The sequence below is a fragment of the Arvicanthis niloticus genome, chromosome 17, assembly GCF_011762505.2.
Source record: "Arvicanthis niloticus isolate mArvNil1 chromosome 17, mArvNil1.pat.X, whole genome shotgun sequence".
Lineage (NCBI taxonomy): Eukaryota > Metazoa > Chordata > Mammalia > Rodentia > Muridae > Arvicanthis > Arvicanthis niloticus.
This window is the reverse complement of record NC_047674.1, coordinates 9,115,011-9,187,099: the sequence shown is the minus strand read 5'-3', so window position 1 is coordinate 9,187,099 and position 72,089 is coordinate 9,115,011.

Genomic DNA, 72,089 nt, shown 5'->3' with positions numbered 1-72,089 from the left:
GGATTTTGATATGGATAAACAGGCATTTTTATAGATGCTGACATCCAGTTAGAACAGCCCCATTTGCACTTAGTTATTCTTGTGTGCATATCTGACTTCTTTGTCTAAAATTAGGTGTGCATAACTGTGTGGATTTACCTCTGGGTCCTTGATTTAATTCTATTTATCAATCTGTCTGTTTTTATGTCAACACTATGGCGCTTTGTTGCTATAGTTCGGTAGAACATCTTGAAATAAATGATGTTGATACCTCCAGATGTTTTTTTATTGTACAGAATTACTTTAGCTATTGAAGACTGCATTTGTTTTTCTATATGAAATTGAGTAATCTATGTAAAGAACTGTGTTGGAATTTTGATGGGGATTGCATCAAAATGCAATAAAATGCTACTTTTACTATGTTATTCCTACTAAGCCATGAGCATAAGAGATTTTTCCATCTTTTAATTTTTTTTCAAATTTTCTTCTACAAAGATGTGGCATTTTTTGTCGTTGAAGTCTTTAGTTACCTTAAGATTTTTTTATATTAATGTTGGCTATTGAGAAAGGTATTGTTTTCCAGATTTCTTCCCCTCATATTTATCATATCATTTATGTATAGGAGGGCTTCTCTCTCTCTCTCTCTCTCTCTCTCTCTATATATATATATATATATATATATATATATATATATATATATATATAGTGATGGAGGAGCTGAGAGTTCTACAACTTAATCTGAGACAACCAGGGAAAAACAGTTTTCCCCAGTCAGACAGGCAGTCTTTCTTGTACATTGGATGGGGCTTGACGATAGGACCTCAAAGCTCACCCCAAAAGTAACATACTTTCTTCAACAAGGTCACACTTTCCAATAGTGCCACTTCTCATAGGCCAATAGTATCCAAATCAGCACAATATACTTAAATATTAGGAATATATATCACTCTTAAATATATTTAAGAGTGATGTCAAGATTCAACTGAGGCAAATCAGTGTCCATCTGTAATCATCTTAATGGGGATTCTATCAGGGAGCCTTGAGTGGCATTGGTTTTTACAACCAGCCATCAACGGAGTTAGAAAATCATATTCCCATTGAAGAATAAAGCATCACGTCTTACAGTGATTTTCTTCTTTGAGGAGGTGGTAAAGTCTTATTTTTTACAACACTGAAGGAAGTTCTTTTTCCAATGTCATTTTCTCACAACTGAGATAAACATTTGGTAGTAGATTATTATCAGTCTCAGAAAGGTCTTTTCCTGAGGTTAAGAAAATAAGAATTTCTGACTTACATCGGATCCCAAAACTGTCTTGATGGAGAGTTGATGAAATGGCTCAGGCAATTCTAAGTGTATATTTAATGTATCTAGAAATGTATTCTTCTGAAAAGTTTAATTAAATAAATGAGGATTGTGTGGGCGAAAGATACCACTTCTGATACTAATGATTTCTTGCACTTTATGTTCTTGAACAAATGACACCTTTTAATCATTGGTATTACAAAATATCCAACAAATGTACCTTAAGAAAAAATAATTATTCTGGCTCAAAGATTGAGGCTAGAATCCATCATAGCAGGGTAAGCAAGATAACCAGCATATAGAGGAGCCCATCATGTTGCATCTACAAACAGGAAGCAGAAAAAAGGTAAATGCCTATACTTTGCTAACTTTCTCATTTGTCTTCATGTAGGACCCTTCTCCTATCAATAGTGTTTTTCATTTTTAGGTTAAGTCTTCCCATCACAGTTGATCCACTCTATAATCTTCCTTAAAGACATGCCTAGAACTTTGTCTCTTAGAGTAGTCTAGTGTTCTTCAACTTGAAAATGAAAGTTACCTTACAGAAGCTTTGCAATTTTATGAGGTCCCATTTGTCAATTCTTGATCTTAGAGCATAAGCCATTGGTGTTCTGTTCAGGAACTTTTGCCCTGTGCCTAGGTATTCGAGTGTATTTCCCAACTTCTAGGACACTGTCAATAAGACAAAACAACAACCAACAGATTAGGAAAAGATCATTACCAATCCTAAATCCGAAAGAGGGCTAATATCCAATATATACAAAGAACTCAAGAAATTACACTCCAGACAACCAAATAACCCTATTAAAAATGGGGTACAGAACTAAACAAAGAATTCTCAACAGAGAAAATTTGAATGGCTGAGAAGCACCTTAGGAAATGCTCAACATCCTTAGCTATCACGGAAATGCAAATCAAAACAACCCTGAGATACCAACTCACACCAGTCAGAATGGCTAGGATAAAAAACTCAAGTGATGGTAGATACTGGTGAGGATGTGGAAAAAGAGGAACACTCCTCCATTGTTGGTGGGATTGCAAGCTGGTACAACCACTTTGGAAATCAGTCTGGCGGTTCCTCAGAAAATTGGACATATCACTACCTGAGGACCCAGCTATACTACTCCTGGGCATATACCCAGAAGAAGCTCAAAGATATAACAAGGACATATGTTCATAGCAGCCTTATTTATAATAGCCAGAAGCTGGAAAGAACCCAGGTGTCCTTCAACAGAGGAATGGATACAAAAAATGAGGTACATTTGCACAGTGGAGTATTACTGAAATTTAATACTGAATGTATTACATTTATTCAGTAATGGAGTATTACTGAAATATATTATTGAATGTATTACATTAATGTAAATCTCAAATGTAAATGTAATATAAATAAAATTAAATTAAAAAAGAAAATGAAAGGTGCTATCATAACACTTTAGTGAAATGATACATAATTTGTTGTCCAATAAAGGAGAGATAATTAAATAATAAGATTTCTCAACTTCTCTAAGTTAATATCTGAATCAGAACTGGAGAAAAAAATCAGATGAATAGATTTAATACTCACACATTGTCAGTTGGAAAATAAAAATACTTGGCATTTCTCTTTTTGGTGTTTTGTTTTTTAATGTAGAGATTGCATTCTTCTTTGTATCAGTTGTCTTGTTAGCATGACAAAGTCTGATATACTACAAATTTTAAGTCAAAGAAATGCATTGTTTTGTGTTTCTAGAGACTAGAAGTTTGGATAAAGCTACTATAAACTTGCTCTCTGGATTACTTCTGAGATTTCTGTGCAGGAAAACTACATGCCATCTTTTTGGTTGTTTGTTGGTAATTTATGGAGTTTTTGTTTTTTATTTTTTTAGTTTGTTTGTTTGTCTGCTTTTTTCCATCACTCCAAATAGCCTTTTTCTGGATATAGTGTTCTTATTATGTATACCATGGCTAGCTCAGCTGTGACATCACAGGAACTTGGAAAAAAGGACAGTGGTAGACAGAAATACAGGACTCTGAGTTCATTTCAAGAATAAATTACTTTTATTTTTCAAAATGCTCCTTACACATTGTTCCTTGAACTACTATTGTAAGGGTCTGTGATTCACTGAATAATGACATACCAAATTCAAATAGTATACTAAAGCAGAACATTTATTTTGCAGAAATCTAATGTTCAGCAGTATGGAAGACAGACGAGTTTTGCAGGCTCAATTTAAAGCCAATTAGAGGAATTTCAGGAAGAAATAGGTAACTTTTATGCTGATTGGTTGGTCTGTCTAGTAGGGTCTGAGTGTCTCTGGGATTGTCTAGGTCTCTAGGGACTTTCCAGGGAAAGCCTAGAAACTGTTGCTGAATCATCTTGATTGTTTTTGCCTCAGACCAGATGAAGAAGCACATGCTGATTTGTTGCCTGTGGGAGCTGTCATTTTCTCAGCAACTGGCTTGCCTGAGGTTTGCTAGGACATGTCCAGTTCTGGAAAACAGAAACTTTGGCCTAGTCTCTCGCACTGCCATTTTGGAGCTTATCATGGAGTCTGCCTGGCCTACTCATCTCACTATAGATAATAGTACAAGCAGAGCTTGAACAAACAGTCTGTTTAAGTCCCTGCTCTGACTTCTTTCATTCATACTTCCCTGCCACTCTGGAGGTGCTTTGCCCAGTAGATCATTCCTCTTAGGCCTAATCTCCTGATATCAATTTTTGTTCAGAATTTTAGCCAATTCTGGGTCAGGGTTTGTGCCTAAAACAGGGATTGCATATCATATGGATCCCTTTTCTGTTTCTGCAGCATCATGACTACATAAGCAGATTTTCTTGGACAAACTTTCTATGTTCCTTGTATAAAGTAGTAGTTAGTCAAAACAATAAAAGAATAATAGGAACTAATATTAAATTTATCAGAATTTTGGCAGCTTGATCATGTAAAGTAGTAAATAGATTGAGATGTTATAAGGTACACTATAATTAATTTGCAAACGTTTGGCCAGAAATTATTAACAAATGAGAATGTTTTAATCAATATTTTTTGATGTAATTCCCGAGGTCAATAGTATTGTTGTGTTGAGACCATACTTCATTTAGATTGTTCTTAAACAGTTTTCATGGATATTTAGAGTCATCGTAAGCCAAATCATACTTACAAATATGAGTAAAATTATATTGGTGATTAATTGTCAATCAATAGTTAATAGCTTGCCCTTTTGTAATCCAATCAATGCAATTGTCAGACACTCATTCTTTCTGAAGAATCTGTTTATGTTTTCATATGTTCTTTTCCTATGCTTGAAATATTTTTAACTGGGTTCTTTTTAATCTGAGCAGTTCATACTCCCTGTTTGAGAGCCTACACGCCTTTCCTGGCAGCCGATATTATTGCAGTGAATGTTAGGATGTCAGCAATTAACAATCTTATAAAAGTTTTTTTACACTTTTTAACTACTATCTATAATTCCCCATATATATATATATATATATATATATATATATATATATATGTATATATATATATATGTGTGTGTGTGTGTGTGTGTGTGTGTGTGTGTGTGTGTGTGTATGTGTGTGTGTATGATGATTACTCTTCTAGTTTTAGAATTTAGTTTAGTAATTCACATAAACGAAGGTTGTTTTCGTATCCTCAGGGTAGAATCAAAGATATTTTAACAATATTACTAATACATTGAGCTAAGTGGCAAAAGGTACATGGAATACAGTACATTGATTCTGCATAATTAAAAGAAGTTCGTTCAGCAAATGGGTTCAGAATGGAAGTGTCATGCAGTTTACATGTAGTTCAATTTCAGGAAAGTGCCCCTATTTTGGTACCAGAGTCTTGTCTTTTGGTACCAATTTACCCTGTGGGTTTACTACTCCTGTTGACATCCAGAGAAAATGTGTAAATTAAGTAATTGCAAAGCCTAGACTCCAAGTTATGAGGTGTAGCGCACAGCCTCGCTGATAAGGAGAACGCCACACTCAGGATTCTTCTGACAGCATTTATTGAACAGCTCTTCAAGATGGTGAAAAGGGGAAGGACGCCGAGCTCAGAAAGCCCGCTGCTTAAATAGAGCTTTGGGAGACGTGCAGATCCCTCATTGGCTCAAATCTTTCATCCAATTGTCATACTCGGTTTTCGTGCCATGCGCAGGCACATTCTCAAGTAAAGCTTCCGTGAAGAACCAGGAAGCAGAAGCCTGCGGCTTCTTTTAATGGCGAATACGGCTCCTCACAATGAGGGGACTAGAACTCAGACATTTGCTAGATCCTTGAGGGAATTCTTATAGAGCCATGTGTTGGAAGTTGGATAAAACTTCCTGGGTTTTTATGATATAACTTTGTAGTTATAAATTAGGGTAAAATTAATAGAAATTATTTTAAATTTTTCAAAGTGTAAGTCACTGTAGCAAGTTACTCATGAGTGTTTAATAATGTATTCCCCATTTTTATTTATCTACCTGATTTTTGAAAACAAAATGAACATCTTTAATAATGACTTGTAATTGGGGGTTAAGGGCAATACTGTGAAAGTCATGAATATCCTGTGAAAATAGATAACAGTTTCAGATACATCAGCAGAGACAGAAAGCAATCAGTAACTGGCTTCAAATAACCCAAACAGACTCTTGTGTTTATGTCTTGGTTGAAATAAAACACGAAGAAGTATCAATACAGATATAACAAGTTTCAAATGACAGTATTTTTTGAGTGTGCTAATCTAATTTGTTTCTTTAAAGCTTTAGTAATCTGGGTTTGCAAATGTTAGCAGTAGCAGATTAATAACTTACAACTCTGTTGATTGAAGAAGTGGTTTAACACCAATGTGTTAAATTGTGAACTTTGAAGCTTTAAGATTATATGTTTTGTCTTTAATTCTTAGCTTTAACATACTTTAAAGCACTTACTTAGACCCTCACCCAAAAAGGAACCTATCTTTACATCTATTTAACTTTTTTATTTACTATTTATTTATTGAGTGTAGTCATTGAAGTGACTTTTATATATAATGGGAGCATAAAGGAATAATAAAAACCAACTTTTAAGTTAGTAGCAACAGCACAATAGTTTTGGGTTTATGTTTTATTAATACCTGATTGTGTTTTCTGTATCTCAGTAGGAGACCTTTTAGCTCTAGAAAAAGGAGAAGCTTTTATTTCTAGTTTGAAACACTTAATTAGAGTCCTGACCAGAATTTGGATTTTCATAAATCAATGAAAGAAACAGGATGCCCAGGATGACAGCAATCTTTCAATTATTAGTGCTTTTAAAGCTTGTTTGGTAACATTAGCAAAATTCATAAATACCTTTATAGATTTTGGTATGGAAGTAGAAGACATTGAGTGTGTCTTAAGATCAGGGACTTTTACTCATTTATTTTTGTTACTTATTTTAAATCCTTATTCTGTGGGAACCTTACTGATCATCAAAAATTGAAGGAGAACCCTGAATTTGAACCAGAAGACTGTGATGCATCTTCAGTCTCTGTCATTTTACCTGACCTACTGCCTATATAACTCACAAATATTTATCTGGAAGGAAGAATCAAAAGCTAAGATTAATTATCTTGTGATGTTGAAGACAATTTTCTTCTTCCATATTGTTTTGTATTGTACAAGTCTTCTTTAATAAACATTATTTTAAAACAAGAAAATTTCCATTAAAAATTTATACTTATTCAGAGCCTCTATATCCTTAGCTATAAAATTGGGAAGGATTTCCCAAATCAACTTTAAAAGAACAAAACAACAGAAAAGAAAAAGAAAAGGGAAGAAGGAAAGAATAAAGGAAGGAAGAAACAAAAAGAGAGAGAGAAATAATTGGTATACAGAAAATGAAGGAGGGGAAGTTCTCAGCCACTTCCCCAATTCAATCAAAGCTTTTAGTGTAAACAAACATTTACTGGCTGAGAGGATTAAAACATTTGAATAAATATCTTAAAGGGTGGAAAAAAAGTAGGCATCTCTAGAATGACATAAGAGTAGTTTAAAAATGCATACTACTGTCCATATTCACAGTTTTTTTTTTTCAGTTAGTTTTCTCATGAGATTTTTGTGCTTATATGCTTTGTAAGCGTTTCCCAGATTATTCTGAAATGCAATATAGGTTATTTCTTTCAGCTTGGAAAAATCTGAGGGACTCTGAAATGTACCACATTTTCTAAGTGTTTAGAATTATGAATGATTACAAATCTGTTATTTAAAGCCTATTGCTATTTTAAACTACATTGGAGGATTTTACCTCATTTTAAAACTATACCAAATTTTCTGCAGAAAGCTGCTAAAATCAACACTGTTCCTAATGAGTATCAAATTCTATTTTATTTTAATCTTCTTCTCATACCTGTACACTTTGTCTTGATGAAGTATTTACTGTGATTTGCAAGGTCAATATTAATTAAATAACTTTAGTGAATTACAATATTAATTAATGGATAGAATAAACATCTCCTAACAAATTACATACTAGACTTAGTAGAAAATTGTTTTCCATAAGCACATAAAAGGACAGTGTAATATGGGCTAACTTGTCTAATGTGTGAGTATCAATACTTCACATAAGTGTGAGACTGATTTTTCTGATTTTCACTTAATGGTTGAAAAACAGATACTTCTTGAGCACAGATTTTAGTATGATGTCATTTAGTAAGCTCAGCTCTAGTTCATAATACACAGCCCATACGATATTATGTTTTCCAAAGCTTTGTAAAATACAAATAAAATATCTTGGAAAAAATCAAGCCTCGAGAGTAGGTATTTTGGTTAAGATGATCAGGTTATTTTTAATAAGATAACAGACCACCCAGCCTCATAATGCTCTGATTCCCAAGTGATCCTCTTTGTATTCACTACATTATCCAGTGACCAGTAAGAAAAAAACAGTTTAGGAGCTAGGTGAAAATTTACAGTTACAGGTCTGTCTCCATATGCAACATGAATTCAGTACCTTCAGTTTTCAATGCTATAAATCAAGTAACAATTCTACTTCCTCTTTATAAAATTCTTAGTTAATTCAGGCAGGCAGGAACAATATATATATATATATATATATATATATATATATATATATATATATATATATATGGTGTGTGTGTGTGTGTGTAAACTGCTAAGCACTTTTTGCCTATTCGCAATCTGCATTTTATTATACTAGATCATGATGATATATTCAAACAATTTTATAATAAGATATATCAACATACATGTTGGCATAAGACCAAAGGATTTTAAGAAACTGACTTTGACTCCCAGGGTCCTGAAATCACTTTAGACTGTTCAACATTAAAACTGAGCAATCTTTCTTTAAAATAGCTATCAGCAGCAATAAAAGGTGAAATAATATATCCTCTGCCAACCCTGGGAAAAGTAGATCTACTTTGTCTGTCAATTCATCTCAAGGGAATAGTTTCGTGCTATTTCTGCTATAGCAGTCTATCACAAAGATATCAACTTGAAAGAACCTCACTAAAAACCTGAAGCTAGATACCTTGTTGAACATAAGAACCAAAGAACTTTTTATCTGTGGAAAAATCTTTCTCCCATTGTGAGGTTTTTCTGGGTTTTGATTTGGTTTTTGGCTTGTCATTTTACACTGGAAAAAAAACCTTAATTTTTATAACTTATAGAATCCCTACATCTTGAGCTAGTTCTTTCTATAGAGTTGTCTCTGCTATATGATTAACTAACATATATGGAATAGTACATGAATGTAATACATTATTGTTTACTTTTTTTCAATTTAGAAAATAATCTGTATTAATCAATTCTGTGTAATACAACAGAAATCCATTAACTCAGCAACTGAAACGTGAAATATTTATTCCTCATACCCTTCTAAAAATTAGATTTTTAAGGTCATCATGGCAGTATGATTGAATTCTTGGTAATTGCTTTTTTTCCTAGTTTTCAGAGGGCACAGGGAGTAAGAAAATTCTCTAGTGTCTATCCCTGTATATTCACTAACCACATCCATGACATTCTATTCCTATGCCCTAATTGGTCTGATCCCAACATTACCAGATTGAGTACTAAGATGTCAATGTATTGACCCAGAATAAACAAATTCCTGTTATTGTGATGCCAATAGAAGTAAATGAAATATTTATTTCTATATTCATTTAGTTTCCAAGGTAGTTAAAACTGTAGAGACCTCTTGAATATTTCTAATGATTAGACTGTTGCTGGATAAAGGAAGACACCTCATCTGCCAAGTCCATTAAGTTATACCCTGTGACAGATGCTTTAAGGGATAGGCAAGGTTCTGGATATGAGTAGGAGAACGGAGATGAGGAGCCTGAGTTGTTCAATTATAGTAGTGAGAACACAGTCATAGTCCAATTTTACTTTTGGTTGCCTGTCTACAGGAACTACAGGCAAGGCCTCACTGCCCTTGCTCAATGAGCTGCCCATTAGGTGAGAAGGTGTAGAAACTGTCTTTTCACCTACACAAAAGACCCTTGAGAGGAATGAGTTATGTATGCCTCCATTCTGTATCACCTACTACTCAACCTGAGAAACAAATCAAAAGCAAAACACAAAATGTTGCCACAGGTTGAATCGCAGCTATGTAATGCTGAAGATCCAGTGTGTGATGGGGACATCTCAGACGCAGATTGTATAGAATCAGCACCCTAAAAACTTGAAGAGATTTGAGAAGGTGGTGATGTAGAGCAACTTCTGTCACATTCTCCATCCCCATATCAACAGAAATATTCTGGGCATGGTAAGCCAAGAGAATAGGAAACTGCTGAAGCAAAAGATGGTTCAGAAAGAAAGAATGGAATCCAGCATTAGCAGTAGGTCATAAGAGAGCACCAGTGCTCCATGTGACAAACCCACAGACAAGCTTGAGGCCAGTCACAAAGGATTGCACTAACCTTTGAAATACTTGGAGTAGAAAACTGCCACGCCTAACACTGGCCTAAACTATCTAGTACAGCTCCAAGAAGAAAATAGGCTCCTCCTGAAGCAGATGGAGATGTTAATTTAATAGAGTAAAGCTCAAGAAGGGCACATCCAAGCACAGTCAACCCAGGGATGGAGGTCCTGATGCAGATCAAAAAGGCAGTCCAAATTTGAAAGTGCCATCATGATGTTGGAAATGATTTGAAAACATTGCATGGAAAAGTGCCAGAAGATAAAAGAAGCCATCCAGTATGTGGATAAGTCTGTGTACCAATAGACATGTACCTTTAAGAAGCTTGACTTGATTGTGAAATAGCACCACAGTTCCTGAAGTGTTGTTAATACACTTCTAAATTTATTTTTTTAATACAAATTTTCTCTGTTATAAAAAAAGAAATTTCTGTTAAAACCAATTCCTCGGTAGCTGTTGCCTTATTATGAGATAAAGTTTTAGGTTGTAAATAAACAAACTTCCATAATTTTCTGAATTGTGCTGGTTAAATCTCTTTGGCCTACTTTCTGTTTGATTCTTTTACTTATCTCAGTTAACTAAATAAGAAGATAATTGTTTATTTTCCTCCTTGTTCAGTCTCATGGTCTTTTGTTTCTGTTCTTCTTCATCTTCAGCTTGTGTTTCAATGATTGGGTTTACTTCAGTCTATCACTGTAAACTACATCAGTGGCCTTACTACAATTTCTAGAAGCATGAACTCAACAAGAAATATTGAGTTCTTGCTCGTCTGACAAGCTATTATATACAGTGATGTGTTGGAGTAGCAACATAGTTTTGTGAGAGTCAAGCACGGATATCTTTTCCAGTTCTATCCTCAGTGACTTTATTTGGTATGTTAGAAGGTCTCATGTTGGGAAAAATCTACATTAAGAATGTTGAAAAACCATACATCAGGACCTCATCTCAATAGAGAAAAGTAATATAGTTACAGAGTACTAATTATGAAGTCCGTATTTCTATATTCTTTGGTTTTGTAAGTCAAGAATTCAAAATTTGGTGACATTTAACTTTCTGTAACTATTATTTCTAAAACTACATTAGATATTATAAATATACTTTTATTCACTTACTATTGCTATGACATAATCCATGGCAAGAGACCTTAGAAAGGACAGATTTAGCTTTGCTTTTGATGGAGGCTACAGTTCATTCTGGCAGGAAAATTATGATGACAGTTATTTGAGGCAGTTAATTACATTGTGTCTACAGATATGAAGTAGAGAAAAATAAGTTCTTTTTTAAAATTTATTATTTATTTATTTATTTACACTCTAGATGAGTTTTGCAGGCAAATGGATGGAACTAGAAAATATCATCCTGAGTGAGGTAACACAGACCCAAAAGACATGCATGCTATGTACTCACTAATAAGTGGATATTAGCCAAAAATCAAAATAAAAAATAGAATTCCCAAGACATAGTCCAAAGAACTCAAAAAGGTCAACAAACTGAAAGGTCCAAGTGAGGATGCCTCAGTCCCACTTGGAAGGGAGAAGGAAGCAATCACAAGTGAGAAGGGAGGGAGGGACCTGGAGGGAAAGAGGTGAGGGGAAGAGAAGAACATGATCTGGTATTGGGTGAAGGAAAAGGTCTGAATCCCTGAGGTCCAACAGAAAGAACGGAAACAGGCAACCTAGGGAGGTAGGAGGTGGTGGGGACCCTCCAGAATGCACCAGAGACCTGGCAGGTGAGACTCTCAGGACTCAAAGGGAGGGACCTTAGATGAAATGGCTGACAGTAGGGAGAGGGAACTTATAGAGCCTACCTCTAGCAGGAAGACAGGGCATAAAATGAGGGAGGGGGTTGCCATCCCACAGCAAAACTCTGACCCATAATTGTTCTTGTTTGAAAGAACTACAGGGTGGATGGATAGGAGCCTGATGAAAATAAGGTCCAGCAACAGGCCCAAAAGTGATATTCAGATCAAGGAGGTGGGTTCCAAGGCCTGACACTGTTACTGAGACTATGAAGCACTCAGAAAAATGAGTTCTTGTCCATAGCTTAAGTTGTTCTTTCTTCCAGTTCTGGACCTGAGTGAATGGGATGGAACCACATACATTTAGAAGCACGTGCCCCGCCTCAATTAATCTAATCTATAAACCCCTTTCAGATATCCCCAGGCTAGTCTTCTAGATCTGGTCATATTGATAATCAATATTAACTGTCATATATGTCAGATATACTTTTGGTGTGTTTAGAACAATAAATTCTGAAAAGCTCTAGGATTAAAGCATATTAGCAATTGTGCATGTTGTTCTTGATAGGTAACATCACATGTGCTATATTTAACATATTGCTGTTAAATCAGCTGTGAAATATAATATACATTTATTTCTCAATTTCTTTAAAAATATTTTTCTCTAACTATTACTTAACAAGATGTGATAAATATTTTGTTTCTTCCATGTAGACTTTCAATATAAATTATATTGGTCCTTCATATGTATTCATTTGTCATTTTATTTTTTATTATACTGTTAATCATACCAATCATTTCTTTGTGATTATTAGTTTTTTTAACCACTCTGATTACATTATGCATGCATTAATTGGGCATATTTTTATTAAAGTCCTTGACATAGTAATCATAATTATTTTAAATCCAACATTCATAACCTAAATACCTCTGCAATTTGACTATCTTTCAGCAAGATACATGATTTTTTAAAGCCAGGAGTTATAATATGACTGGTTAAAAAGTACTGTAGTGTGAAATTTGAGGTTATCTAATTAGGAGTAGGTTTTGTTTATTATGTTGGAGGTATAGATATCAATGACTAATTTTCTACTGTTCTTATTTTTGTTTCTTCTGTTGTCCTTGGCCACCCTAGGAGATCCTTCAATGGAATTAAATCCCATACTTTTTCTCATCAATAAATCTCACTATCATATAAGATACCTTTATGCTGTGGTAAAGTATAGGCAAGGGGAATGTTGTACAATATTATAATTGCCCTTCATTTTTTTTAAGAGCAGGAACTGTGAACTGTGATGTTTCAACCTTTCTTCCCTATCACATTAAATTTGTAATATAGTAAGGTTTCAAGGGTCTGGAGTCTCAGGATAGTTCTTCCCTAAATCATTCAGACTCAGGCAGTAACCAAGTGATTCAACTATGGCAAATTGTTTTCTATATCAATATTTTTATTAATTCTGTGAGAATTTTATACAATATATTTTGAACATACGCAGTCCTCTTTCCTCAACTCTTTCCACATCTATGCACTCCTTCTCACTGCTGTTCAACCTTGAGGGCTTCTTCCTCCATTTTCCCTTGTGTAATGAAAAGAAATGATTTAGAATTGCTAGTGTAATGTGTCTGCTCTGATATACGGCTGACCTACCAGAGATCACATCGTTGAACAAAACTGACTCTTTCCCTCCCAGTATCCGTCAAATGCCAATACTCTTCAGCTTGTGTTGGGATTCCATGTCTAATTTACTACTTCTATGCCGGCATTTTGTCTTCCTTGAACTTACTCAGGTCTTGTGCATTCTATCACAATCACGGTGAGTTCATATGTGCAACTACACTGTTTCCTTGAATTCAAGCTTGACCTCTGTCTTATCGTCTTTTCAGCCATCCCCTCTTACAGACTCCTGACCCTTGTAGTAAAGGGTTGTGACACGTAAATCTTATTTAGGAATAAGCACTCCACAAGTCTTTTATTCGCCCTATTGATGAGTTGAGGCTCCCTGTACTAATAGCAATCTCATAGAATAAAAACTTCTCTAATAAGGGTTGAGACATGATCTGATCAATGAGTATAGCAATAAGTAATGTTGAAAATCATATTTATACTATGTACATTTAGCAGAATAATGGTAATGGGTTATTCCTTAGAGACACAGGTTCTTAGTCCCTTTACTGATGTATATTGTGATGTTAAGATGCAATCTTGGGGTCAAACAAAAAGAAAAGGTTATGGTTCAATAGAGATAGGTGTATTTGTGTGTCATGTTTATAATTGCTTAATTGTTCTGGTTAGTTGTTTGTCAACTAGATACAAGCTAGAGTTCTCCAGTAAACATTTTCACATCTAATTTGATTTTTGTCATCTTGTTATAACACAACAGAAAACAAATACTCTCCTTCTCAGTTCTCCTTGATTGAGATTCATATCTTACTTGCCTAAAGAACAGTTGTCTTTCAGATTGTGTCCAAATTATGATTCAATGTAGTAAACATATAAAATCTCATTTGTTCCTTGTTCCCACTGGTCCTTGCTGGTGACTATTACAACTTCCTCCTGCCTCTGAGTCCTTCAGTAAGTAAGGATCAGAGAGTAAGGATGAGTCCTTCAGTGTTATCACATACACAGCATTACCAAGGAAGTAAATATCAGAACCAGATGTGAGTCTTGGCACTTGGTGAGAACTGGTCTAGAAGGCTGACTTGGGAACCTATAGGAAACAGGTTTCTACTGTGACAGTTTGTCTTTCAAATATGTGTCCAATAGTGTCCAAATTATGAGTCCATGAAGTAAACAAGTGTTTCAGTTGGATTGAGTTTTCTTCCAAATACATATTTTTTTTTAGTTACTGGTTTTAGTAAATGAGCTAGTCCTGCTGTCAAAATTAAAGTAAAAACCAATGCATTTAATGATCTCAACCCTGTTTATAAGTTTATTTCACATTACATGTATTTTCAGTTTTAAGAATTACACAGGAGTAAATTACTGTTTTTGAAAATGTGCCTATTGAGCCTGTGCTATGTACAAAGCACTTGGAAAATAAAAAAGATCCGAGAATAACTGATAATTGTAGGCCAGATGGGCCATGCTACCAGACAGGCAAGAGAATTCTCAAGACTGAATAAGCTCAGACCCAGGGAATCTCAGATATATGAGACTGGCAGAGGTAGAGCCAGTCCCTGCCTGTTTCTTTACCTGATCTAGAACAGGTAACCGTGACAGCCCACTGAGAAGATCACTGGCAGTCAGTCATGTAATGTAGTATCTAGAGTCCTTCCCCATGCAAATAGAGCATCATTAACATCTCAAACTCAGCCAATGATAAACATCTATTCTTTAAATCCCGCCCCACTCGTCAAAGTGTATATAGTCCCTGTCTTCATGGAATAATGAACACAAGGTGTTTCATTGAGGGCTGTCTGAGAGTGGCTGTCTTTTCTTAGTTGTAACACTTAGGGAAAAATTTTTTTTCTCCTGAAGCACTCACCACTGGATCTTGGACGCACCTGGCAGGGAGCCTCATACTGCCAAGGCAGAGATGATATCTGCAGCTGGCGATGCCACAGTAGCTGCCTAGAGACCCAGAACCCTGGCTTCCATCCTGCACAGGCCACCCAAACCTCCTCACTTTTCTTCTAATACTCCCAGAATTCCAAGCCAGACTAAGCTCTGTGAAACCTATTTGTCCCAGCTCTGTTTTGCCCTCTTTGGTCTGGTTTGGCACAGATGCATCTGATGCTACACAGGAAAGCAGGCAGAAGAGGACAGATAATATCTTGTTAAAGTATGACTATCTGCATACATATAAAGATAATGATATTACCATGTAAATTATATGTAATGATAAAAAGAAGTAAATTAATATCTAAATAAAAATGCTCTCACAACATATAGATCTATAAGAGATCAATGAAGAATATTGCATAGGGCAAGGGAAATATATCCAGTTGCCTTGAAGATACAAAGATGACCACAAGTATTGGTGTAGTATTTCCAGGGCAATAAAAAGAGGTCATTTAAATAAAAGAAATTGACAATTTTGACTGCTTCGATATCAGGTATTTGTATTTGCTATATGAGAAAAAAAATAAAACTAATAAAGGTAACCATTATTGTACATGTTCTTAACTCAGACCAAGATATGTAGTTCCTTTATAGTAGAGAATGTTTTATGGGAAGAAAAAACACTAGTTACTGCATTCAATCATAAATGTAATGCTATGAGAGAATAATGAAGATGTTTAAGATAATGAGACAATGATGTAGGGTTTCATAAGTATTTATGAAAAAGCATGTCAAAGATTTAACATCAAACCCAAGGAACATGTGTGTTATGCTGTGATATAAGAATACAATGTATATTATTTCAGGTACATACACAGCCATAACATGCGCAAGATAATGCAATATGGTTCACACTGAAATTTGCACACAAACAAAATTATTAAGAAATAAATTCACTAAAAAGTAATACTAGTAGTATTTTCATAAATTTCCCTTTTTATTTCTCTGTCCTCATTTTCCTATAAAAGCACATGAATTATAACAATTTTAAAAATGTATATTTTAAAGTCATGTACACTCAAGTGAAATTTTCTACCTTTAAATGATATTCTGCAAATGTATAATATGTTATGCAAAAGGAGTACAGTAGATAGCATACACTGACAGACAATTTTTAACATTATTTAATTATTTCAATTGCATAATAATACCATGATGATTAAATGCAATATGCTGTTTTTCACTTTGTTCGTTATTGTAAAAACATAATTGTCTTTGATACAAACAAGAAAAATACTACATATAAATATTTTTAAAGCATCTTGGAAGAATATTTTAGGGAAAGAGAAAAATTTTGTAATATCATTACTGGCTTGTTTTAAGTAATTCCATGTAAAAGAAATATTATTGCAAGTGTGAGTCAAGAGGAGTTTAGTTGTCTACAGAGAAGAAAATTTATAAGATAAAGTATTGTATAATCATGATAGTTCTGATTTTGGATGACATTTTAGTGTTTATATTTTCATTGATTCTTGCATATTTTCATGTACATCTTAAACCCCTTGTGTGAAAACTTAGAGGTTATCACAAAAAACATCAAAAATTGGTATTTTTTTTTTGTGTTTTGTAATCATTAACAGTTCATATTAAATTTGGATGTCTATAAATGCAAAGTTTGCATTTCTACTGTCCAAGTGTTCTGGCATATGATTTATTCACTTGTTCATTTAATAAAGCAATTAAAATAAGCACACATCCAAAACCACAACCTGACTGCTTATATGGAATCTATGTGATCAGTTATAGAAGGTCACTAACGAAACGTTCCTATTCTGAGGATTCACATATTGGAAACCTATACATTCCCAGCTAAATACTGATATTAAGATGAGTTTATACAATAAACTTTAATAGAGACGTGTATAAAACTATGTAATAAAACCAGATAAGAAATGTTAAGTAATTGTGTCATGCATTGAGGAGAGTGAGAATCTCATAACTATATGTGAAAGTTATTCTCAGGAAGAAGGCTTTCCAGTCAGTTCCAGCTCAATTCCTACATTTTTCCTGTCTGAAATGTATAGTGCCTTAGGCAATTGAGTCTCAACTTTAAGTTTTGGAAGGCAACCAAGGAAATGACACTAGGTCACATTGTTTCAAAGTTTTTTAGACCTCTATGACTAATAACTAGAATGCAAGTTTTTTCATGCATGACAGTAGGGATTGTTAGATAGACTAGATCTCAGTGAAAGTGGGAGGTCATTATTACCACTGTACAAGGTTCCTTATAACACACAAACACACACACACATACATACATACATACATACATACATACATACCTTCTTTACCCAGTTTCTCAAGGATTCATGAGATTAGCATCACCATTGACTTCTCTGATCGGCTCCTGCCTTTGGGAATCTGTAATGTCCATATGGCTATATGTTTTTTCATCTGATCTTTGAAAGTGTATTTTTAATTCAATAAAACAGAAATTAAGTTTGATCCCTTGTAACTTTCAGACAAGGTTATTAGTTTGAACTATGTCCTCTTATTGTTGTGTTGAGCAACAATGATAAGGTTTTTCAAGACAATGGTTCTTCATTGCATGTTTAAGAGGATTTTTGAACAACACATTTGAAGATATGTGTAAAAAATTTTTAAGATCTGAGTCATTTTCTCAAACTGTAGTTCTTTGGTTCTTCAGAACAGGAGTACTAAAAGGCTGATCCTGACTTCATGGAAGACTTTATGGTCATCCGTGTGGTCATTTCTGGCAAGTATATTGATATAGTGATATATACCTGGAAATCACCTCCATATTTGTTTCCTAGTCTATATTTTTTGTAAAAGTAATTCATACATTACCATATACACATTCCAATAGTTATTTTATAGGAATAATAATGAACAATAAAAATTTAACATAGTTTAATAAATAATTTTGAGATATATAATGTCATACAAATGTATGCATATTAGCATAGAGACTCCTCTAAACATCTCACTATACTATTGGCTTTTACCCACGGGATAAATGTCCTTTCTATATTTAGTCAGAAGTGCCATTATACTAACATCCAGTATAGAGAACAATATAAAACATTTTAATGTTACTTGTTACTTAACCATGTATAGTTTTCACACAGCAATTTAGACACATTCATCATTCTCTGAAACTGGCAAGAATGACTTCAAAGTATCAATTTCCTGTGAATGGGAAATCTGATTATATGCACTAATTAAAAATAACATAATTGACAACAATAAAGATGACAATATCCTAGGAATTATAACAAATTGATTACCCTTCTCTTATAGTTTGAAGACATCATATAATACTAAGATTTAGTGATTATAAAATTTGAACTGTTGTGTATGCTTGTGCATGAAACCAAGGCAAGCATACATGCTATTCACTCTATCACTAAACTATACTCTCTGACTCTAAAATGTGATTCTCCTTAAGTGTAATCTTGATCCTAAAATATCATTTATTAAAATATTCTATCAAACTTGTATATTCTAGGATACTATGCCCCACAATTGCCTAATTTGAATACATGTTGGAAGCTGTAAAAGTAAGAAAAGACATGAAGACATTTGCTGCATTTCTAGATATATATGTTAAATATCTACTTGGGAAAACAAGAAATGAGATAGAATTTGAACAATGAGAAATAAAAAAGCAGATATATAACATAAGCAACAACTACATTATTTCATTATGTAACTTTAATATTTCCTTAAAGAGACAAAACTTATAATAGCATATTTAAAATCTCAAACAGAACAAAGCAAAATAAATTCTAAATTTTGATTCAGAACAAATCTTCTATGTTTGGATCTGCCAGGGTTGGGGGATACCAAAGACAATAGGTTGGAATTAAATATGTGTAAGTCTTTGCTATCATTATATTTTCTACTATCTGGAGATTATAGAAAGATATATTTTAGGCATAGTGTGTATATGTAAGTCTACATTACATTTGCTATGGCAGAAGCATGACTAGGTGATAAAGTATGAGAGGAAAGCCAATGGACCAAGGATAAGAGAGGAAGTGCCCCATACATCAGTATATGTATATGTAGAAGAATATGTAGTATTTCTTTCCAACAAAGAAAATATATAGATAATTAACCAAATAAGTCTTAGCAACAACTCCTACTACAACAACAATAATAGTAACAACAACAACAAAAATCTCTTAAAATACTTGATCAATGTATTCATGTGGGAGAAAAGCTTTTCCTTTATATGTTCTAAATGTTATTTCAAGATGAATGTGTTGTTCTGTAATAGTGATGACAAGCTGTAATTTAAGCTTCAAGGTGGTTCACATTTGCTAGCAGAGATGTTTACACTTAGAAACATGTAAAAAGCCAAATGAGAAAGCTGTTTTGTTACCACACCTATTCATACTTTGTAGATATTTGTGCCTCTTGGGATTTGTGACTCCATTGCATTTTGAGTCACACAGGTTGGAATTAAATATTCTGAATTTTGCTGGCTGCTCTTTATTTTAAAAAAATAATTGTTTTGGCTATACTTTACATGTGCTGTGGAATTCACGCAAATGATCTTTAAGACAATATTTTTGGTTTACATGTATTGACATTATTGTTAAAAAGTGAGGTGGCTGCTTCTTAGTCACCACTGACCACTGTTTTCATATTAAGAAGTATATTTTTGACACAGTTCTCATTTTGGCAAGAGTTTTGATTTGCAGTTAAAATTGGCTGCAGTTCCCAAATTAAAGCTTGTTTGACACTTGCCTCAATGTTCACGCTCAGTGTGTTCACTTGACAGTTTTATGCAAATTGCATTATAAAGTCTCAGAGGGTCACTGCCTGCTAGGTGTTTCTGATTGTATTTCATAGATTCCCTTGATGTTTTATTGCAGAAAAGAAGAAAACATTTGGGTCTGAATTATCTCACTCAGAATGATATTTTCTTGTTCCTTCCATTTATCTGCAAAACTCATAAGGTCCTTGTTCGGTTTTTTTTTTTTCTTTTTTTATTGAATATTTTATTTATTTACATTTCAGATGTCATCTCCTTTCCCCATTTCTTCTCCCTAGAAACCCCCATCACTTCCCCCTCCTCCTTTTTGCTTTTATACCATTTTAATTACATGCATGTATTAAGGTCAGTTCTAGGTTGAGGGACTAGCAATATATTTCCAGCTTCTAGACTGTAAAAAATAAAAGTAATAATAAAATAATTGATAACACACAAAAAGAAAACAATATTTTATTATTTGCTTTTTATTTCATTAACCTAGAAAAGAGTAAAAAAAAAAAAAACCTGACACATTGACTTTTCAAAAATAAAGAATATAGATAAACTTTAAAAAATGGATCTGTACATCATTTTGTCATATAAAACAATGCTTTTACCTGAATACAGACATATTTAAAATGGCAAAAGAAAGAAGATCTTTTTAACTATTCTATTATGTTTATTTGGGAATACAGATGTTTGTGTATCTGTGTGTGGGCTTGCTCATGTTTGTGCAATTTAGGCATAGAGGAGAGTGTGACTTCTATTGAGCTCAGTTATGAACAGTTGTGACCTGCAGGGCATGGTGTGGAAGAGAAACACAGACTCTCCACACACACAATGTGTGTTCCTAACTTCTTTGCCTTCTCTCCAGCCTCTATGAATTCATTTTATACCTCGATGCTTCATGTGTTTATTTCCTATTTGTGTTGGTGAAAATGACACTTAATAGATATTTAAAAATATATAAATGAGTACATCTGTAAGTTGATAGTTTTTTTATGGCAAAACAATGGCCAACAGGATGATGATTTGATCAAATAATGCATCTGGTTTCAGCAGAATAATTTTTCAATATCTTCTTAAATAATCAATTTAACCCAAATGCATAAAACAATTATTCTTTTCCTGATGCACGGGAGTAACTAATACTCATATTTTACTTCTTAAAAATCTATCAAATATAAAGCTTTATATGTATAACCAACAATTTGTACATAAAAATATTATTTATTCAGTTTAATATTTATGGCTATTTAAAGATGTCTTAGGTTTCCTTCTAGTTGGTTGAAATTCAGTAAAACTATTTTTATAAACGGCTAATACAATATAATTTTAAGTGTTCAGTAGGATAATGCTCAGTAATTTTATGCTGGTTTTCATTCCACCACAATCTAACTCTTGGATCCTTCCTTAACCCCAGATATTTCGTTCTGCTTTCTTAAGTTAAATTACAATTCTATATGTGGCCTGATGAAATCACCTCGTAGTGAATCCAAAATGCAGACTAACCAGTTTTTATTTCTCTATTCATTAGTTGATGCTTTTTTTGGAATATTTCCAATAACTGGTTTATGAATTTCAGTGTTATAAATATTCACCTGTAATTGATTTATAAGTTATTAGTTTTATTTGGGTAGGGTAATAAAAAGCAGGTCACATAAATAACCACATACTCAAAGTTTTAAGAATATACAAAACTATACTAAAATTGTTGTCATATTTTTGTTCAGCTAGTGGTTTTTTTTTTTTTTTGAAATTTTATGTCTATAAGTACACTGTTGCTGTCCTCAGACACTCAAGAAGAGAGTATTGGATTACAGATGGTTGTAATCCACCACGTGGTTGCTGGGAATTGAACTCAGGACTTCGGAAGAGCAGTCCATGTAATCACTGAGCCATCTCTCCAGCCCAATTGTTGTCATATTTATCCCAGTATTGTGACACTAGCCCTGGAGTGACATGAACAAGGAGTGTGGTAAATCTCACCTTCAATGAAGGTAAAATCCAATCACCCTTCTAAAAATTCAGCAATTATGAACACAGAACCACTTGAAATTATTTCTCTGAAATTTTACTAATTATATGTATGTGATAAAAACCAAACATGTTTATTACATAAATTCAACATAAGATTGAAGCATTGAGTTGCAGGATCTTGTTACTCTGAAACAATTGGGCACAGTAGAGACTGTGAGACCTTGGCAAGAAAGCAAGTGCAACAAGTGCTCTCCTCAGGCAACTTAAATCTTGTAATAAATGTGGTAAGAATTGAACAAACTCATGTTTAATAAAAGATGGGTAGGAAACATGAAGTTTAATTTCTCATTTATTTTCTTATTTATTATTTACATCCCAAATATTGCCCTGATGCAGAGTTCCTCCTCCCACCCCTGCCCCTCCTTTGCCTCTGAAATGGTCTGTTGAGTTTTAACTGCACATATTCATGTGCTCAGAAATTGATTTTTTTTTTAAAAAAGACTTTAGTCTTTTAAAAACATATTTTTAAAAACTTTGTCCTACAGAGCATATTTAATTACCTATTTTATTTTATTTTATTTTATTTTATTTTATTTTATTTTTGAGACAGGGTTTCTCTGTGTAGCAATGACAATGCACTGGGGAAATCAATGAGTAGGAGGGAAAGAAGTTAGTGACTAGAAACTTCTTTTAAGACAAAGATCAGAAAGTATAACACTGGAGAGTATATGAGGAAGACAGATGAGGACAGAGAAAAGTGCAGCAATTAGCAAGCTGACACTGCTATGAGACACTGGATGATGTGACGCTAGACATGGGGGAAGACAGTGAGAAAGCCAGAGGGCTGAGATGTCCATAAATGTGCAGTAAGAAAAGGACCATATTCTTCATGTTTGGATAGTGGATATATTTATGATTTGAGAATTTGATAGGAAATTATTAATTGATAGGAAATTTTATCACTCTAATAGACTTTGCATTTGGTGTTCTGAATTCTGGTACATTACCATGATGTTCTCTCATGGTTATATGATTGGCCATTTACTGTAAAGCAGTGTTTAAATCTACCTGTGTTCCTCTGGCCTTGAGAGCTGGGCAGAGAGCCTGGTACAGCCGGGCTACATTATAGCATTGATAGGTAGGGCTCTGTGCTCTAAATTAGAATGGAAAATATCTATTTCATCTATATCATCATCACTCCCATGTATGCATTAGATATAAACAGTTGGGTAAATTATGTCATTGTGTCGAAATCGTAAGAAACCCTGCCTTGAATTAAAGATGGGAACACATATTTTCTGAGGTATTCAGAAATAATGATCTTATCATCAAATGAAAGATTTAATGATGGTTATTTCTATTTTTAGTACAAGATAAGGTGCTATATCAAAAGATGGTTTGGTTTAGTATTTTATTCAATAGTTCACACAAATAATTTGTTAGATAATTTATAATCTGACTAAAAAATAATCTTTAGGTGCCTATTGAAAAACTATTACAACGGCTCAGTGTATAAGATGACAGGCTGCTGTTCCAGAGGTTCAAATACCACGATATACTCAGTGGCTCATTATCATCTATAACTCCAATTATAGGGGCCAGACATCCTCCTCTGGCTCTGCAGACACCAGGCATGCATGAGGTGCACAGACATGTATGAAGGAAAAACATCCATTAATATAAAATAAATAATACGAAATGATCACAAGATAATTTTTAATACTTTAATATGTTAGTTAAATAAATTAACTAGAAATGTCTATAGGACTTTTGTTGCATTACATTCTCTTGAAATAAAAATAAACTTAAATGGGGACACTATCATTTTAGTCTTAGAATTTATAAAAAAAGATGGAGGAAGCAAAACAAAATCAGAACAGCATAAAATAAAAGCAGGATTAAATAGCTGTAGGGCAAGAATATGTGAAGACTATGAACCTGTGTGAGCCACAATATTCATTTCTCAGAAACACTGGAATTTTAATTGACCAGAAGAATAATACAACGAACTCACAATGTCCTTGACTGTTTTTCCCAATGGGGCTTGCATGGAGCATGTAATATCAAAGTAGCTTTTTTAAATAAGGATTGCAGTGGACCTGCAGATTGTATTGATTTTTATTTCTTACCTTTGTATTATGTTCCTTTGCTGAATGTGTTTATTAGCTGAAGGAATTTCCTGGTGGGGTCATTAGAGTATTTTAGGTAGAGAATTCTATATGAAAATTAAGATATTTTTACTTCCTTTCCTATTTGTATCTCTATATATCCTTCACTTCTCTTACAGGTCAACTAAGGCTTCAAACACTATTTGTACATATGGAGAAAAGTGGAACATTCTTGTCTTGTTCCTGCTTTTAGAAATGCTTTGTTTTTTTTCTTTGTTTATCATGATGTTGGTAGCAGATTTGCTGTGTATCACACTTAGTATGTTGAGACATGTATCTCTTATTTCTTCAGAACTTTTATTGTGGATTTTGCCAAAGGCATTTTCTGCATAAGAAACAGGTAAGTGGATGGAACAAGAAACAATGATTCTGAGTGATGTAACCCAGACCTCAGAAACCAAATGCTTCATGTTCCCTCCTATCTGTGGATGTCAACTTATAGTCTTTAGACACTTATGTTTAATTTTGAAAACCCATGGCAAGATGCCTTGGCAAGGCATTGATTTCAAGGTTTATGAGACAACACACATTGGAGTGAATGGTTAAAGGGAAATAATGGAATAAATATAGATAAATGATATGGAGAATGGGGTAAAAAAGGAATATGAGATAAAAATAAATAACATTAAAAACATTTTCAAAATTTAAATGCAAAGCTACTATTGTAGAAGCTTTTTAAACTATATTAAAATCATTTTGATGGAGTTAAATTATAATGGAACAAAAATGTCCCTACTATATACAATTCACTCTAGAAAATGAGATACGAGGAAACAGTTACCTCTTTTAGATGTGCTGGGCAGTGAGACACTATAAATCTCCAAACATTATAGGCTGTTTCCATCGTTCTTCCTTAACCCACAGAACTTGACAATAAGACTCTATTGTTGAAGACATCAAATATTTGAATCATAGAATATGGAGAAATTATGCTGGTATTAACTTTGAAGTCTTATTCCTAATGATAAGCATTCGTGGTGCTGGAAGATGACCTGCACATTATCACAGAGACAAAACAAACATCAATTTTATCTTGTTGTTGACCCTCAGAGCTTAATAAATAACAAATGGCCTTTTAGATATGACCATTGGAGCAATAAAGAAATGAATGTTATAGGAGTCACCAAACACCTTCTAATTGACTCTGAAGGCTGTTCCACAAGATGGTATCATTATCAGGGCTAATAAAATATGGATATACAAGTCATAGCCATTCCTCAATAAGAACCTATTATTTATTATCCTGCTAAATAGACATAGTAGTACCTGATGACGTATACCTGTGTATTAATGTATCTTCAACCTTCATCAGAGAAGTTTCCTTTTGCAGTAGATGACAGTTAGCAAGGAGAAACACTCTGATCAAGGTGGAGAATAAGAGACTTCAGAATGTTCTTTCTTAAATGTGATGTCTATATTGTTTCTCTTCCTTCCAAGGCTCAAGAACCATCACAAAGGAAAGAGCCAAAGGTAGTGGGTGACTAAAACAGAATAGGGTTCTCTGGACACAATAGGACAGTTTCACATATGAGATCACACTCATTATGGTACGTGCATAAGCCCCATGCAATCTTAAGATAAATGAAATCTGAAAAAGGAAGGGTGAGATTGGTGGTCAGAAAGTCTACCCTTAGTTGAAGAATTATTGGGTATTTGACAGCTGTTGAGAGAAGAGACAAAAGACATTTTTCAAGAGAGTATCAAGTGGTGTATCTATTGTGCTCTACTGAATGTTCACAAGATTGTACAGTCTTCACAAATTATGCTTGCATGAATATGAAATGGGTGTTGGGATAGAGAGGAGTTTTGATAGGTAGACTGATATGGTCAAAACATTTTATATACAATTTTCAAAGAGTTCATAAATGTACTTTGATCATATTAGAATATCATACTTGAAGTCATGTTATTAACTCTGAGATCTCATTTCTGTGCTATAACTTTAAAATGCACAGCTTGAATGGGATAATCATTGTATATAGTTTCATTGTATTTGTAAGCAATGGGGATTACATGTACAATGATATGTCTTATCCCAGTGAGTAAGGGCTCTTCTGTTGCTGTAATTTAAATTACTGGCACATATCTTTTTTTCCTAAATTCACTAAAGACACGAAGAAACAGATCATGGATTGGGGAATTAATATCTATTAATATGTCCCAGCACAGGGTTGCTACCTGCCTCAATGGTTGATGTTCCCAATATAAAACACACACATACTCTTTACATTTCAATATGCCCTAAGCAGCACAATAGTTGAACTATTACCTAATTTCCATACTGCTAGACGCTCCCTGTCATAAATAATTCTGAGATACTACTTACTAATTTCTATGTTCCAACATGGACTAATTTCTATGTTCCAACATGGTTCCTCTTAACTCCAATTAGTCAACTATCTGGGCTATGGGTGCTGTCCTTGCTTCTCTACCCCATGGCGGCTCAGTGTCTCTCTCTCCACAGTCTCCTAAAGTGTTAGGGATTCTCTACACCTCTTGCTTCCTTTCAGATCCAAGAAACTGAAGCAAGTACCAGAAGTTAGAAATATGGTTGCCCACAATTATTTTTTTTCTTTTTATTTACTTTTTTATTGGATTTTTTTCATTCACATTTCAAATGTTATCCCCTTTCCCGGTTTCCTTTTCAGAAAGACCCTATGCCATCTCCCCTCCCCCTGCTTTTATGAGGGTCCTCCCCAACCCACCCACCTACCCACTCCCACTTCCCCACCCTAACATTCCCCTACACTAGGGCATCAAGCCTTCACAGGACCAAAGACCTCCCAATCTCCTCCATTGGGGACCCTGTGCTCAGTACAATGGTTGGCTGCCAGCAACTGCCTATGTTTGTCAGGCTTTCATAGAGCCTCTCAGGACAGCTATATCAGGCTCCTGTCAGCAAGCACATCTTGGCATCTATAATAGTGTCTGTGTTTGGTATTTGTATATGGGATGGATTCTCAGGTGAGGCAGTCCCTGTATGGCCTTTTCCTCAGTCTCTGCTCCACACTTGACTCCTTATTTACTCCCGTATTATTTTCCCCTTCTAAGAAGGACCAAAACATCCACACTTTGGTCTTTCTTCTTCCTCTTCCTCTTCCTCTTCCTCTTCCTCTTCCTCTTTTCTTCTTCTTCTTTTGAGACAGGGTTTCTCTGTGTAGCCTTGGCTGTCCTGGAACTCACTCTGTAGACCAGGCTGGCCTCGAACTCAGAAATCCGCCTGCCTCTGCCTCCCAAGTGCTGGGATTAAAGGCGTGTACCACCACCACCAGGCTAAGTCTTCCTTCTTTTTGAGCTTCATGTGGTCTGTTAATTTTATCTTGGCTATTTCAAACTTTTGGTCTAATATCCACTTCTCAGTGAGTGCATACCATGGGTGTTCTTTGTGATTGGGTTATCTCGCTCAGGATGATATTTTCTAATTCCATCCATTTGCCCAAGATCTTCATGAAGTCATTATTTTAAATAGCTGAGTAGTTCTCCATTGTTTACATGTACCACATTTTCTGTATCCATTCCTCTGTTGACAGACATCTGGGTTCTTTCCAGCTTCTGGCTATTATAAATAAGGCTGCTATGAACATAGTGGAGCATATGTCTTTGTTATATGTTGAAGCATCTTTAGGATATATGCCCAAGAGTGATATAGCTGGGTCCTCAGAGGTATAGCTATGTCCAATTTTCTGAGCGACCTCTAGACTGACTTCCAGAGTCGTCATACCAGCTTGCCATCCCACCGACAATGGAGGAGTGTTCTTTTTTCTCCACATCCTTGCCCGCATCTGCTGTCACCTGAGTTTTTGATCTTAGCCAGTCTAACTGATGTGATACTATATATATATATATATATATATATATATATATATATGAATTACACTACATCTCCCTCCCCTTTTATTAATATTAGTGATTCAATTATAGCCCCAGGTATTCGTAAATGCCCTACCATTGAGCTATAGCCCCAGCCTTCTCATGGATTTAAATATCATAGTGATTCAGATATATTTCTCAACTAGCTGAGTAATAAATTGCTTAAACCTTATATACTCTTAGAAAAAAACAACTTTTATTACATTGAAAGTTATTTCATTTTAATTTAGTTCAATTTTAAAAAGAAACAAAAACATGTGATAATGAGATTATTAAATATTAAAGTTCGTTTCTGAGCCATATTTTTAAAAAAAGTTATTCTGCAATAAAAAATAAATAAATAAATAAAGAGCCACTCCTTCCTTAAACTTCCTTGGTCAGCAGGTTTATAAGTACTTACTAGGCATAATTTTCCTAGTTTCAACAGTAGTCTTATTTATTTAAACAATGATGTTAATGACAAGTCAAGTGAATATTATATTTAATGAGATTCACTAATATAAACTTTCTGTTCTTATTTTTAGACACATAAAGGTAATTTTCTAAGTTAATACCACTCATGATATGCTACCTAAGTACAATATAAATGTGTACTTTTTCTATAATTTTGTGATTATAATAATTGTACAGATTAGAGAACACCACCAATCACATCATTTATAATAACAAATACTAAAATATATCACCCAATAAATATTAGAAATATAAATTTCTTATGTTTTCATTATTGCTTGACAAGTGACATAGTAAATGAGTTACCAATATTCAAGTGGGGGGTTTCTCATTTACTTTGAAACACAACAGGATGATATTTATCTGTTTGGAATGGATCTAAATAATTGTTTACAATCTTATAAATGTAAGATCAAACAAAAAAATCTATAAATTCAAACTAAATATCTCATACAGAACTACAATCAGTTGATACCAAGTGCAAACACAATGGACAAGATCAATTTCTAGATCTCTCTCTCTCTCTCTCTCTCTCTCTCTCTCTCTCTCTCTCTCCCTCTACACCACTTATACACACACACACACACACACACACATACACACACACACACACAGAGAAACACAGACACACACACACAGAGACACACAGGCACACAGACACAGTCACACACACACACACACACACACACACACCCCACATCCCTCAAGAAAATGCCATAGTTAAATCATGTACCCCAGATGCCATATGCTAAAACCTCAATCCCTCAAAGCAGCAAACCCTGGCTACTCATCAATTGATTAATGATAGTTAATAAGCATCTTGTAGCTCACAATCTGATTACTTGCTCACATAGTCTCTATTTTTCTTTTCTTGTTGTAAAGAGATAAAATAATACAAAGAACCTTCCTAGATATAGATGCCAGATTATAAAATATAAATCTTTGTTCTTTTTAATAATCTCGAGCATTTTCTTATAAAAACACACACAAAAAACGAAGAGATGCCTACCAGTAAGCAAGTCTCATACGTAAACTCTGTTATCACAGAGACATCAAGGGAAAAGCCTACTAGCAAATAACAAGAGACTTTCAGTCCAGTGCACATTAGCTCTTGAAGGTAGAGTCAGGAAAACAATAGATTTCAAGGTGACTCAATCCAAAATGCTGCTTTATTCTATCAGAAAGAACTGTGGGTGCCAGCATGTTAGTTATACTGTTGAAAGGTTTCGTCTGCTGAAACTTTCCAACACGTAGAGAAGAGGATGCCTATATCTGAGTCTGCATCCTACTCTACTTTCTGTGTCTTAGACCGAATGCATGACCTTGGGCTGTCAGTTATTCTGCCAACTCATTACCTACTGGCTCACTGAAAGGAAAACAAAGAAAGGTTCAGACACAGAACATAAAAGTGAAGGCAAATGACTTTGTACTGCTTCAACTTGCAACACAACATTGTAAAGGTTATGCATGCTTTCCCTAACATGCTGGGCTTTTTAAGTCCCCTTCTGCAGCCCCCTCCCCTTTTGTCATGTGGCTTCCATAGCCAACAGCTTGGCTTTCTCTTGTTGTCTTCTTTATCTCTCTTATGCCGGTAACCTTGAAAATTTACAGTTTTTTTTTATTCTATTGTTTCTCTTAAAATTTAATAAACTTGTCCTCGAGCTCCAAATTGGATAAATTTACAAAGAATATAAACCTGGTATGGTATTATAGGTTCTCTCCCATCAGATGATTTTAACTTAAACTATTGTATTTATATAGTAACTGTGGGGGAAGATAATGTAATGATCTAACTCTACATGTTGAAGCCTTTGTCTCATTTGTGAATGTCCTTCCTCAGCAATAAAGCTATGAGGAGGTAACTTACAACTGAACAGATTGTGTGGCTAGATCCCTGATGAAAAGTGTGTCACTATGAGAAAAGATATGTAGATGTCTTCTTTTTCCCTTTCCCTTCTCAATGCATGCACAAAGGAGAACTCATGTGAGCACACAGAAAGGCAGTGGCCACTCGAAGGCTGAGAGAAAACATATCTAAATGCAGACTAGTTGTTTGTACTTTCATCTCAGATTTCCAAGCACTAATACCCTTGAGACAGGAATTTTCCTCTCTGTAAGTCATTTAGTTGGTTAGTGTATGCCCCCCCCTTTTTTAATCAGAGTCCAAGGAAAGCAATAAAGCTAACAGATAGATCTCTTTAAATAAGACAGAACAAAGCCATTTTTGAAGAAAAATGAAACAGAATTTTGTAGTAAGCAATAATAAGATTTCATTCAGACAGAAATAAACTGGAATCAAACCTGTGGGGTGACCCAAGGAACCTACACCAAAGGAAGAAGGTCAGCAGGGTCTTAAGGTTGAAGATGGACAGCCTTGTCACCATTATGAGACTATCTCAAAATGCAACAAAACAGTAATAAAAGGACATAAAGGACAAATACATCAGTTCAAAGATGAGGCACTAATAATTAAACTATCACATGTGAGAAACGTTAAAATAATATAACCAATGTAAAATGTTTTATATAGATTTAATGTGTATATAATCGATGCAGTAGGTATGCATTAAGAATGCCAATGTCATGTGTCTCACACTTTACATACATGTATCAAATGTAGTCACATATCAAATAATTGCATATTTTAAAAAGTTAAACCTTATTTTAAGGTCGTTTTTGAAGAGTTGTAAAGCTAGTAAAGAGGCCCCATGTAGAATATCCTTTAGCTCACTGATTTTGTTGCTAGCACACTGGTCCAACATTTCTCTTGGCTGAATGGTTAGCAATGATGTGTTGCTAACAACTGAAACCTTACATTTATTTTGTTCCCATGCTTATCATACACTGCCTTTTATTTCTACTGTAGAGCACCAAACTCTTAGTCTTAGTGCATTCAGTAGTGGCGTCTTTCCAGGATATTCTAGATTGTCACAAAATATTAGATTATTTTCCAGTGTTTGACTCTCTTGATAGTTTCAAGATGTACCAAACTTATTTTTAACACAAAAACTGGATAGAGTGACACTGGAGGACTGGAGAACAGCAGATCCACAAACTCCATGGCTAGTTTTGCTAATGGTGAACTCCATGCCCATTCAGAGACACTGTCTAAAAAACTAAGAAAAGCATTCTTGGCAGAAAAACCTAAGACAGGCTCAGTCTTGTTTATGAAATAAAAAAAGGGGGAGAGGTGGAAAGCTTTTAGGGCTGTTTGTCAAGAATATAACATGGGACAAAAACAAGGAAATGGGCTGCTTGGCCGGAATATGACATTGGCCAAGGACAAGGAAGTAGGCTTCAGGCAGGAATCTGACATTAGGTTAAAACAAAGAAGTAATTTCAGACAGGAATATAAATCTTAGGCTAGAACAAGGAAATAGGCTTCAGACATGAGAATGATTTGGGGCTAGGACAGGAAAGTTGGCTCAGATATTTTGGTCATCCTGATAAGCCCTTAGAAACAGTGATCATGGGAGTGTTCATGGAATTTTGTTTATTGCCTTTTTGCTGGTTCTTTGACTATTTGTGTTTATTTCCTTGCTTGTTCTTTGACTATCTGCATCTATTTTGTGCTAGTTCCTCAACCTAGAACTGACCTTTAAAAAAAAACAAATTAGAATAACAGAGTTTGTGCTCTGTATTTACTCCATATGTCCACAGTTACCTGAACATATAGGCATATACAAAGAACCACACATGAATATTTTTAAAAAACAATGATTATCCAGTAACCCACTTGACTTATTGCAAAACACGTGAGTTGAATACCCTGTGAGCTTTGAAAGAAAGACTCCACTGGAGACAAACTAGAATACAATGTGTGCTTATCAATGGAGACATGGAAACATGGGCTTTATCAATGAATTTTAAATTTCCTTATAGAGAAAAATGCTTTTATGTGAAAAAAATTCTTTGAAAAAATTGAAAACCCTGTTATTCACTTGAAAAAGTTACTTGTAACATTATTCTCCAAAATAATCAAGCACATAATAATCAAAATACATTTGTCTACAATTTTATCTGTGGTCATTCCCAGGATTCAATATATGTGCTCATAGTAGGATTGATCCATGCAGATCAACATATAATAAGATATCTTGAATAATTGAAAAGAAGTTTCTTATTCTCTTTACATACTAGTAATGGAATGATTAGTTGTATATTAATTAAATTTCACCATTGTTACAGCTCTCAATAAAAAGACCTCTGCTTTGATTATGTTTTTCATACTGTATGGTCAGTTCTATGCTTAGTATGGAGCAAAGCTTTGGTTCATATAAATATAATATTTGGTTAATGATATATGTCTTAGGCAGTAAGTATAAAACAAGTTCAGAAAATGACTCATTGGAAACAGCTTCAAAAATATTTTGATGATGGCGATATTATATTGGTTGCTTGTAATCAAAGTTGCCTTGGCTCACAGGAATTGAAAGGAAAGGATATAATTTAGAATGAACATCACTCTGTGGAGGTAGGAATGAGATAAATGACCTCAAAGACCATTGAAGTAGGACCCCAAAGGGCCTGAATGGCCCGTGTCACAGGTCAGAGACTAGCTCCATGACTTTATTTTGCTTTTGGTATTGAAAACTACACAAAGGAGACACATTGGGGCTCATTAATCATTTTGACACATAATAGGTCACTGTAATATAAAACACTATGGAATACAATGACCTTGACAGTCTGTGCCATTTATTGTGTGGTTTTACGCTCATTTGTCCACGTAATGAATAGTATGCCAACGAGTAAGATCTGGAAGTACAAGAAGTAAAGAATTCTGTCTACTCTTTATGACAAATGGGCCTAAAACTCTCTTTTTCTGTCTTTATGGTCATTGAAAATGAATATCAAGAGAAATGGTTAAACATAACTTTGTATTCGAGTGGAGAAATCATCGTAAAGAACAAATTTTCATAAAATCCCATGTAAAAAGCATTATAAGTCATGGGGTTTTTGTTTGTTTGTTTTCTGTTCTTTGTGAGGAAATTCTGTTGGATAAGTGGAATGTGTGACTTCAGAATGAATGTGTTCCTACTTTCTTGACAGCACTATGGATATTTGTCAACAATAGGGATCCCACAGACACTTCACCAATCACAAGACAAAAATACAATTTAAATTGAGGTAGAATCCAATTGTCCATGGCAAATTCTGACGTCATTTCAATCGCTGAGTTTTGGTGGTGTCTATGAGTAAAACAGTGACATACAAAGACAGAAAGGCAAGCAATCAGTTTACCAATAGAAAATGTCAATTATAAGCTTGGCTGGTGGATGGAAAAGAGAACATAAATGCAGCAGCCTTCTCGTGGTAAAGAAGGTGGAAGCCTGCTGCTTTGTGAGTATAGGAGTCTAACTTCAGTACCTTGTTCTAAATAGTAAAATATTGTTTGAGGGAATATCGGAGATGCACTTGTCCTTCAGATAAAGCCAAGTAACAACACATGTCTTTTTTTCCCCTATACCTGTATTCTTTTATTTAGCATAACATCTGTAAAATTTACTCAACTTCTTAAATATGATTGCTGTAAAAAACAATTACATGGTTTGTTTTATAGAAATTACTATTTTTACAAATATAGAAACATTTCTCTTTAAAGAAATACAAATTTCATGTGTTTTTTTTCCCCCAAAAGTTTCAATCTTATCACTTTCCACGACCCAGATAGGTGAATTCTAAAACCCATAGTTTCAGTATCCTCTTTTCTGGGTGCTCTTATATAATGGATTTTGTTGATTTTCCACCCTTCCCTCAGTACTATCTCTTATCTGCACCTTCTTCAGCCAAAACTCTTATTCCCAACAAGTTCCCAAAGAGAACCCCTCAATCATGGAATGATTGAAGTGCTGCTTTAAAGAGATATAGATGATTAAAGATTGAGATATTAAAAAAGATATGTGATCATTAAAAATGTTAAGTGAAAATGCTTTTAACAACTTCCAGTTACTAATGGATTCTGTAGAGAATGATCTATAAGCCAGCCATGAAGAGGGGTAAATACTTCAAAAACTTATTTTTATTAAGGTGCTTATAGAAGAAACTTATTAGAAGTTCCCACAAAGTATGAGAATAAAAAAGATGAGCAATCTAATTTTTAATAATGGGTGGAACTTGAATAGACAACACATGTCTTATGAATCGCCTCATTTCAGGATGTAAATATTTTTCTCCTTTCCATATTTTTACAATATTAAAGCCTCACTTCTGTTTAAATTTGTTTCACTTTTTATTGCTTTGAAAAGCTTAAGAAAGCCAGGCAGTGGTGGCCCATGCCTTTAATCCTAGCACTTGGGAGGCAGAGACAGGTGAATTTCTGAGTTCGAGGCCAGCCTGGTCTACTTAGTGAGTTCCAGAACAGCCAGGGCTACACAGAGAAACCCTGTCTTGAAAAACAAAACAAAACAAAACAAAACAAAAGCTTAAAAAACATAACTTACAACTTACTCATTTTTTTCCTTGTACAGATATGCTTTCAAATTCTTTCTGAAACTGAAATTAGTATGTTCCAGACAGGCATAACTGGTACTGTAATAAAACAAAATGCTTAATACAGTATTTCTTCAAGTATGCTAAGACAATGATATAGACTGTTCTGGATCATAATTCACACCTCAATGAAGTAAAAACAGTTTAAAATATGATGGGTGTTCCTGCATCAAAAATAATTTAATTTCCATTTCATGAATCAACCTGGCATGGTATCTCTCTTTCTCAGTGGCTCATGACTCTAATTAGAGAGTGACTGATTACTTCCAAGGTATGTGGGTCACTCTTGTATCTGCATGGATATTGTGCCTTTCTGGTCTGTGGTTCCTAGGAATTATAATGACTAAAACAACTGTCTTAGTCACTATTTCATTCTTGTTATGAGGCACCATGACAAAGGCAACATTTATACAAGAAATCATTTAATTGAGGGCTTGCTTATAGTTTCAGAAGTTAGTCCACTACATTATGCCAGAGAGCATGGCAGCAGGCAAGTGTGATGTTAGAGAAGGAGCTGAGAGGTCTGTATTCTGATCCACAGGCAGGAGGAAGAGAGAGGAGAGGGGAGAGAGAGAGAGAGAGAGAGAGAGAGAGAGAGAGAGAGAGAGAGAGAGAGAGATTGAGCATAGTGTGGACTTTTGAAAGCTCACAGCCCATCCAAAACTCATTTCCTCCCACAGGATCACACCTAATCATTCTGATTCTTTCAAACAGCTCCATTCCCTAGTGACAAAGCATTCAACTATAGGAGCCTATGGGGGCCACTCTTACTCAAACCAGTACAGGAAGACTGTTGCCTCCTTCATTCTGAAATGTTCATGTTATCTTTTGGTATCATGAAAGCTAATTCTCAATGAGGAGCACTCAGGTCAGCTCCAGTTCAAAGACCAATGTAGGGCCCTGTTTCTGATGTGTTTATATTTCAACAACATAGAGTTATCTTTTACCTGGGGGTGGGGGTAACCAAAGGCAATGGGCTATATATTTCTGTAGTCTCTTAGAAATCCCTGGCAAATTACTCAAGAAAAGCTTTTCCATATGTAACATAGGGGTTTTTCTTAGTCTTTGGCCTTTCAGGGAGCAATATCAACATGGATGAGAAGAGTTCATTAAAACCAAGTATGTATTTTAACACACTGACTTGTATAGTCCTTTTCTTCTAGGTAATTGATAGGTTCTTTGTGGCTTTACAGCTACCCATATAGTTACCACACAGGTAGTTAACTTACAACATAAGATGGGATAAGTAGCTCCCATCTTATGTTGTATTTAGCTCATTCTCCTTTCCCAAAGGAGCCCCTTTTCAGTCTTTCCTATTTGATTAAAGTTGTATCCTGCAATTTCCCTTTACTCTCCTACCATATCCTTCTGTATATACCTGTCTCTGTTGGATTCTAAGTATCCAAAACCAAGGGACATGCTCCCCCAGAGAACTCATGGACAGGACTTGCTGTAATAACATGAGGCTTATTGATACTGGTGCACCAGGGCTCCCCTGTATGTAGGCAAAAGAGCCCCAAATTAGAGTTGAGGGCAGTATTTATACCATATTCACAGGGCTCATAAAGGCAGTTTTACTTCTTAATCAATAACTACAAGGGCTGACTTTAACTGCTGTTCCCAAGCTTAGTTTCCATTTCCATGCCCAAGTAACCCAAATTTGCACCTAACAAAAAGGTCAGCTTAAGTAGCTTCTATTTACCCAGGTTTTACTGTGCTAAGGGTTAATAAACTCCTATCTTGGGTCTTTCTCCTGGAATGTTTGTTTGAGTCTTCAGAATGTGTTCTTCCCGGGATGTGCCCCTGGGGGAGGTTAATGTTTAAGTTTAAAACCAAAATCAGAGCTTTTTTATTAATTTTAAGTTTCTACATTCCCCCCTTTTTCTTGTGGGTGATTTCAATCCTGGAATCACAAGCTGTCATCTTGCTGTACAGTGTGATATTGTTGTCTAAGTATCAAACTATATCTTTGTCATTGAATCTTTAACTATCTTTTTCTCACCCCCTGGATAGTCTCTAGTATGTTCTTAGGTAAAGTAGCTGTCTCTTTACACACACACACACTGATGGGCCTGATGCCAGCTTTTCTCATCTCAGGAGAGCACATAAGCACCTTAAGCCCTACCTTCTAAGGCTGTGTCTGGGACAGGGTTTAGATGTAAAAGTCTCTTATCTCTGACATTTGGGTAATCTCCACCCCAGTGTCTCTAGGGTAGGGATATCTCAGGAGTCAAGGCCTGTTGCTCTTTGGCCTTGTAGAACAGCAGGTGATCTTAAGCTTGAGGGGGTTGCTCAGGTGTCCTGCTGCTCTCCAGTTGGCATCAGGCACAGGTGCTGGTCTGAGTTATATAAAGTCAGGCAGTATCTACTTAAATGGAGGCCTGGATGGTCTACAGCTCCAGGAACGGCCTAAAAAATCATTTTGGGGGGAGGGGGTGAGTTAAGAGCTGGAGTCAAGCAAGAGGGGCATTTGGGGCTTGGAACAGGAACAAGACAAGGGATACCATTTAGCCAATGCCAGTTTCTGAGGTCAATTTAGTTAAGGTCTCTTTTTAGAGTTATGTATACTTTCTCTACCTGTCCTGAGCTCTGGGGACAGTATGAACAATGGAGCTTCTAATTAGTTTCCAATATTTTTGACAATCTCTAACTTACCTTAGAAACAAAAGCAAGATTGTTATCTGATCTAATTACCTCTGGCACTCAGAACATCGGGATGATTTTTTTTCTATCTTTTTGATTACCACAGTAACTGTTTTCTCTTAGGTATTTTTCCTGTTTACTCTAAGCCTCATAAGCCTTTGTTTGTTAGCATACCTTATACTGTTTTACTATCTCTCTGGCCCAAAACCTGAGGTCTATTATATATCTTAGAACTCTCAAGGGTCTATCTGTGCATTTAGCCTAGTAAGTCTTTTGTTTGTTTTCTGGAGAGCATAGTTCTCCCTTCTTGTGTCTAGCAATTTGAGTCCTTTTTTCTTCTGTGTGTTTTAAGTGAGGCCATCTTTTAATCTAGTCCCAATCTCCAGTGGGTGTCTCTTGTAGGCCCATAACCAGGATAGACTCTTGTATAGCCATTTTTTTAAGCCACTTGATTTTTCTGGTTATTGCCTCAGGCCACTGAGTCTCTTTCCTTCTGATGTCCTGGGCAACGAATACTCACAGTTGCTATCTTCATCAGGGCATCCAAGAGATCTAACTGTTTTTTCTGATGCGAGCAGTCCTCTCTCTTGTTATATAGCCCTGTGGACATGGGCTGTGACAAAGACATACCTGTTGTCTGTGTAGATGTTGATTTTTTTTTTGTCAGCTCTAAGTTCGAAGGCTGCTGACGAGCCCTCGGGTGGGGAGTAGAAGTTCAGTCCTGATTTGTGTCATCCACCACAGCAGAACCAGTTTGTCTCTAGCCTGCATGGAGAAAACTCTTCTCCTCTGTAAAGCAGGTTGTCTTGACTCCTAGCAGGGGTCAATAGGAGAAGTCTTCCCTCTACCCGTGGGTTTTTCTTTTGGGCCAGTTAGTTGTAGCCTGCTAGGCAGTAAGTGTATCTGGGTCCCCATCCTGGGGAATAAGTCTTGACCCAACAGAGGGTAGGGACAGTCTGGTATGAATGACCATAAATGAATGGGATACCCAGCCTACCTCTTAGTCCACCAATTTTTGGGTAGTCCATGAATAGGAGGACCAAGTGTTGAGTTCCTATGTCCACCAAGAGTTGAGTGGGTGCAAACCCCACTTACTCTAATTACTGTCTTCACTCAGAGCTAATATCTTTACTACTTGGGTGTTTTTTTCAAGGCCTGGGATTTTCTGACCCTGGCTTTTATTTGTTAGGGCACTTTAGGGCTCTGCAGCTGGCTCTTTTACTTGCAATGTGCTCACTGGTCTTTTTCAAGAGGTTTTCTATCTCTCTTTGATTGGAGTCTCTCTTTTCTGCTTTCCCTTAACTATTATAACCAAGTGTGTTTTTTGCAAATTCTTTTTTTTGTCACCTTTCTTTTTCTCATCTCTTTTATCTTTTTCTTTTTTTATTTCTCTGTTCTTTTTCTTTCTATGTCTACTTGTTATGGTAGTTTTCTTCAATAACTTACACTAAATCCCATAATGACTCATCTTGTAGTCCCTCTAGCCTCTGAAGCCCATTCCTGATATCTAATAGCCTATAAAGGCCACAGTGTGCACTGGCAGAATGTCTCTGTAAGCCATTTTAGGAAGACTGTGGGCAACTCATCTGATCCCTGTTTAACCTCACAAGCCTTGTAGGCCCCATTATACCTGCCAATGGAATCTGGAGTGGGTTTAGGTATCCCTTACCTTCTTTCTGGTATCCTCTCTTGTTCTTTAGTCTTGAAGAGCACTCTTAATGGCCAGAACCTCCAAGGGTTTGGGGGGAAATAAAAGGGGGGAAGGGTGTTCCTCTATTTGATTCATCTAGGTTATATTGGTCTGGGTGCCCGGCGGCTTTTTTTTTTTTTTTTTTTTTTTTTTTTCTCTGACTCTCAGATCAGCCTGCAACTTCTCTCAGCAGGCAGCCAGCCTGTAGGCAGTCTCAGAGGTTCTGAGCTAGAGTCACAGTCACACGATTTGTCTCACTCACTTTTTTTTTTTTTAATAAAAATATATAACTATAACTCTCGCCAGGGCTGTTTTGTTCAGCTGCCATGGCTCAGGGAAGTTGTCCTTTTCTTCTTCCAGGTTCTTAATCACCTGGGTACTTCTTATCTTTTTTGCGGATGATCTAGGATTCCTCAGCACCAGCCACAGAGAGCGGACAGCAGGAGCTGCAGTCACTGTGCTCCTCCCCTCCACTGCCACCGGGCTGCTATAGCAGTGGCCCTTTGGTCTCTAGCCCAGCCAAGCATGCCAGGCTAGGCAGCTGTCATATGCTGTCCCGCCGCTGCCTCCGCTTTAGCTCTGCCAGCAGCCAGCGGAGGCCAATCTGCACAGCCGGGCGGTTCAAGGACCCTAGGAGGCGCGGTGCCTGTTCACTAAAGGACCTGTCTCTCTGTTTTGCAGCAGCTCTTTTATATAGGGACTGTTATTAGGTCTCTCTCTGATAGTCAAAACTGCAATGAGAACTCTGCCAGTCTCCTAAGTGTCATCAATTAATTGCCCTTAAATAGTAACCAGACATTTTCCTGCTCAGAACATATTTTAATGAGGTTGTTTTTCTCTTTTTTCTTTATTTTTGTTCATTATATCTTTTTTTTTTTTCCTTTTAAGCAATATAAATTTTTCCTTTTTTGATCTTTGTCTTTTCTGCCCTTTCTTTTTGTTTGGCTAGCATCTTCCTTTTAATGCCCAGTTCCCTTCTCTGTTTTACTCCTTCCTGCTTTCTCTTTGTTCTTGACCGTATTCTGTTCCCTTTCCTCTTTTATTTTCTTTTCACATCTCCCTTTTTATACCTTCTTCTTCTTTGCCTACTTCTCCTTTTTGTTTCTTTTGTCCTCCTCCTTTCTTCTCTCATTTTCTCTCACCTATTTTCATGTTTTACTCTGTCTCATCCCTCTTCTCTCCTGCTTTAATTTTTCTTTACTCATCTTTCTACTTCCCTCATTCTTATTCTTTCATTATTTTTCTTCTTTTTTTAAATTTATTTATAACCTTTTCTCTTCCATTTACCCTCCTCTTCCCTTCTCAATCTCTTTTTCTCTAGATAGCTTTCATAGGAAACTTTGAACAACTTAGTAACCACATTTTTTAATGTCTTTTTTTTTTTTTCCTGCAACCTCAGACTAGCAGGCATAAGTTAGGGCCCAGCAGTTCCTGCTGAGATAGTACAAAAGCTATTTCTTTACTCTTCTGCTGGGTTGGGCTGAGGTGCTAATGTGGCCAGAAACTGCAATTTCTGGTCTCAAAGAATCAAACAGATAGCAGGTCAGCTACAGTAACATAGTGAGTAAACTTTTATAACAGTAACTCTAATTATCTCTTTTTAAAAAAAAAAAATAAAAGAACACATGTAATTGGGGCTTGTTTACAGTTTCGGTGGTTTAGATCATTATCATCATGGTTCATACAGGCATGGTGACATACGGGCAGACAAGATGTTGAAGTAGTTCAGAGTTCTACATCCAAACCCACAGTCAGCAGGAAGAGAGAAACAATAGGCCTACCTTAGACTTCTGACAACTCAAAGCCCATTCCCAGTGACACACTTCATTCAACAAGGCCACACCTACTCCAGTAAGACCACACTTCCCAGTTTTTCCTAAGGTGTGCCATTCCCTGATGACCAACCATTCAAGTGAGCCTATAGGGACCATTTTCATGCAAACTACCACATTTCACTTCCTTGTCCCCATAGGCATATAGCCATATCATAATACAAAAATACATTCAGTGCAGCTTCAAAGTCTCTATAGTCTATAACAGTCTCAACATTGTTTAAAAGTGCAAAGTCTCTTTGGAGACTCACAGCAATCTCTTCACTGAAAATCTAAATTTAAAAGCAGATCACATTAATACCAACATACCAAGGAACAGAATATGCATTTTCATACCAAAACGAAGAAAAGGGAATATAGTGAGAAGTACTGGACTAAAACAACAATGAAAAATAGCAGGGCAACTTCCAAACTCTGCATCACCATGTCTAATGTCAAAGTGCTCTTCAGATCCCCAACTTCTTTCAGCTTTGTAGACTACAACACATTTTTCTCTTTTGGGTTCCACAGCTTTCTTCAACAGATATTCCACTGTTATGGCATCTCCAGCATTTTTCAGGTCACCAGTGAAATCCAGGCTTCATTTTCACAGAGTCATTCAATAGCCTCCATGCAGGGAAGTACACTCCTGGCCTCAACAGCTTTCTTTAACCATGGAAAGTGACTCTACAACCCCTTTCATGTATCCTTGACTCTAAAGCCAGAACCACGTGACCAATGATGCTAAGGTCTTCTGCTTACTGGGGCTGGAACTTGGTCCCTTAGTTCAAACAGATTTTCACCAGCTTTCTGTTACTGATGGCCTCCTTCACACCTTAAGCTTTTCATTACTTCCTTTTCAGAAGTGGAAAGGTTAGCTGGCTAGGGTCTTGCCCTGAGGTCACCTTTACTCCATTTACTATCAGGTCTTTCTTTAAACTTTTTACCTTCTTGAGCCCTGAACTTAGCTTCATTACATTTCTTGATGCTCTTTTTTTTCATCAAACTGTACATTTTGTATTTTTTCTTGCTCAACTTGCTCCGCTTTGTTACAGATGTATAAAAGAGTAAGTGCTAATAGCCACTTGACAGAATCAATACTAGACTATCTTAACTTCTCCTCTTCCATTAGTCCAAAACTCTTCAATTTAGCATAGGCAGATGTTTTGGACAAGGGCAAAAAGTAGCCACATTCATTGCCAAAAGATAACAAGAACAATCACCAGGCCACTTACTAGCATTCTTCTCCTTTGAAACCTCTTGAGTCATACCATTGTAATCTACATTGCTTTCAGCACCATTGTATTCCATGTTTTTTTTCCCATTTTTTTTAATTGGATATTTTATTTACATTTCAGATGCCATCCCCTTTCCCCATTTCCTGCCCCCCTAGAAAACCCCTATCCCATGCCCCCTTTTCCTTTTTGCTTTTATACACTTTTTAAAAATGTTAATCAAAGGCTTTATAAGTTTGATAATGCTCAATCAGAAGTGTAACCCACTACCCAACCTAGATATATCTATCTAAGATATAACTATCTTTGACTGGTGGAGATACATGAACATCTGCCTCGATATCGTCACCTCTTTCTCTCTCTTTCTCTCTCTCATCACCTAGCTTCTCCTCTCCTTCTCCACCTCTCCTTACGCCTTCTCTTCCTCTTAGTACTCCTCCCACCTTAGCTCCTCCTACATATCACCCTTCCTATAAAAATAAAACTTTTCTCTCAAAACACAATTAGAGCATAATTATGCCAATATGTACCAGTGAGGTACAAGATAGACCTAATACCCAGTCCATCATTTTGTTGACTAACCAGAACCTCTGTCATCTCTCCTAACTAAAACACTTAGTTCTGAACCTGGCTTTTTCCTTGGCTTTAGAATGAATGTCAGCTGAAAACCATCCACTCAAATCTTGTCTGTCAAGGTAAATAGCCAGGATTGGCTATGAGGCTATAAGTTTTCAACCTCTTCAGAAATCCAGAATGGCTGAGTTAACTAAAATTATGGGAAGCACAAAGCATAGCTTCTAAAACTTAGCCAATTGATAGAGACAGCTGTACACCTGGACACTCCCTATACTACAAAACGTTGGAGCATCTGATCTTCAGCCTTCTGGCCCAGGATCATCAGACAGACCTTAGTGATGCAGAATTATTAAGGGCTGATTACTCTGTCTAGGCAGATATAATCAGTAGACTATTCTGCAAGTGTGTCCTTTTCTGGATAGTAATTTGTCTGTAGATGGAAAGAGGCAATTCTTGTCTAGTGGCTGTCTCACCATAACTGGAGTATCTCCAAAGATGCTCAATTTCTTCTTAGAATCCAAGACAGGAAGCTGTCAGGAGCAGACAGGTCTCTAATCAAAATGAACATTACTATAGAAATGTTTGTAACGTCAGTTCTATGGACTTCTGATGTTTTGAAAACCAACTATCCATGTAAGGTAATCTGGACTGTTGTCTGCTAACTCCACTCAGCTATTTCTAAATAAAACATAGAAAACACCCTAACAATAAACTCAAAGCCATGAATTTGCTATAGTCCCTTTACCTCACAGGCTGACCATCTCAAATCAGTTAAAAAAGTTAAAGAAAGACTGGGTCTAAGCCTTGTATTCCTAAGTGTGTTATACTGGTACAATGCCTATGAGAGTAACAATATTCATCTCACTCTTATATCAATAAGAAGCTCATACCAATGAAAACCTTAAAATTTGTAATCAAAGTAAATTGGTGCCATTTAAGAATTTATATCTTCATCTTGATAATAATTATACAGATTTCTACTAATAGGTTTTGGCTATGCAATAAACACTAGCCAATCCTCTCTATTCCCACAAAACCACTACTTTTCCCTAGAAAGACAGCCCAACATTTACCACCTTAGTCCCCAAGCCCAGGGAATATGGGCGCTGACTCTTCATTAGCTTCTTCAAGCTGATTATGGGCATTGAGATATTAGAAGAGGAGTGGGGGGAAGAGCAAACTGACAAGCTTCTGATGCTGTGTCTTCACTGCCTCCAGATGGAATTCCCGGACCTCAGAGGTTTGAGCAGGTCTGCCCAGCTTGCTTGTTGAGTAGATACACCAAGGCTGATCATTCTGCAATATACAATTCTCAAAACAAATTTTAGTATCAAGATAGGTTTTTTTTTAAGAGGGCTGACATTTTATTAAGGATGTTGGTCCTAACCACTTTTCTTTTTTTCCCTCTTTTATTGGATATAATATTTACATTTCAAATTTTATCCCCTTACTGCATTCCCCCCACCACCCAGGAACCCCTTATCCCATCTCCCCTCCTCCTGCTTCTATGAGGGTGTTTACCCACCTACCCCCAAATCTTCCTCCCCACTCTCACATTCACCCCCCCCCACTCAGTGCTCAGCCTTCAAGGAACCAATGACCTTGCCTCCCACCTATGCCCAACAAGGCCATCCTCCCCTACATATACAACTGGAGTCATGTGTCTCTCCATATGTGCTCCTAGGCTGGTGGTTTAGACCCTGGGGAGCTCTGGCTGGTTGGTATTGTTGCTCTCCTCATGGGGCCACCAATTCTTAAGGCTCCTTCAGTTTACTCTCTAACTTCTACATTGGGAACCTTTGATCAGATTAATGGTTAGCTGAGAGGATCTGTTTCTGGGTATGTCAGACTCTGGGGGACCTCAAAGGAGACAGCCTTATCAGGCTGCTGTAAGCTTTCACTTCCTGACATCCATATCAGCGTCGATTTTTGGTAATTGCACATGGAATGAATACCCAGGTGGAATGGTCTCCATACAACCTCTCCTTCAGATTCTGTCCCACACTTTGTCTCCATATTTGCTCCCTTGGGTATTTAGTTACTCCTAAGAAAGACCTAGGCATCCTCACTTGTTCTTTCTTCTTCATGAGCTTCATGTGGTCTGTTAGTTGAATCTTTGTTGTTTCAAACTTTTGGGCTAATCTCCACTTATCAGTGAGTAAATACCATGTGTGTTCTTTTGTGATTGGGTTATCTCACTCAGGATGATATTTTCTAGTTCCATCCATTTACCCAAAAATTTCTCAAATTCATTATTTTTAATAGCTGAATAATATTCCATTGTGTAAATGTACCACATTTTTTGTATCCATTCCTCTGTTGAAGGACATCTGTGTTCTTTCCAGCTTCTGGCTATTATAAATAAGGCTATGAACATAGTGGAGCATATGTCTTGGTTATATGTTGGGGCATTTTCTGGGTATATGCCCAGGAGTGGTATAGCTGGCTCCTCAGGTAGTGCTATGTCCAATTTTCTGAGGAACAGCCAGACTGACTTCCAGAGTGGTTGTATCAGCTTGCAACCCCACCAACAATGAAGGAGTGTTACTCTTTCTTCACATCCTCGCCAGCATCTACTATCACCTGTGTTTTCAATCTTAGCCATTCTGACTGGTGTGAGGTGGAATCTCAGGGTTGTTTTGATTTGCATTTCCCTGATGACTAAGGGTGTTGAGCATTTCTTAAGGTGCTTCTCGGCCATTCGTATTTCCTCAATTGAGAATTCTTTGTTTAGCACTGTACCCCATTTTTAATGGGGTTATTTTGTTGTTTGGCGTCTAATTTCTTGAGTTCTTTGTATACATTCGATATTAGCCCTCTATCAGATGTAGGATTGGTAATGATCATTTCCCAATCTGTTGGTTGCCGTTTTGTCTTGTTGACAGTGTCCTTTGCCTTACAGAAGCTTTGCAATTTTGATGGGGTCCCATTTGTCGATTCTTGATTTTAGAGCATAAGCCATTGGTGTTCTGTTCAGGAACATTTCCCCTGTGCCTAGGTATTCGAGGGTCTTCCCCAACTTCTCTTCTATTAGTTTCAGTGTATCTGGCTTTATGTGAAGGTCCTTTATCCACTTGGAGTTGAGCTTTGTACAAGGGGATAAGAATGGATTAATTTGCATTCTTCTACATGTTGACCTCCAGTTGAGCCAGCACCACTTGTTGAAAATGCTGTTCTTTTTCCACTAGATGGTTTTAGCTCCCTTGTCAAAGATCAAGTGACCATAGGTGTGTGGGTTCATTTCTGGGTCTTCAATTCTATTCCATTGATCATCCTGTCTGTCTCTCTACCAATACCATGCAGTTTTTATCACTACTGCTCTGTAGTATAGTTTGAGGTCCCGGATGGTGATTCCCCCAGAAGTTCTTTCATTGTTGAGAATAGTTCTCGCTATCCTAGGTTTTTTGTTATTCCAAATGAATTTGTAAATTGCTCTTTCTATCTCTATGAAGAATTGATTTGGAATTTTGATGGGTATTGCATTGAATCTGTAGATTGCTTTTGGCAGGATGGCCATTTTTACTAAGTTAATCCTGCCAATCCAGGAGCATGGGAGATCTTTCCATCTTCTGAGATCTTCTTCAATTTCTTTCTTCAGAGACTTGAAGTTCTTGTGATACAGATCTTTCACTTGCTTTGTTAGATTCACTCCAAGATATTTTATTTTATTTGTGGCTATTGTGAATGGTGTCATTTCCCTAATTTCTTTCTCAGCCTGTTTATCCTTTGAATAGAAGAAGGCTACTGATTTGTTTGAGTTGATTTTATATCCAGCCACGTTGCTAAAGTTGTTTATCAGGTTTAAGAGTTCTCTGGTGGAAGTTTTAGGTTCACTTAAGTATACTATCATATCATCTGCAAATAGTGAAATTTTGACTTCTTCCTTTCCTATCTGTATCCCTTTGACTCCCTTTTGTTGTCTAATTGCTCTAGCTAGGACTTCCAGTACTATACTGAATAGGTAAGGTGAGAGTGGGCAGCCTTGCCTAGTCCCTGATCTTAGTGGGATTGCTTCAAGTTTCTCTCCATTTAGTTTGATGTCGGCTACTGGCTTGCTGTATATTGCTTTTACTATGTTTATGTATGGGCCTAGAATTCCTGATCTTTCCAAGACTTTTAACATGAAGGGATGTTGAATTTTGTCAAATGCTTTCTCAGAATCTAGTGAGATGACCATGTGGTGTTTTTTTCTTTGAGTTTATTTATGTAGTGGATTACATTGATAGATTTCCAAATATTGAACCATCCCTACATTCCTGGAATAAAGCCTACTTGATCTTGATGGATAATTGTTTTGATATGTTGTTGGATTCAGTTTGCAAGAATTTTATTGAGTATTTTTACATCAATAAGAGAGATTGGTCTGTAGTTCTCTTTTTTTGTTGGGTCTTTCTGTGGTTTAGGTATGAGACTAATGGTAGCTTCATAGAACGAATTGGGTAGTGTTCCTTCTGTTTCTATTCGATGGAATATCTTGAAGAGGATTGGTATTAGGTCTTCCTTGAAGGTCTGAAAGAATTCTGCACTGAAACCATCTGGCCCGGGACATTTTTTGGTGGGAAGATTTTTAATGATTGTGTCTATTTCTTTAGGAGTTATGTGACTATTTAGATGGTTTATCTGTTCCTCGTTTAAATTTGATACCTGTTATTTGTCTAGAAAATTGTCCATTTCATCCAGATTTTCCAGTTTTGTTGAGTATAGGCCTTTGTAGTAGGATCTGATGATTTTTTTAATTTCCTCTGTTTCTGTTGTTATGTCTCCCTTTTCAGTTCTGATTTTATTAATTTGAATACTGTCTCTAGACCCTTTGGTTATTCTGGCTAAGGGTTTGTCTATCTTGTTGATTTTCTCAAAGAACCAGCTCCTGTTTTTGTTGATATTTTGTATAGTTCTTTTTGTTTCAACTTGGTTTTTCCTGCCGTCTACTTCTCTTGGGTATATTAGCTTCTTTTTGTTCTAACGCTTTCAGGTTTGCTGTCAAGTTGTTAATGTATGCTCTTTCCAATTTCTTTTTGTGAGCACTTAGAGCTATGATTTTTTCTATTAGTACTGCTTTCAGTGAGTCCCACAACTTTTGATATGATGTGTCCTCATTTTCATTTAATTCTAAAAAGTCTTTAATTTCTTTCTTTATTTCTTCCTTGACCTAGTTATCATTGAGTAGAGCATTGTTCAGTTTCCAAGTGTATGTGGGCTTTCTGTTGTTTTTGTCCATGTCAAAGACAAGTCTTAGTCCATGGTGGTCTGATAAGGTACTAGGGATTATTTCAATCTTTTTGTATCTGTTGAGGCCTGTTTTGTGACGAATTATATGGTCTATTTTGGAGAAGGTACCATGAGGTGCTGAGAAGAAGGTATATTCTTTTGTTTTAGGATGAAATGTTCTACAGATGTCAGTTAAGTCCAATTGGTTCATAACTTCTGTTAGTTTCATTGTGTCTCGGTTTAGTTTCTGTTTCCATGATCTGTCCATAGCTGAGAGTAGGGTGTTGAAATCTCCCACTATTATTGTGTAGGGTGCAATGTATGCTTTAAGCCTTAGTAAAGTTTCTTTTATGTATGTGGGTGCCCTTGCATTTGGGGCATAGATGTTGAGAATTGTGAGTTCCTCTTGGTACATTTTTCCTTTGATGAATATGAAGTGTCCTTCTTTATCTTTTTTGATTACTTCTGGTTGAAAACTGATTTTATTTGATATTAGAATAGCTACTCCAGCTTGTTTCTTGGGACCATTTGCTTGGAAGATTGTTTTCCAACCTTTTACTCTGAGGTAGTGTCTGTCTTTTCCACAAAGGTGCGTTTCCTGAATGCAGCAAAATGTTGGGTCCTCTTTACATATCCAGTCTGATAGTCTATGTCTTTTTATTGGAGAATTGAGTCCATTGATATTAAGAGATATTAAGGAAAAATGAGTGTTGTTTCCTGTTATTTTTGTTATTGTCAGCAGAGATATGTTTGTGTAGCTACCTTCTTTTATGGTTTTTGGAAGATTACTTTCTTGCTTTTTCTAGGTTGTAGTTTCCCTCCTTGTGTTGGAGTTTTCCACCAATTATCCTTTGAAGTGCTGGATTTGTGTTGAGATACTGTGTAAATTTGGATTTGTCATGGAAAATTTTGGTTTCTCCATCAATAATGATTGACAGTTTTGCTGGGTATAGTAGTCTGGGCTGGCATTTGTGTTCTCTTAGGGCCTGTATGATATCGGTCCAGGATCTTCTGGCTTTTATGGTCTCTGGTGAGAAGTCTGGTGTAATTCTTATAGGTCTGCCTTTATATGTTACTTTGTCTTTTTCCCTTACTGCTTTTAGTATTTTTTCTTTGTTTTGTACATGTGATGTTTTGACTAATATGTGGCGGGAAGTATTTCTTTTCTGGTCTAAACTATTTGGAGTTCTGTAGGCTTCTTGTATATTTATGGACATCTCTTTCTTTAGGTTAGGGAAGTTTTCCTCTATAATTTTGTTGAGGATATTTACTGGTCCTTTAAGTTGGGAGTCTTCCCCCTCATCTATACCTATTATCCTTAGGTTTGGCCTTCTCATTGTGTCTTGGATTTCTTGTATATTTTGGGTTAGTAGCTTTTTGTATTTTGCATTTTCTTTGACAGTAGTATCAATGTTTTCCATGGTATCTTCTGCACATGAGATACTTCCATCTCTTGTATTCTGTTGGTGATACTTGTGTTTATGACTCCTGATCATTTTTTTAGGTTTTCTATCTCCAGGGTATTTTCCCTTTGTGATTTCTTTATTGTTTGTACTTCCAGTTTTAGATCCTGCATGGTTTTGTTTAATTCCTTCTCTCGTTTGGTTGCATTTTCTTGCAATTCCTTAAGGGATTTTTGTGTTTCCTCTTTAAGGGTTTCTATCTGTCTACCAGTGCTCTCCTGAAGTTCTTTGAGAGTGTTATTTATGTCTTTCTTAAAGTCCTCTATCATCATCATGATAAATGATTTTAATTCTGAATCCTGCTTTTCCGGTGTGATGGGGTGTTCAGGGCTTGCTATCATGGGGGAACTGGGTTCTGATGAGGCCATGTAACTTTGGTTTCTGTTGCTTATATTCTTGCGCTTGCCTTTTGCCATCTGGTTAACTCTAGTGCTTCCTGTACTTGCTGTCTCTGACTGAAGCCTGCCTTTCCAGTTATCTCGCTTGTGTCTGATCTCCTAGGGGTCCATATGTCTCTGTGATCTTTTCCAGCTGCACTGATTACAGTGGTACCTCTAGGATGCCTCAGGATATGGTGCCTCCAAGGTAGCAGTCCAGCTAAGTGTCTGCTGTTCTAGGTGCAGTGTCTCCTCTAGGATATCTCAGGATATGTTGTCTGATGCTCTGAGTTCAGTTGTTCTTCTGTGGCTCTGGGTTGAGTGGACCTTCCAGTATGTCTCAGGCAGAATCCGGGGTCCACACAACAGCAGACCTGGCAGAGGTCTGGTCCAGTCCTCAGATCCGGAAGAGGGGTGGAAGGGGAATGCTAGTTCACAGGGGTGGGGAGGGGGGTATCTGCTGGAATCTGAGTGCTCACAGCACCCAGCTATGGGCTCAGGGCAGTATGTGGGTCTTCCTACCTAACGCTGGCTGTGGAATCCATGGAGCCTTCAGAATGTCTCCTCTGGGGTCCACACACCAGCAGACCAGGTAGAGGTCTGGTCCAGGCCCGGGATTATTTCAATATTCTTGTATCTGTTGAGGCTTTTTGTTTTTTTGTGCAGTTCTCATGTTCAGCAGCAGATGGACAACAGAAAATGAACCCATTTACATCTATGGAGGCTCCTGCTTTCATAAAGTTCCCTCAGAACTTTATTGTAATTTACTTTTTTTCAAAACACTTAATTCATCAGTATTTGTATATACATATACATATACATATATATATATATATATATGAACAATAATTAAATAATAAGATGTATTTTAAAAGTATGGAGGTTGGGGAGAGTGGGAGGAAGGAGAGAAAGGGGAAAATCATGCAAATACAGTGCTCATATATGAAATTCTCAAAAAGGAATCCAGTTTTTAAAATGTTCAACAGATTAACTAGCATTTTACAATATGAAAATAAATATGACCTATAATTATGTTGGAGGACATTTTAACTCATTATAAACTTTGAAGTTTAAAATGAAATCAATAAAAATTATTTTACCTAGCACACTAACAAAAACCATAATAATGTTTTATAATTCAAAGTATTTCTGAGAACAAGAAAATGGATTGACAGGAGCTAAGTCAGCAGAACCAGGGGGACACCGTGCGCCATTTCCTTTTTCCTTTTCCTTTTTTTTCCCCACCATCACATCACAATTTCCACCCTTTAACACAGGGGCCATAAACATGAAAATGCAGGATGTGGGGAAGGGGATGACACAGGAGCACAGTTATTCAGGGGGAGTACAGATATCCTTCAGAATAGGGTATCAGCTGCATGAAGGTTCAGGGGTCACTATGACTCTGCCTATGATTCACTTGTCCTTATCTAATTTGGTACTATCCACCAAGGCTGCCTATTCACATTTTAAAGAAGGTCTATGCCTACTCAGGCTGGTAGATTTCCACAAAAGCTGCCTGTTTACAATAGTTTATAGCCATTTGTTTCAGTGTTTTTCCATAGAGTCCCAAGACTTTGTGTTACCAGGCATGTATGTCAGGCCTATTGCTGATTTTAGGCTTACGGCTGATTTTAGGCCTTCAGTATATAAATAGGGCTGCCCCTGACATCTCCTCCCATCTCCAAGTATAGAAGGGCTGTGGTGATTTTAATCTTGGCAAGGCGGGGATAGAGGTCTGACTTCCAGTAATTAAAGGGAACCTTGTAATGGCTCCAGTCCTCCTGTTGTTGTCCAGTGAAGTATGAGGGCCATACCTGTCCTGATGTCTTTTTCCTGGAGAGGGGATACTTTGGCATCAACCCCTATGCAGTCAGGCTTGTCCCTCAGGGAACCCAGAAACATATTTTTAACTGTTATTTATATTCCCTTGCAGTGCTTAGCCGCGCAGCCTAAGCAAGAATTCAGATCGCCAGACAGAGGGGGTTCTGGGTGACCCCTCTCTGCTTGGTCTAGGGGCAGAAGTCCCTTCTTTTAGGTTGGATGGAGATGGGACTTGGGAACACCCTAGATAGAGTAACATCCTCATCTAGAGTCTCGTGGTCCTCCATAGCTAACTTATGATAATGTATCTGAATAGATTTTGCTATCAGATTATCTATCTTTTGTTTCACAAATTTGGTCAGCCTATTTAAGGCCCAGGGACCAAAGGAAAAATAACCCAATTAATGGTCCCAAGATGGAAAGAAGTAGGTTAACAATCATGGAGAGGTTGAAAACCAATTCTTATACAAGCTCTCATTTTTCTTTTACTCTGTCTTTTCTCAAGACCTTCTCTGGCCCTTTTCATGCTCTCTTTAACCATCCCTGTTTTGTCTATGTAGAAGTAACATTCTTCTTTAAGGACTGTACACAGTCTAGAGCTGTACACAGTCTTTTCTACTGTAAAAGAGAAAATCAAGTCCAATAAAGTCCTTTGCAATTTTGAGGGATGGCATTAAACAGGGAAACGAGGGATTTTTTCAGATTAGTGGTGTCAATCTATAAATGTTTGATGTCCTTGTCAAAGGCCCATCAGAGGTCTGAGTAGTATAAGTCCAGAGGCCAGCATCAGGACTAGAACTCCTAACAACAGACATCACGGGTGATTAATTTTTACCTGGAAAGGAACAAAGAAGGGATTTCTCAGGGAAAATTTCTCTTCCCTGGATGCCAATTGTTATACATCTTATTTATAATTGGGCCTAGTTTTGTGGGGGTATCTATTTAATTCATTAATCTTTTTGGTGGCCATTTAGCTGTGCCTTCTGTGGTACCAAACAGGCATATCAATCTTCGGCCCCATATGAGAACTGGGTCCTGGCCATTCCATTTAAGGGTAAAAGGGTTCTTCCACATAGTTGTGGCATAGTTTTTATTGGTCTCAGCGATGCCAGAGGCAATCAGCAGCAGATTTGCCATGAGCTTTCAGTTTTAGAAAGTTAAGAGTAAACAAGGCATGCTCCTTCCACCCTCAGAGAGTCATGAAGACACTATTTAAAGAAATATAACTTTTTATTAATAATCTCTTTTATCAAAGGACTATTGTAAAACAGCCAACAATTAATCAATCTATATAATATCTCAATTAATGATTGCTTCTTCTACTTTTTGTAAAATTACTCCTCTTTTGTCAATTAATTATTGAGGGAAATTAGGATTTGTATCTCTCTTGAGAATATTAAACAGAGACATAAACACTTTTGTGAAGAGCTTAAAATAAGATCTTAGCCAATAAGCATCTCCTGGAAACTTTGAAATATGTAAATCGTTTGAAACAAGTAAACTAAATTTTTTTTGTCAGACCCATTATCTGTTTTTTTTTTAATTGCATATTTTACATATTTACCTTTCACTGTTATCTCCTCTGCCTTTCTCCCCCAAAACACCTTAACCCATACCCCCTCTTCCAATTTTATGAGGGTGAGCTCCCACCATTCTCCCAATCCCGCCTCCCTGCTCTCGCATTGCATTCCCCAACACTAGGGATTCAAACTTTTGTGGACCATGGCCCTCCACTTCCACTGTTGCCTAAGGAGGCCACCCTCAGTTATCTATACAAGTGGAGCCATGAGTCCCTCCCTTTCTGTTCTCAGGCTGGAGGTTTAGACCCTGAGAGCTCTGGTTGAGTATTTTACTACTCCTTCTAAAAAAAAAAAAAAAAAAAAAAAAAAATGCAAAGCACCCACACTTTGTTCTTCCTTCCTCCTCTTGAGTTTCATGTGGTCTATGTATTGTGTCTTAGGTATTGTGAGCTTTTGGGCTAATATCCACTAATCAGTGAGTGCATGCCATTTATGTTCTTTTGTAATTGGGTTACCTACTCAGGATGATATTCTCAAGCTCTACCTATTTGCCTAAGAATTTCATGAACTCATTGTTTTTAATAGCTGAGTAGTCCTCCATTGTGTAAATATACCACATTTTCTGTATCTATTTCTCTGTAGAAGGACATCTGGGTTCTTTCCAACTTCTGGCTATTATAAATAAGGCTGCTATGAACATAGTGGAGCATGTGTCCCTGTTGTATGTTGAAACATCTTTTGGGTATATGCCCAGGAGTGGTATAGCTGGGTCCTCAGGTAATACTATGTTCAATTTTCTGAGGTACCCCCAGATTGATTTCCATAGTGGTTGTACCAGCTTACAATCCCACCAACAATGGAGGAGTGTTCCTCTTTCTCCACATCCTTGCCAGCATCTGCTATCACCTGTGTTTTCAATCTTAGCCATCCTGACTGTTGTGAGGTGGAATCTCAGTGTTGTTTTCATTTGCATTTCCCTGATGACTAGGGATGTTGAACACTTCTTTAGGTGCTTCTCAACCATTTGAGATTCCTCAGATGGGAATTCTTTGTTTAGCTCTGTTCTCCATTTTAAAATCAGGTTATTTGCTTGTCTAGAGTCTAATTTCTTCAGTACTTTGTATACTTTGGATATTAGCCCTCTAGCAGATGTAGAATTGGTAAAGATCTTTTCCCAAACCGCTAGTTGCCGCTTTATCCTATTGACAGCGCCCTTTGCTTTACAGAAGCTTTGCAGTTTTATGAGGTCCCATTTGTCAATTCTTGATCTTAGAGCATAAGCCATTGGTGTTCTGTTCAGGAACTTTTCCCCTGTGCCTAGGTATTCGAGGCTTTTGCCCATTTTTTCTTCTATTAGTTTCACTGTAGCTGGTTTTATGTGGAGGTCCTTGATCCACTTGGAGTTGAGTTTTGTACAAGTAGATAAGTATGGATCAATTTGCATTCTTCTACATGCTGACCTCCAGTTGGACCAGCACCATTTGTTGAAAATGCTGTCCTTTTTCCACTGGATGGTTTTAGCTCCTTTGTCGAAGATCAAGTAACCATAATAAGTGTGTGGGTTCAGTTCTGGGTCATCAGCTCTATTCCATTGATCTTCCTGCCCGTCTCTGTTCCAATACCATGCAGTTTTTAACACCATTGCTTTGTAGTATAGCTTTAGGTCAGGGATGGTGATTCCCCCAGAAGTTCTTTTATTGTTAAGAGTATTTTTTACTATCCTGGGTTTTTTGTTATTCCAAATGAATGTTAGGATTGCTCTTTCTATTTCTGTGAAGAATTGAGTAGGAATTTTGATGAGGATTGCCTTAAATCTATAGATTGCTTTCGGCAAGATGGCCATTTTTACTATATTAATCCTGCCAATCCATGAGCATGGGAGATCTTTCCATCTTCTGAGATCTGTTTCAATTTCTTTCTTCAGGGGCTTGAAGTTTTTGTCATACAGGTCTTTTACTTGCTTGGTTAGATTTACACCAAGGTATTTTATATTATTTGTGACTATAGTGAAGGGTGTCACTTCCATAATTTCTTTCTCAGCCAGTTTATCTTTTGAGTAGAGGAAGGCTACTGATTTGTTTGAGTTGATTTTATACACAGCCACTTTACTAAAGTTGTTTATCAGATTTAGGAGTTCTCTGGTGGAAGTTTTGGGGTCACTTAAGTATACTATCATATCATCTGCAAATAGTGAAATTTTGACTTCTTCCTTTCTAATCTGTATCCCTTTGACCTCCATTTGTTGCCTAATTGCTCTGGCTAGGACTTCCAGTACTATATTGACTAGGTAGGGGGTGAGGGGGCAGCCTTGTCTAGTCCCTGAGTTTAATGGAATTGCTTCAAATTTCTCTCCATTTAGTTTGATGTTGGCTACTGGCTTGCTGTATATTGCTTTCACAATGTTTAGATATGGACCTTGAATTCCTGATCTTTCCAAAACTTTTATCATGAAGGGGTGCTGAATTTTGTCAAATGCTTTCTCAGCATCTAGGGAGATGATCATGTGGTTCTTTTCTTTGAGTTTGTTTATATAGTGGATTACATTGATGGACTTCCGTATATTGAACTAACCCTGCATTCCTGGGATAAAGCCTACTTGATCATGATGGATGATTGTTTTGATGTGTTCTTGGATTCTATTCGTGAGAATTTTATTGAGTATTTTTGCATTGATATTCATTAGGGAGATTGGTCTGAAGTTCTCTTTCTTTGTTGGGCCTTTGTGTGGTTTAGGTATGATCGTGATTGTGGCTTTATAGAATCAATAGGGTAGTGTTCCTTCTGTTTCTACTTGGTGGAATAGTTTGAAAAGAATCGGTATTAGGTCTTCCTTGAAGGTCTGATAGAATTCTGCACTGAAACCATTTGGTCCTGGACTTTTTATTGGGTAGACTTTGCATGACTACTTCTATTTCTTTCAGGGTTATGGGACTGTTTAGATGGTTTATCTGCTCCTCATTTAACATTGGTAACTGGTATTTGTCTAGAAAATTTTCCATTTTGTCCAGGTTTTCCAATTTTGTTGAGTATAGGCTTTTGTAGTAGGATCTGATGATTTTTTGGATTTCCTCAGGTTCTGTTGTTATGTCCCCCTTTTCAGTTCTGATTTTATTAATTTGAATACTCTCTCTCTGCCCTCTGATTAGTCTGGCTAAGGGTTTATTTATCTTGTTGATTTTCTCAAAGAACCAGCTCCTGGTTTTATTGATTCTTTGTATAGTTCTTTTTGTTTCCATTAGTCTGATTTCAGCCCTTAGTGTAATTATTTCCTCCTGTCTACTCCTCTTGGGTGTATTTGCTTCTTTTTGTTCTAGAGCTTTCATGTGTGTTGTCAAACTGCTAGTGTATGCCCTCTCCAGTTTCTTTTTGTAAGCACTCAGAGCTATGAGTTTTCCTCTTAGCACAGCTTTAATTGTGTCCCATAGGTTTTGGTATGATGTGTCTTCATTTTCATTAAATTTTAAAAAGTCTTTAAGTCCTTTCCTTATTAAGTCCCTGACCATGTTATCATTGAGTAGAGTATTGTTCAATTTCCATGTGAGTGTGGGCTTTCCCTTGTCTTTGTCATTATTGAAAACCAGCCTTAGACCATGGTGATCTGATAGAATGCAGGGGATTAGTTTTTTATATCTGTTGAGGCCTGTTTTGTGACCAATTATATGGTCTATTTTGGAGAAGGTACCACGGGGTGCTGAAAAAAAGGTATATTATTATGTTTTAGGGTGAAATGTTCTACAAATATCTGTTAAGTCTATTTGGTTCATAACTTCTCTTAGTTTCACTGTATCTCTGTTTAGTTTCTGTTTCCTTGATCTGTCCATTGCTGAAAGTGGGGAGTTGAAGTCTCCCACTGTTAGCTGTGTGAGGTACAATGTGTGCTTTGAGCTTTAGTAAGGTTTCTTTTATGAAAGTGGGTACTCTTGTATTTGGCGCATAGATGCTCAGTATTGAGAATTCATGTTGGTTGACTTTTCCTTTGACGAGTATGAAATGTCCTTTTTTATTGTTTTTTTTTTTTTTTTTTTTTTTTTTTTTTTGATAGCTTTAAGTTGAAAGCTGATTTGATTCGATATTAGAATGGCTACTCCAGCTTGTTTCTTAGGACCATTTGCTTGAAAAAATTGTTTTCCAGCCTTTTACTCTAAGGTAGTGTCTGTCTTTGTTTCTGAGGTGGGTTTCCTGTATGCAGCAAAATGCTGGGTCCTGTTTGCATATTCAGTCCTTTAGCCTATGTCTTTTTATTGGGGAATTGAGTCCATTGATGTTAAGAGGTATTAAGTAAACGAGATTGTTGCTTCCTGTTATTTTTGTTAACTGTAGAGGCATTGTTTGTGTGGTTATCTTCTTTTGGGTTTGTTGGAAGGGGCTTACTTTCTTGCTCTTTCTGGGGTATAATTGCCCTCCTTGTATTGGTGTTTTCCTGCTATTATTCTTTGTAGTGCTGTGTTTGTGGAAAGATATTGTGTAAATTAGTTTTGTCGTGAAAGATCTTGGTTTTTCCATCTATGGCAATTGAGAGTTTTGCTGGATATAGTATTTTGGGCTGGCATTTATGTTCTCTTAGGGTCTGTATGACATCTGTCCAGGATCTTCTAGCTTTTGTAGTATCTGATGAGAAGTTTGGTGTAATTCTGATAGGTCTGCCTTTATATGTTACTTGGCCTTTTTTCCTTACTGCTTTTAAAATTCTTTCTTTGTTTTGTGCATTTTGTGTTTTGATTATTATTTGAAGGGGCGGGGTTATTTCTTTTCTGGTCTAGTCTATTTGGCGTTCTGTAGGCTTCTTGTATGGTTATGGGCATCTCATTCTTTAGGGAAGTTTTCTTCTATAATTTTGTTGAAGATATTTATTGGCCCTTTAAGATGGGAATCCTCACTTTCTTCTATACCTATTAATCCTTAGGTTTGGTCTTCTCATTGTGTCCTAAATTTCCTGGATGTTTTGTGTTAAGAACTTTTTGCATTTTGTGTTTTCTTTGACACTTGTGTTAATATTTTCTATGGTATCTTCTGCACCTGGGATTCTCTCTTCTATCTCTTGTATTCTGTTGGTGATACTTGCATTTATGACTCCTGATTTCTTTCCTAGGTTTTCTATATCCCTGGTATTCTCCCTTTGTGATTTCTTGATTGTCTCTACTTCCATTTTTATGTCCTGGATGGTTTTGTTCAATTCTTTCACCTGTTTGGCTGTGTTCTCTTGTAATTCTTTAAGGGGTTTTTGTGTTGCCTCTTTAAGGGCTTTCACCTGTTTATCTGTGTTTTCAATTTCTTTGAGGGTGTTGTTTATGTCCTTCTTAAAGTTTTCTATCATTGTCATTAGAAGCGATTTTAGGTCTGACTCTTGCTTTCCTGGTGATTTGGGTAATTCAGGACTTTCTAATATGGGAGAACTAGGTTGTGATGAAGCCGAGTAACCTGGGTTGCTGATGCTTGTGTTCTTGTGCTTGCCTTTCGCCATCTGGATCTCCTTGGTGCTACCTGAACTGTCTCTGACTGGAGCCTTGTCTTTCCTATTATCATGGTTGTGTCAGAACTGTTTGGGATGGGTGTTGCTACTGGGGTTAGAGCTGAGGTCCAAGCTCTGCTCAGTGCTCAGGCAGAAACAGGAAGGAACCAGTGCTCCGGGCCAGGAGTGAATTCCTGGGTCTCTATGGGTCCCAGTTACTCCCTGTTTGGGTAGAATATTGCTGTCTACTGACCTGAGAAACTGCCCAGGTTAGAACTCCTGAGAGCCCTGCCACCTCTGGTGTTTGTGAGGTTGGGTAGAGAGCTGCCTCCTGGGATCTGTTCTGTGCTCATGCCCAAACAGGAAGGAACTGGTGCTCCCGCCCAGGAGTGAGTTCCTGGGTCCCAGTGGGTCCCAGTTACTTTCTATTTAGTGTGAGTGTTGCTGCCTTCTTACTTAAGATACTGCCAGGGTTAGAGCTCCTGAGAGCCCCACTTCCTCGGGGTTCTGTGAGATTGGGTGCAGAGCTATCTCCTGGGATCTGCTGAGAGCTCAGGCCCAGACTGGAAGGCACCAGAACTCAGGGCCAGGAGTGAATTCCTGGGTCCCTTGTGCCCTGGTTACTCCCTGTTTGGGGTGAGCATTGCTGAATACTTACCTTACCTGGTAGCCCTGCTTCATCTGGGTTTTGTGAGGTTGGGTGCAGAGCTGCCACCAGTGATCCGCTCAGTGCTCGGGCGCAGACCAGAAGTCCTGTAATTTACTTTTTATATTTCATTGTTATTTACATATTGAATTTTTCTCTTTTTACTCCTCATGTTGTTTGTGTATTTATTATGGATTCCAGGTTAGTGTTTTTATGGGATTCCTGTGCATCTTTGTTAGTTTATGCCTATTCTTAGCCATGGAGAAGGGGTTTCAGACGTCCTCACCCTAGCTGAAATGCTGATTGCAGTTGCTATCTTCTTGAGAGGGAGAATCATTTTGGTTTGAGGATATGACCAGTGGTAGACTAACTATACATGTGCACTAATTCCGTAGCCACATACGTATTTCTACATGATTCGTACTAATTGGATGCAGAGTGTAAATAAAAATTAATAATCATCAATTATCATTTATAGATAAATATGAGGAGGGTGACTGGTTGGCATGTCATGGGATGAGTAGATTGGAGGTGATAAGGGGTAGATGAAATCAAAACACATTGTATATTTGTAGAAATTTTTTTTTTCATTTGAAGAGCACATTCCTACCCATTAAAATCTCCTTCTTCCCAAAGTCACTGGAGCCCACCTTTCAGCTCTCTGTGTGCCTAGATCTATTCATTATGGAAAATTTTGCCTAATTCTAGACTTGTATTTGGCTTCTTGGCTTAGCAGAGTAACTTTGAAACTTGCCTATGTTGTAATGTGAATTAACACATACTAGAATTAATCTGTTCATCAATGACAGAATATTTGCCATATTTGGATTTGTGATTTTAGCTCTTTGGGGGAGTTACATGTCATTAGAGGAACAAAGTCATAGCAGTTGTATTTATATTTTTGAAGAACTGACAAAGTATTTCAGAATGTAAGTAAGGCACTCCACATGTGCCCTAGAAATGCGCCATGATGCTATGATACCATATCCTCGCCAACACTTGCAATTTCTGCGTGTAAAAGTATAGTCAATTCAATGTGATTGAATTGTTACCACTGGACTAAAGTGGTAACTTCTCAGGTTTAGTTTGACGTTTACTGAAAGGTAATGTTGAACATTGCTACATGTGCTTTATTAGTCATGTGTATACCTTCTTTAGAAAAAAAATGGCTATTGAAGACTTTAACCTATTATAACTTAAGCATGACAGTTAATGCTTTTAAATGATTGTTTATCTTTTAATTATTTTTGTTTCTAAGAGAACTTTGAATAAACATAAAATAATTGATCAAATAGAATATTTATAATTTGCAGACATTTTCTACCATGCTTAGATTGCATTTTAGACAATGTAAAACAAACACAAACAATTTATTAAAACCAATACTTAAAATAAATACAACACTAAAAAGATCAGAAAAATTAAAAAGGCAATTTTCAGGGGAGGGGAAGGCTGGCTGTGGGACTGGAACTGCTGCTGGATTGAAGTCAGGGGCTGATCATAAGGGGCAGGAGCAGCAGCTCAGATATAGGACAGACCCAAATTGATGACAAGAGATGACAGGGCCATTCTCTAACTAGGTAGGCCCACTGTAGCAAGGAGAAGATAACTAAGAGATACACTGCAGACATGTTGAAACATGATTCCACAGCTGTTATAAAGTGTGCTGGCTGGACTGCTGCTGCCACACCACACGTGGCTGCAGCTACACATGCATCACAGAAACTTCTGGTGGTTTTTGTGCTATCCAGATCTGGTGCACAAGTTGAATCTGGCTCCAGATTTGCTCTTTTCCCTGTCAATTTACAGCAATTGAATCTCTGGATCTGAGGATGTGTGTCTTCCTCACTGTGAATCCTTAGTCTGTTCTTCCTTCAGCTGGGGTAGGGAGCATATTGTTATTGACAATAACACCAGAGTGTGGCATGAATGCACTCCAGTAGGCTTCCATGTATCTCACAGGGAACAAATCTGTGGGCCCACAAAAGTCCTCAGGGTTCTTGTCCATCCAGGCATGCAGGAAGCCACAGAGAGTGTTCATTACTTGTGCATCCTCTTCATAAGGGCCGAAGAAGGCATAACTAGAGAAGATCAGACAGAATGTCACATGTAAACTCCCAGGCCCCCCACTTAATACTGGTAGTTCTGGATGCTCTCAGAATGATTAGTTCACCTGTACACCTACTGGTGCTTTCAATATATCTTTGCAAAGGTTGAACACGTGCATCTCTATTCAGACATCACTGTGGTCATATGGTCCCCTGTGTTATCCTTCATGTATCTCCACTTTGGACACATCTCTATTGGGTCCACCAATATTTCTAGAACCTCCTTTACCTATGAGAGAAGTGCATTTGCCTAGGCCTCAGATATAATGAGTGAAGGATAAAGTGCTTTTTCAAGGGGATAGCTACATCCATTTTAGGGTCTCAGCTCTGGATAGCCCACTCCCTTGGACCAAACCTGGGAGAAGAAATTTCTTACTTCATGTCTGGGTCCTTACAGTAATGTAGACAATAAAAAGTTGAGAGAGAAAGAGAGAGAGAGAGAGAGAGAGAGAGAGAGAGAGAGAGAGAGAGAGAGAGAGAGACAGAGAGAGACAGAGAGAGAGACAGAGAGACAGAAAGACAGAAAGTGACAGAGAAACAGGGAGACAGACAGAGACAGAGAGAGATACACAGAGAGAGGCAGAGAGACAGAGACAGAGAGACATAGAGACAGAGAGAGGCAGAGGGAGACAGAGACAGAGAGAGGCAAGGACAGAGAGAGACAGACAGAGAGTGAGAGAGAGAGAGAAAGAAAGAAAGAAAAAGAGAGAGGCAGAGAGCAACAGAGACAGAGAGAGGCAGAGAGGGAAAGAGACAGAGAGAGACAGAGACAGAGACAGTGAGAAAGACAGAGACAGCGAGAGAGACAGAGACAGCGAGAGAGACAGAGAGAGGCAGACAGAGACAGACAGAGTGAGAGAGAAAGAGAGAGGCAGAGAGAGACAGAGAGAGACAGAAAGAGGCAGAGAGAGACAGAGACAGAGAAAGTCAGATAGAAAGACAGAAAGAGAGACACACAGAGACAGACACATAGAGAGACACAGAGAGAGAGAGAGAGACAGAGAGAGAGAGACACACACAGAGATAAAGAATTGGGAACCAACAAGAGGATCTGAGAACTATGAGCTTGCAAATGACTACTCACCTCATGAGCTCTAGGGTCTTTACATGTAGGGGTGTGACAAAACTTCGATATTTGGAAAGAAAGGCAGGGGAAAAGAAGGAGTTCTCTTCCTCCAGAGAAGGCACCGGCCTGCTCACCAGCTTAATCACAGCCTCTGCACTGAGGTATGGCTTTCTACTGGGCTCCCTCAGATCCTGTGGGGCAGAAGCATTCTCACCCTGAGAAAAGATCAAAGTCAAGGTTTTAAGGGGGCATAGGTCATCCAAGGGGGGGTCCCCTTCCTGTAGAGAAGGCACCAGCTTGCTCACCAGCTTAACCACAGCCTCTGCACTGATGAGTGGCTTTCTCTGGGGCTCCCTCAGGTCCTGTGGGGCAGAAGCATTCTCACCCTGAGGAAAGATCAAAGTCAAGGTTTCAAGGGGGCATAGGTCTTCCAAGGGGGTCCCCTTCCTGTAGAGAAGGCATCAACTTGCTCACCAGCTTAACCACAGCCTCTGCACTGGTGTGTGGCTCTCTCTGGGGATCCCTCAGATCCTGTGGGGCAGAAGCATTCTCCCCCTGAGGAAAGATCAAAGTCAAGGTTTCAAAGAGGTACTGGTGTTCAACATTCTGATTGGATCTTCTCATTTCAAAATTTCCTGGATTATTACTCTGCCAAACACAGAGAAAACCCCGAGTGGTTACCTGGTCTGCGCAGTCCTGGTCTTGGCTGCCATTAGGTAAGATATTTCCCTTTCGGGAAAATGGCCACAGGCGTTGAAGGCAAGAGTGAATCCTGTGCCTCCAGACACCTCTGTGGCCTTCCCTATTGTCTTTCTTGAGGCCTGAGCCTCGAGTGGTCCGAGTACAACAGGAGAACATCCTACTCTCTCTAGTGTCTCTGACAAGTGAGCCTGAAAGCTTTGCTCTAACCAGTGGGTTGCCTGGGTACCAAGCTTCTTCATTGTTAGGTCATTGTGAAGAGGGTGGGTCTGTCTCTTCTTCAACAGGACTTTCTTAAAGGGCTCCTTGATCTCCTCCTATTTCCCAGGTGCAGAAATCAACACAGGTATACATGTGTTTCCCATCCCACTGCTCCCAGAGATTTCTGGATATAGGCAGTACCTCAGCTTTGCAACTTGGGTCCCTACTGTTGAACTGTATCTGTAACCCTAACCATAAACTCAACCCTAATTAGCCCAACCTACCATAACCCTAGCCATGTGTCCTTGCTTTTATGTGATCTTGTATGTGTTCTGGGTGGAATGAGAGCACATGCATACCTGTGACAGCCACCAGCCCCACAATGTTAGTGTTCCTGCATAGGAATTGTCTTTTCCAGAATCATTTTCCACCGCCGTGATCATTTTAGGTGTTAATCCTAGAGGTTTACAGCTTTCTGTAAACATTTGGCTCAGCCACATCCACCAGTTTAAAAGATGGAACCTGGCACCCTAGGACTCCTTCAGGGGGAATTCATCCTCCACTGCTGCTGCTTTAATTCCCTGCTTGAGTCCTTGTCCTGACTCCCTTCTGAAACTGCCATGCTATCTCTCCTCCCTTTTTCTCTATGAGGGTGCTCCCCCCCCCCCACTTCTGTCTTTCCACCCTGGTATTCCCCTACAGTGGGGCATTAAACACTCTCAGGGACAAGGGCCACTGTTCCCACTGACATCCAATAAGGCCAGCCTCCCTCCCACCCCACCCCCCCAGGAGCTGTGGGGGGGGGTCTGGCCAGTTGACACTGTTGCTCCCCCCATGGGGCTGCAAACCCCCTCAGCTCCTATAGTCCCTTCTCCAACTGCTCCATCGGGGACACTGCCCTCAGTCCAATGGTTGGCTGCAAGCATTCCCTCTGTGTTTGTCAGGCTCTGGCAGAAGTTCTCAGGAGATAGCTATATCAGGCTCCAACAGCAAACACTTCCTGACATCCACAATATAGTCTAGGTTTGGTGACTGTATATGGGATGGATCCCCAGGTGGGACAGTCTCTGGATGGTCTTTCCTTCAGACTCTACTCTATACTATGTCTCCATATTTCTTTCTGTGAGTATTTTGTTCCCCCTTCTAAGAAGCACTGAAACATCCACACTTTGATCTTTCTTCTTCTTGGATTTCATATGGTCTATGAATTTAATCTTGGGTATTCCAAACTTTTGGGCTAATATCCACTTATCAGTGAGTACATACCATGTGTGTTGTTTTGTGACTGAGTTACCTCACAGTTTCAGCCCTGATTTTGATTATTTCCTGCTGTCTACTCCTCGTGAGTGTATTTGCTTTCTTTTGTTCCAGAGCTTTCAGATGTTCTGTCAAGCTGCTGGTGTGTGCTCTCTCCAGTTTCTTTTTGGAGGCACTGAGAGCTATGCGTTTTCCCCTTAGCACTGCTTTCATTGTGTCCCATAAGTTTGGGTATGTTGGGTCTTCATTTTTATTAAATTCTATAGTCTGTAATTTATTTCTTTCCTGACCAGGTTATCATTGAGTAGAGAGTTACTCAGCTTTTCAGTACAGAGTATGTGGGCTATTTTGATGTTGTTGTTGTTGTTGATGTTATTGTTGTTGTTATGGAAGACCAGCCTTAGTCTGTGGTAATCTGTTAGAAGGGATTATTTCTTTTCCTTTTTTTTAACTTCCTTTAATCCATTTGAATTCTTTTCTTTTTTTGTCATTTTTTATTAGATATTTTATTTACACTTCAAATGCCATCCCCTTTCCCCAGTCCCCCCGCCCCCTTAGGAAAACCCTATCCCAAGCCCCCTTTTCCTTTTTGCATTTATACATTTTTTTAAAAAATGTTAATCATAGGCTTTATAAGTTTGGTATTGTTCAATCAGAGGTGTAACCCATTACCCAACCTAGATATATCAACTGTCTTTGACGGTGAAGATACATGAACATCTGCCTCCCTGTCTCCCCCCTCTTTCTCTCTTTCATCACCTAGCTTCTCCTCTCCTTCTTCTTCTCCTCTTCTTACTCCTTCTCTTCCTCTCAGTACTCCTTCCACCTTAGCTCCTCCTACATATCACCCTTCCTGTTAAAATGAAACTTTTCTTTCAAAATACAATTAGAGCATAATTATGTCGATTTGTACCAGTGAGGTACAAGATAGTCCTAATACCCAGTCCATCATTTTGTTGACTAACTAGCACCTCTGTCATCTATCCTAACTAAAACATTTAGTTCTGAACCTGGCTTTAGGATGAATGTCAGCTGACGACTATCCACTCAAATCTTTTCTGTCAAGGTAAATAGCCAGGATTGGCTATGAGGCTATAAGTTTTCAACCCCGTCAGAAATCCAGAATGACTGAGTTAACTATAATTGTGGGAAGCACAAACATAGCTTCTAAAACTTAGCCAATTTATAGAGACCTCTGAACACATGGACACTCGCTCTACTTCAAGACGTTGGAGCATCTGTTCTTCTGCCTTCTAACCCAGGATCATCTTACAGACCTTAGTGCTGCAGAATTATTAAGGGCGGATTACTCTGTCTAGGCAGATATAATCAGTCGACTATTCTGCAAGTGTGTCCTTTTCTGGGCAGTAATGTGTCTGTAGAAAAAAAGAGGCAATTCTTGCCTAGTGGCTGTCTCACCACAAGTGGAGTAACTCCAAGGATGCTCAATTTCTTCTTAGAATTCAATATAGGAAGTTGTCCGGAGCAGACAGGTCTCTAATCAAAATGAACATTAATACAGAAATGTTTGTCATGTCAATTCTATGGATTTCTGATGTTTTGAAAACCAACTATCTAAGCCTTGTATTCCTAAATGTGCTATACAGGTACAATGCCTATGAGAGTATCAATATTCATCTCACTTTTATATCAATAAGAAGCTCGTACCAATGAAAACCTTAAATTTGAAATCAAAGTAAATTTGTGCCATTTAAGAAATTATAACTTCATCTTGATAATAATTGTACAGATTTCTACCGATAGGTTATGGCTATGTAATAAACCCTAGCTAATCCTCCCTATTCCCACAAAACCACTACTTATCCCTAGAAAGACAGCCCAGTATTTACCACCTTAGTCCCCAAGCCCAGGGAAAAGGGGAGCTGACTCTTCATTAACTTCTTCAAGCTGATTAATGGCATTGAGATATTAGAAGAGGGGTGGGGGGAAGAGTAAATTGATAAGCCTCTGATGCTGTATCTACACGGCATCCAGATGGAATTCCAGGACCTCAGAGGTTTGAGCAGTTCTGCTCAGCTTGCTTGATGTGTAGATACACCAAGACTGTGTATTCTGCAATATACAATTCTCAAAACAAATTTTAGTGTCAAGATAATTTTTTAAGAGGACTAACATTTTACTAAAGATGTTGCCTCTAACAGCTTTTCTTTTTTTCCCCTCTTTTATTGGATATAATATTTACGTTTTTAATTTTATCCCCTTACCCCATTCCCCCCTCCACCCAGGAACCCCTTATCCCATCCCCCTTTCTCCTGCTTCTATGAGGGTGTGCCCCCACCTACCCCCGACTCCCACCTCCACACCCTCAGATTCCCCCTGACTCATTGTTCAGCCTTCATAGGACCAAAGATCTCCTCTCCCACCTATGCCCAACAAGGCCATCCTCCCCTACATATGCAGCTGGAGTCATGGGTCCCTCCCTATGTGCTCCTAGGCTGGTGGTTTAGACCCTGGAGGGCTCTGGTTGGTTGGTATTGTTGCTCTCCTCATGGGGCCACCAACACTTTCAGCTCCTTCAGTCTTCTCTCTAACTTCTCCATTGGGAACCCTTGATCAGATTAATGGTTAGCTGTGAATATATGCCTCCGGGTATGTCAGACTCTGGGGGACTTCTAAGGAGACAGCCTTATTAGGCTGCTGTCAGTATTCACTTCCTGTCATCCATATCAGTGTCTATTTTTGGTGACTGCACATGGGATGAATACTCAGGTGGAATGGTCTCCATACAACCTCTCCTTCAGTTTCTGTCCCACATTTTGTCTTCATATTTGCTCCCTTGGGTATTTTGATGCTCCTTCTAATAAATTCCTAGGCATCCACACTTGTTCTTCCTTCTTCATGAGCTTTATGTGGTCTGTTAATTGAATCTTTGTTGTTTCAAGCTTTTGAGCTAATATCTGCTCATCAGTGAGTAAATACCATGTGTGTTCTTTTGTGATTGGGTTACCTCACTCAGGGTGATATTTTCTAGTTCCATCCATTTACCTAAGAATTTCTCAAATTCATTATTTTTAATAGCTGAGTAATATTCCATTGTGTAAATATACCACATTTTTTTTTATCCATTCCTCTGTTGAAGGGCATCTGGGTTCTTTCCAGCCTCTGACTATTATAAATAAGGCTGCTATGAACATAGTGGAGCATATGTCTTTGTTATATTTTGGAGCATTTTCTAGGTATATGCCCAGGAGTGGTATAGCTGGGTCCTCAGGTAGTGCTATGTCCAATTTTTTGAGGAACTGCCAGACTGACTTCCAGAGTGGTTGTACCAGCTTGCAACCCCACCAACAATGAAGGAGTGTTACTCTTTCTTCACATCCTCGCCAGCATCTACTATCACCTGAATTTTTGATCTTAGCTATTCTGACTGGTGTGAGGTGGTATCTCAGGGTTATTTTGATTTGCATTTCCCTGATGACTAAGGATGTTGAGCATTCCTTAAAGTGCTTTTTGGCCATTCGTGTTTCCTCAGTTGAGAATTCTTTGTTTAGCTCTCTACCCCATTTTTAATGGGGTCATTTTGTTGTCTGGCATCTAATTTCTTGAGTTCTTTGTATATATTTGATATTATCCCTCTAATGGATCTAATATTGGTAATGATCTTTTCTGTTGGTTGCCGTTTTGTCTTGTTGACAGTGTCCTTTGCCTTACAGAAGCTTTGCAATTTGATGAGGTCCCATTTGTTAATTCTTGATCTTAGAGCATAAGCCATTGGTGTTCTGTTCAGGAACTTTTCCCCTGTGCCCAGGTATTCTGGAGTCTTCCCCACCTTCTCTTCTATTATTGTCTGTGTATCTGGTTTTATCTGAAGGTCTTTATCCAGTTGGACTTGAGGTTTGTACAAAGAGATAAGAATGGATCGATTTACATTCTTCTACCTGCTGACCTCCAGTTGAACCAGCACCATTTGTTGAAAATGCTGTCGTTTTTTCCACTGGACAGTTTTAGCTCCTTTGTCAAAGATCAAGTGACCATAGTTGTGTGGGTTCATTTTTGGGTCTTCAATTCTATTCCATTGATCTTCCTGCCTGTCTCTGTACCAATACCGTGCAGTTTTTATCTCTACTGCTCTGTAGTACAGTTTGAGGTCAGGGATGGTGATTCCCCCAGAAGTTCTTTTATTGTTGAGAATAGTTCTCGCTATCCTAGTTTTTTTTGTTACTTCAAATGAATTTGTAAATTGCTCTTTCTATCTCTATGAAGAATTGATTTGGAATTTTGATGGGGATTGTGTTGAATCTGTAGATTGCTTTTGCTGCACTTCACCCAGAGAGGCAGAGGAACAACTAATTATCTCTTAAGACCAAGTCTTACCTCCCCAATGCTCTTCTATCTCCCTCTGCTACCTCAAGAAGAACTGATGAGGAGAAGAAAGATCTGTTTTCTTCTCACCAAGCTGGGGCTGGCTCCTGGCAATTACCTCTTTTTAACTTTTTAAATAGTTAATTAGGATATTTAACATAGTTGATTCAGTCCAAAATAATGTCAGTTAAAGTCCAAGAACACAAAAATGACAACCAACACACAGATAGTTTGCCAAGAAAATAGACTCAATCAAGACATAGAAAAACTGCCAGTGGGAGACTCTAATAACCAGATGATGTGGCCAGCCTACACTGGACCTAACTTAACAGATTCAAATGACTTGATCAGCCTATGCTGAACCAAATCAAACAGATTTTTAACACCACTAGCAATGAACAACACAAACAGAATTAGACATGGACACACTACCATGAAAGCGCAACAAATACTGCCCCAGGGGTCAGTGGCCAAAGACTACCTTCAAACAGAGAAGGGTCATTTCTGACCCTATCTCCCATATAAAGGAACTCCAAGGCATCCCCCAGAGAACTGTGGCCTGCTGTGTGCCAACACATCTTTCCCACTGCTTCCACTACCCATGAATTTCCTCTCGAAATTTTTAACCTGACCCTATCCCAGGGTCCTGACCCTAACTCAGGGTCCTGCTCTCTGTGGCTTACTCAGTTTTTGCTCCAGCCACAAGCATAAAAACCAAGTTACACAGACAGTCACCCCTGCCACAGGCATACAAACACAGTACACAGATAGTTGCCCCTGCCAGGGACACAAATGCTTCACAGAAGCAAAAACAAAGAACAGACAGACAGATAGCACACACACAAACATTCTTGAGTGAATAAACCTCCAATTCCTACAGCCGTGGGGGGCTGATAGAGTAAATCTTGGTGGGACCTCCATAATGTTGAATTCTAAGTATCCAAAACCAAGGGACACACTCCCCCAGAGAACTTATGGACAGGACTCACTCTAATAACATGAGGTTTATTGATACTGGTGCACTGGGGCTCCCCTGTATGTTGGCAAAAGAGCCCCGAATTAGAGTTGGAGGCAATATTTATACCATATTCACAGGGCTCATAAAGGCAGTTTTACCTCTTAATCAATAACTTACAAGGGCTGACTTTAACAGCTGTTCCCAAGCTTAGTTTCCATTCTCATGCCCGGTTGCTAAGTAACTCAAATTTGTACCTAACAAAGAAGGTCAGCTTAAGTAGCCCCTAGTTACCTGGGTTTTACTGTGTTAAGGGCTAACAAACTCCTATCTTGGGTCTTTCTTCCTGGAATGTCTTTGGAATGTGCTCTTCCTGGGATGTGTCCCTGGAGGAGGTTAATGTTTGAGTTTAAAACCAAAATCAGAGAGCTTTTTATTAATTTTAAGTTTCTATGTCTCCTCAACCTAAAGGAGCCCCACTTTGAAACCTGGCCAACTAACAAGTGCTAGTGAAATCAGTTATTGCATGAGAATTTACAACCATTTACTACAGCAGCATAACCTCTATAAACATATAAATATATAACGACCTATAAACATGATCAGAAGCTATTCTGTGTTATGTTGTCTTCTAGTAACATCAGAAGATATACCTCTAAAGTCTCAACAACATGACTGCCCACATGTAATCTGAGCAAGGAAGACAGTAGTTAACATGACAAAGAAACTCACAAGACCTAAGCCATACAGAAAGAACTACAGGCAACTGAATAAAGTCAAGAGCAGGACAGAGGGTCCTCCACAGGCAAGAGTACACCATTTGGTTGTACAGTGTCAAATGATTGGCCCCCAAAACATAATGCAGATAACATTATATAGTTAATAGGCAATATTTAGCCATAAATATGGATATATACAAATAAATATATGCATGCAGTAACAATTTTTTAAAAAAAGACACCATGAAGTTGAAGGAGAGTTGGAAGAGGCATATGGGAGGGTTGGGAGGAAGAAAAGTGAATAGAGAAATTTTGCCACTAATATACAATCTAAAAGTTTTTAAAGTGAAAAATAATCAATCTGGAAAAATACGGACATAAATGAAAATTGTGTCATCCTTATATAAGTCACAGAAAAGTCAAGAGGTGTTTGTATAGAGTGTGTGTTAAATATATTGAACTATACATAATTTAAAATTTAAAAACAATACCACAAGCAATATTACTATGTTTGAGGTAGATGACATTTCACCAAATGATTATATATCATACAGTTTTAAATAATCTACACCTACTTTTATGAAGCTCAGATAGGAAGAATAAATAAGTTGGAAGTGGCATAAAGCAGAACTCCAAATGTGCATGCTATCAGAGGCATTCTGAAATTACTAACACTCCTCTATCTTAAGCCAGAAATTACTAACACTCCTCTATCTTAATTGTAATCATTTGTTTATGGAGTAGAAAAGTAACAAAAGTAATAGATTGCCTTTGTAATTATTTGCCTAATGCTATAAAAATGAATAAATCCATTCTTCAACCCATTTAGAAATGTCCGTTTATGGGAAATGGAATGCTGTGATCATTTAAAGTGTGGATCTTGGGTTCATTTGCTCCTGAATGATTTGACCTTTAGTTAATTTTATATTATGCACTGGAGCATATGCTAATACTAAAGAGCCACTGAATTCCAGTATCTGTAAACTAGTAAATAGATTAGTAAACTAATTTATACTTTATGATCTATGTACATAAACATAGCCAAAAGTGCCTTCTGTATTTATAATAATGTGACGTTCTGTTTCTTGTCAATGTGTTTACACTCACAGGATTTTAAAAAATACGTTTCAAAGAAAACACAGTGAGTGTCATATTTAAGTAAGATGCCTTGAAGGCCAATATGGT